Source organism: Camelus dromedarius, chromosome 12 (assembly GCF_036321535.1).
Source record: "Camelus dromedarius isolate mCamDro1 chromosome 12, mCamDro1.pat, whole genome shotgun sequence".
Taxonomy (NCBI): domain Eukaryota; kingdom Metazoa; phylum Chordata; class Mammalia; order Artiodactyla; family Camelidae; genus Camelus; species Camelus dromedarius.
In genome coordinates this window covers 10,470,659-10,542,747 of record NC_087447.1, presented here as the reverse complement: position 1 = coordinate 10,542,747, position 72,089 = coordinate 10,470,659, and the positions used below count along the sequence as shown (strand labels likewise).

At 38.1% G+C, this 72,089-nt stretch overlaps 3 protein-coding genes and 1 non-coding gene across 4 annotated transcripts; all 4 read left to right on the top strand.

Moving 5' to 3' along the window:
* Positions 1–11,270: 11,270 nt before the first annotated feature.
* Positions 11,271–17,785, top strand: LOC105094953 (oocyte-secreted protein 2). The gene is made up of 4 exons (XM_010987065.3): positions 11,271–11,501; positions 14,277–14,455; positions 15,921–16,024; positions 17,578–17,785. The coding sequence occupies exons 1-4, from the start codon at positions 11,426–11,428 to the stop codon at positions 17,783–17,785; spliced, it is 567 nt and encodes a 188-aa protein (XP_010985367.2). The 5' UTR covers positions 11,271–11,425.
* Positions 17,786–23,883: 6,098 nt separating this feature from the next.
* Positions 23,884–39,829, top strand: MS4A3 (membrane spanning 4-domains A3). The gene is made up of 6 exons (XM_064491860.1): positions 23,884–23,977; positions 26,200–26,365; positions 30,737–30,793; positions 33,891–34,049; positions 35,465–35,566; positions 39,773–39,829. The coding sequence occupies exons 2-6, from the start codon at positions 26,216–26,218 to the stop codon at positions 39,827–39,829; spliced, it is 525 nt and encodes a 174-aa protein (XP_064347930.1). The 5' UTR covers positions 23,884–23,977; positions 26,200–26,215.
* On the top strand, positions 32,737–32,843 carry LOC116155525 (U6 spliceosomal RNA). Its single transcript, XR_004139411.1, has one exon. It is a non-coding gene; the product is annotated as a U6 spliceosomal RNA (small nuclear RNA).
* A 7,713-nt stretch (positions 39,830–47,542) lies between the features above and the next one.
* MS4A2 (membrane spanning 4-domains A2) lies at positions 47,543–57,183 on the top strand. The gene is made up of 7 exons (XM_010987003.3): positions 47,543–47,913; positions 48,998–49,121; positions 49,666–49,800; positions 51,397–51,453; positions 52,154–52,309; positions 52,659–52,757; positions 53,628–57,183. The coding sequence occupies exons 1-7, from the start codon at positions 47,828–47,830 to the stop codon at positions 53,724–53,726; spliced, it is 756 nt and encodes a 251-aa protein (XP_010985305.1). The 5' UTR covers positions 47,543–47,827; the 3' UTR covers positions 53,727–57,183.
* Positions 57,184–72,089: the final 14,906 nt, after the last annotated feature.

The window sequence follows — 72,089 nt, the reverse complement described above, 5'->3', positions numbered from 1 at the left end:
ATTGGAGAGTTCTAGGCAACTGTACTTTGTGAAGGAGATAGACTTATCACCACCTGATGCCCTGGTGGCAGCTGAGTAACTATGATACTGGGATGCAGTTCTCCAATTCATCTCTCTTTCACTTTCTTCTAATAATATATGTAAAATAAGATAAAATCAGAATTCTCTCTGTGATGGTCTAAGAACAGTGGACTATTTTATTATAAATATCATGATACAAATATTCTCATATTCTATTCTTTACCCTAGCTTTTCTCTAGTTTTTCCCCCTTTATGAATCACTTTCCTTTTCTGTGTGGTAGCAACTTTAAGTCAGTTTGAAAATTTAGGTTCATCCATCTTGATCTTATGAAGTGGCTAGTATTTGGGGGAAAATTTTTATTTGATATCACAATTTCGGATAGTTTTAAACCACAATCTTGAATTAGAATCTTGTCTAATCTCTTGTTCAACTATCTTAATTTTTCAAGCAATGGATTAAATGGCAGCATTTCAAAATCTTGTAAAAATCACGTGCTTTTAGAAGTTCTCTTGAATCTATATACTCCTCTCTGGATTCTGAGTCAGTTGACAAAAATAACAGAATGGTAATAATCACAATGGTATATTCTTTTTTCCTTGTAATGCAGTTGAGGACAGAGATTAGCTTCCAGGACAAAATGAGGCTTCTCTGGAGAATTTCCTCCTCTTGGGACTTGACCAACCAATTCCAGGATGTGAACATTACATACTGTAAGAGACTTGGAAGCCAGGCAGATTCAATGAGCAATCAGCAAAAATCCAGGTAAGTGTGGAGAGTAACACTCTTCTTCCTTGCCAATGAAAGGAGGATTGAATTTTCTCGTGAGAAATTGGATGAAAGTTAAAGAGAAAGTTCAGAAGTACATCTCAATTGCTATTCCTTCTTGGATGGTGGAGTGAGTATACATGTTCCTCCAATACCAAGCTGCTCTACCACCCTGATTCCAGTCTCCTGTTTATTTTCTACTCTACCCTGTTTCCTTTTCTAAAAAAATATTGATTAGAGGCTTTATTGACAAAATATGGAATACCTAGAACCCTGAGTAGAATATACTTTTTCTTTCAATTCATAGTAAATTATTTTTCATTTTTCTTCTTTGGGGAGTAAACCATTAGAACATCATCAGTCACCTGTTTCTACTCGATTTGAATACAATTTGTTTTAGCTGTTTGAGTTGCTACAATTCCTTCTATAATTCCTTCCAATATTAAAAAAGAACATATTATCTACTACTCAAGACTTTCAATCTAAGTATTTCTGAATTAGACCCAGTTTGCTGACATTCCAGAAAACCAACAATGGATAGAATTTACAAAATATTTTAGTATAATTTAAAAAAGAAATAGAAAATGTGATGTTGGAAGTTATCTTGAGGCACATTAGGTCAGCTCTTCTGGTGGACACAGAACAGAACGGTTTATAGACCAAAGGATGATGCTGAAGTCACAGTGTAAAAGATCCATTTAGAACTTACAACAAGAAGCAAGGAAAAAGAAACAAGGATGAGAGAGAGCCCACGCGTTTAGGATAGAGGGCAAGCTGGATGGAAGGACCATTCACCAGAATCCTGGGGTGTGCTCTGTTCATTTATCTTGTATCTCTCTCTGCTGCATTGGCTTTCTCCACTGATTATGATTATGAGGTGACAAGGGCTAGAGATGAGGATTGAGAGGAGGGTCACAAATGGAAGCTGCTCACAGCCAATGACATGTCTAGTCTATCAGAGTTGTAGTGGTATTATTGGTCACAGATATGATATAACACGTGTGTGTGTGTGTGTGTGTGTGTGTGTGTGTGTGTGTGTGTGTGTGTGTGTGTTTGGAGGGGAGCAGAGTAGAGCACACATGGGGCCAGAATGGGACCATCCATATTAGATGTTACTAATGGATGAACCATCTAGGGTTATAGAATTGTTGGGTCGTTGGTGGCATGATGCAAAAAGTTTCTCTCCATCTTTTCCTCTGTGTAACACTCTTGTTTGTTTGTCATATTTGCTATTTATTCTGTCTATCCTTGGCACGCCTCTGGTTAGTAACCCACTTATACTTAACACCTCTTATTAATTCTGACTGTGTCTCACAAACTTCTTGCTTACTCACATCTTACAAGTTTTGACCACTTTCTTATTTTCTTGCATTTATAGCCAACCTGAATACTCTCAAATCATACATCAAACACACATTATAAAAGATTATTAAATTACACAAGAATTGTCTGCAAACTTGTATACTAGAGGCGTATGGAATAATTACCAGTATTAAAATTCTGATAAAAATGATTTTAATCTTTCTCCCCTATATTCAGAATATAACTAGAATTCATTTGTGAAGGAAGAAAAGGAGATTTAAAAAATCATCATTGTAAAGCATTATTAATCTTAGATATCCTCCAAATGTGTAAGGAAAACCAACAATAAAACAAAAAAATGGATTACAATATATAACATACACAGATCCTCTCAAAGAATTATTAGATTATGTGCTCCAAAAAACAAACAAAAAAATGTAAATGCAGACAAATATTAGAGGGCCGATATCTCAGCAAACTTTATTCTTGGGCTTAAATTTCATTTTGGAATATACAATCTGGAAATAAAACCCCAAATTTTCATAAAATAGTGGAAAGATGTGGTATATTCCCTGTAGGACAACACAGAATGTGTATCCGTTTTCTGTGGCTATGGTGACAAATTGCCACAAGCTTAACACCTTGAGATAACACTCCTTTACCATAGTTTCTGTGATTGGAGTCCAGATCCTATGTGCTCATCTGGGTTCCCTGCCTGGAGTCTCACAAAGCTGAACTCAAGTTGGCTGTCTTTCCCCTGGAGGCCCTTGGGGAGGCTATTTTAGCAGGCTAATTCAGATTTTTGGGAGAATTTAATTTCACATAATTTTAAGGATTGAAGTCATTTCTGTTTCCTTTGCTAGCTTTCAGCTACAGGTCATTCTCAGTTTCTGGAGGCCACCCACATTCCTCACCGTGTAGACATTTTCAAAGGCAGCAATGGTCCTGTCCTTTGCAGTTTTGTGATCTTACTGACACCCCCTTCTGAGGCATCCTCTCTTTTGCTTCCAGCTGGAGACAGGTTTCTGATTTTAAAGATTAAGGTAATTAGATTGGGTCACTCAGATAATCCAGGATAATCTCCCTACTTTAAAGTCCTTAACCTTACTTATGTCTGTAAAGTCTTTTCACAGCAGTAGCTAAATTAATATTTGATTGAATAAAAATTGCAGCAAACATCTTTAGAATTCTGCCCACTACAGAGGCTAATTATCTCCAGATGATAGAAGAAACATAGGACTCTCCATTGTGAAAATTCAGAGATGTACAGGATAGATTTAAAGATAGCAGACTTGAGGCTGTACTAAGAAAGGTCTGCTTGCAGTGCTGGTCGTTGGCTAGCCCCTGGGAACTTGCATTTCAGAAGCGTTCCCTCCATCCTGGTAAGAGTGCCTCACTGTACCTAAACCGTCTGTGCAGGCAACATGGTTCATGTTGAATGCTTGTTCTCCTTCTGGGAATCTGGAATTTTGGCATGTGCTACACAGAGGGTGCTTAAGTGATCAGCCCCTAATAAAAATTCTAAACACTGAGTTTGTGATGACCTTCCTTGTTAGACAACATCTCACACATCGTCACAACTCAGTGTGGGAGAAATTAAGCGCATCCTTTGTGCATCCCTTGGAGAGGATGCTTGGAAGCTTGAAAGCTTGGGTTCCTTTGGACTTTGCCCACGTACCTTTTCCCTTTGTTCTCAATCTTTTTGCTGTAATAAATCTTAGTGTGATAGGACCATATACTGAGCCCTCCTATCAAATGACTGAAACTGGGGATGGTCTTGAAAACTCTAACCCAGAGGTCATCTATTTTTAAAAAAATGGTAAAAATAAAACTTAAAACTCCCAAAGAATTAAATATTTAGAAATTTCCGAACTGAATTAACTACATAGAAACAAAGAAACAAAGCAATTAAATAAAACTAATGTTTTTTAAAAAGAAACCATGGTACATAAGAACATAATTTTATATTCCTGCTATATTACTTTATCTCTAAGCTTAAAATATTTTGCATTAAAGGTTTAGGTGCAGCAAGCTGCTCTGATCAGTGAGGTTGGTGGGAACTCTCCTGAAATCAGTACTCCCTATTTAAAGTTTCACAATTACATTGTTTATAAATAAGTGCTAGTTGATTTTAGGGCGATGTATTTGAAAATGAAGATTAAATGAGCAATTCCTTAGTAAAATGTTAGCAGATAGCATCACAATACAGGAAGTCTGAGGAGACAACTAATCTGAGACCAACTTAGAAATCATCATGTATTTACAAATGAAATGACGTTGGGATGGCATATATTGCAAGTAAGTTTCACTAAATGTAAATAAATGAAAATTCCCACAATTCAGAAGCAATCTTAAAGTCTTAAAAAAACGATTAGGGGGCAGATATCTTTCCAATTTATGGTAACTGGCAAGAATGACACAAATTCCCAAACTCTGGTCCCATGTATGAATATATATATTTAAAAAAAATTTATAGAAAACAGATCCAGAAATAAATAGCACTGGAAAACTAAATCCAGCATCTTTAGAAGTCATAGTTCAGGATAAGAATTCAAACAGAGTAATGTTCATAGACATTCTATTAATGTATTTCATTATACTAACAAAGTGAGGAGGGAAGGGTGTAGCTCAGGTGGTAGAGTGCACGCTTAGCATGCATGAAGTCCTGGGTTTAATCCCCAGTACCTTCTTCAAAAACGAATAAGTAAATCTAATTTCCTCCCTCCCCACAAAAAACAAAAGTAAATTAAAAAAAAAAAAAAGATATTCTTCAAAAAAAAAAAAACACATAGCAAGGGAAAGAATTTGTTTATTGGAAGGATTGCTGTAAATGATAAACTCATTTTTAATCGCATGTGTTAACGTTTTAATGTCCTAGCACAGTAATGCTCTAAAATGCATTTATTCTTTTTCTTCCCTAAGAGCAAATAACTGAGGCAAATAGAGGCCAGATAACATGTCCAAGATCATAAAAAACACAGGTATAGAACCTTTTGCTCTTTTTTTCCTGACCACTTTAATTTTAATTCTTTATACAATTTTTAATGTTATACTCAATTTACAGTCATTACAAAATATTGGTGATAGTTCCTGTGTTGTACAATGTATCCTTGAGCCTGTCTTACACCCAGTAGTTTGTACCTCCCACTCCACCAGCCATATATTGTCCCTCCCCCCTCCCCACTGATAACCATTAGTTTGTAGAACTTTTGCTCTTAAAAAATTATACTCCATACTGTTTCCCACAGTGGCTTCACTGATTGGCATTCCCATCAACAGGGTTCCCTTTTCTCCACGCTCTTGCCATTATTTGTTATTTGTGGACTGTTTGATGATAGCCATTTTGGCAGGTGTGAGCTTTGATTTGCGTTTGCTCATTGTAGCTTTGATTTGCATTTTCTTTGTGATCCAGCAATTCTACTTCTGGGTATATATCTGAAGAAAATGAAAACGCTCATTTAAAAAGATATATGCACCCTAGTGTTTACAGCAGCATTATATACAATAGCCAAGATAAAGAAGCAATCTAAGTATTGGTCTACAGGTGAACGGATAAAGATGTATATTTCCACAGGAAATTTCCTAGAAACAATGACACCACCTCATTAGAAGTGATATATCTAGGGCCTAGATCATGTTTTTAAATATTATTTCACTTTTAGTCAAGGTTCATTGGAGCAATGTCTCCGCCAAATTTGGGATAAAGAATAATAATGGTAATAGATTATACTGCACTGAATTAAAAATAATCCAGAACCGTAATGATACAAGCAAAACAAAATGACATGGTGGCTGTGGATAAGGAACAACTCTTCCTTACAGCAGAAGGCTGATAAATATTGATGATTTTCATATATATGTGAAAAATTGCTGTGTTCCAGCCACCATTGTGAGAATTGATTCAGGCAAAGATCATCAATGGATTCTAAAAGTACTGGATGCAAGTTTGGGGGAAATAATTATACATACAACTTCAGAGAGTCACCCCTGAATTATTTATTAGTTACAAAAAGTTGAAAATATCTTCACAATGCAGAAATTGGGTAGCCACTACCTAGACAAAGAATCAAACTTAACATCCATTAGTATAGAGGGACAAACTGGATACAGACCTTCTGTTATATAAACTGTATTAAGAAGGAGAACTAATATAGTTTTCTTGCAAAAAAGTGTTTAACTTGTATGAAATTATAAAGAAACAATCAGCCAGATCCAAACTGAATATAATATGCAAAATAGATTATATTATGCAAAATAGCAAGGAAACAGATTAAAGGAACTAAAGAGAAACTGCAATGAAATGCACTGTTTGATGCTTGATTGGATCTTGGATAGAAGAAAAAGCTATGAAGGACACTGGAAAGTTGGGGAAGAGTGAGTAGGGAATGCCTCATAGACAACAGTGCTGTATCAGTATTTAATTTCTTGACTGTAATCATATTGAATTATGTAGCTGAGTATCCTTGTTCTTAGGAGATACAGGTTCAGATATTTAAGAATGAACGTCATGGTATCTGTAATATACTTTCAAAAGTTCAGAAGAATTACATATGTAAATATACAAAATCATACACACATAGGGTATGGAAAAGCAAATATAGCAAAATATTAACAATTGGTGAATCTAAGTAAATGGTTTAAGGATATTCATTGTATATGCTTTCAACTTTTCTGCAGGTTTGAAAATTGTTAAAAAAAAAAAAAGGTGGGGAAAGTGTTACAGAATATGCCTCCATAGGCGTATGGAAGACTTTGTTTTGGGGACATCATTTCCCTGCGCTTTTCATTTCATCAGAACTTGTGATTTCTAGCAATTCAATGATTAAAGGAAAAAAATAGCACGCTGGAGGCTTTAAAGGGAGTGTTGAAGCTGCATTAAGTGATGGGTCATTGCGGACAGCTGAGTGTGGCATGTCTCTCACATTTTCCTGTTTCCTTAACGGGCCTTACTCTGCATCAGAGGAGTTGAAAGCCTGTGAGCTGTTAACAAAGGTTCCTCCTTATTTCTTTAATTTGGTCTGCACCGGGTCTGTTCCAGGTATGAATGAAAGCGCATACAGGAGGCGCTAATCAAGATGGCGGAATAGAAGGACCTTCGGCTCGCCTCCTCCCTTAGTAACAAGGATCGCACTTAGCACCCACACCTCAGTTCCTAAATACCTTGATCTGCTTAGAGAAACCAGGGCTTCTTGGAGTAACAGCCAAAACCACGACTGGGGCAGGAAAAGTCAAACCTGGCATATCTTTTGGGGCCAAAAATTGGAAAAGTTCTCAAAGAATGATGGAACTATGCTGTCTACCAGAAGTTAACACGTTAACACAACATTGTAATCAACTAGACTTCAATAAAAAAAAAAAAAAAAAAGAATGTTGGAGAACTGTCAAAAGTATACAAGAACTATTTAAAGGGGCTCCCACTGATCAACTTGGAAACAATTTGAGTATAAATATAAATAGTGATGGTAATGAGTTATAATCGATAGAAGAAAACAGGAAGCCATGAGTGTATACTAACATAAGGAAGTAAACTGGAAATTAATGAGGAAAAGGATGTTTACAGTTTCAGAGTATCTCCCTGTAAAATACCAATCAATTACAAAGTGAGAACGAGTACCTTCACTGTGAAGAACTGTGGAAGGCAGATCCTTAATCAAGTGATGAAATGTGCATCATCAGTAATGGGCAAAACTGAAACTGAGCAGCACCTGAGAGGATGCAGAACGAACACGGCACCACTTCTATGATAATCCTACCAAATTTAATGATGAAGAGATATCAGGCAAACACAAACTGAGTGCATTCTACAACACGCAAGTGTCGAGGTCATGAAAAGTCAAAGAAACACTGAGGAAATGTTGGAGTCTAAAGACATATGACAGCTAAATGCAACATATGATTCTGAACTGGGTTTATTTTAGTATTATTTTTTGCCATAAAGGCCATTAATGAGACAATTGGTGAAATTTGAAAGCAGTGTGAGGCTGAGAGCCAGTAATATATTAAGTTTTTCGTTCTGATGATAATTTTAAACTTTTGGTGTCAGGATTTCTTTTACACTCAAAAATACTGAGAATTCCAAAGAACTTTATATATATATATATTATTAAAGTATAGTCAGTTTATAATGTTGTGTCAATTTCTGGTGTATTACATATATGTGTGTATATATATACATATATTCATTTTCATATTCTCAAAGAACTTTTGTTTACATGGGTTTAAGCTATGCAAATTTATAATATTAGAAATAAAGATATAAATTTTAAATATTATTTATTAAATAACTAAAATAACTGCAATGAGCCTAGAATGTGTTAACATGAGTAACACAAAATTTTATAAAAAATAGCTATTGTCTCCTGATGTAAGAGTAGCATTGTTTTAGATTTTTGCATGTCTTCTACCCAGTTTAATAGATGACAACTAGATTCTCATGTGTCCGTCTGCATTTTGTCTTTGTGATAGCTTGCTTTGGTTAAAGTACATGAAGGAAACTTTGCCTTATACAAATATGTAGTTGGAAAAGGGAAGAGTATTTGAATAGACTTTTCAGATAATTGTGGCAACTCCTCCTTGATACCACACTAAATCTGTATGAAAGGTAGTTTCTTCAAGGCTAGTTGGAACGTGGAATCAGAAAATATATCAATGAGCTTTACATACTCAACTATATCAATATCCATTGGTCTCTCTTGTGTTTTGAATAAAACTTTTACACATGCTGCTTGTATTACATTATGCATTGATTATTTGAAAAATACTGATTCGCTCAGTTATGCAGATCTCCCAAATGTCAACACATTTCATTATGCAATACAAAAAAATCTCAGGCATAGGTCAACATGTTTCATCACAGTTGTACTACGAATGTAGGCAATGAAGTTTTCTAAAATTCTAAATATTGCTTGTAAACTTGAATTTCATCACTGGGTGCAAAAACTGTCCATTGTTTTCTTTGACATGCCAGGCATATTTCATTCCCTTTCTATCCATCAAATACCCAAGTGTACATAACCACTGTTCACCTGACAATCATTCTTGCAGGTAAATAATGGTGTTCTATGAAAAAAGTGGCTCGTTCAGCTCACAAGTCAGACAATTGCATCATCTTTATGCTTTGATATGTAGCCCAAGTGCTTCATTCACACTTTCCATTTTATCACACAGAATATTAAAAAGACACGCACTCAAGCATTGATATTTAATAAAATGGATAATGTTACTACTTTGATTCTTAAGTGAAACAGACTTTCCCCCTCTACAGTGGGTATACGGTGGTGAAGAACACAAAGATGACAGACACCATTTGGTGGCACCACCTTGGATACTCAGGCAGCAGTGTTGACCCCCACTGTTTTTACACATATGTGCAAACATCAACTTGCTGAAAAGGGCATATCGTGTCCTAGTATTATTATGAAAATAGTCCTGTGGGCCCACAACATCCAAGGACCACATAATGAGAACCATTGCAGTAGTAGAGTGTCCTTATTTGCAAGGACATTGTATATTGAAATACACTCTAAACTATTTAGGAGTGAGGAGTTCATAACAGCAACTTACTCCCAAAAGGTTCAGGGAAAAAAAGTTCTTTAACTATATTTGCAACATTTCTCTAAGTTAGAAATTACTTAAAAATAAGATTTATGTATCATCGCTGCTTCACCTCTCTCCCTTTTACATTAGTTACATTTATATTCCATCTGCCTTTCACAGCAAAATTTTGTATTAAAATTGGAATTTTAGGAAAATGGACTTTGTTCATTCTCTGGCTTTGAGTAGTCCTTGGAACGCTGCATAAAACCCTGGAAATAACTGTACTCAAATTTTAGAAAAATAGTCATGTGTACACATATTGTTTGTACACTGTTAATTTTGGCCAAACTGCTTACATTTGTCATCTCTTTTAATATTAAAAACAAACTGAAAAGTGGGGATAGTATTACTATCTCCTTTTTATAGAGTATGAACATGATTTTTAACTTGAACTTTCCCAAGTTTACATCAACTGAGATTTGTAAACATGATGTAAATGTGATTTGGAAGGTTAAGCTCTTAACCAGCAGACATTGATGACTTTTGGAAAAATATCAGATGCTTATATTGGAATGATTTAAAAGATGAATGTGAAATTTATTAATTTTAGATGATAGAAGTGTTATAACATCAAAAGAAATTTAAAAAGAAAGAAAATGAAAGACAAAAAAAAAAACAAAACCCCAAAACACTTTGTCTTTCTTCAGTTCTCTTTTGTCTTTGTCGTTGGAGACTGGGTTCTCCAGGACTTCCAGAGGCAGAATACTGTCCCAGCTCTGGGGTTGCATCATCTGTTAGGGAACGTGACATTGGAAATGAAGGTCCTTTTCATAACACGTGGGGAAGCCCTGTGCACGTGCTTATCTGAGAGCAGACTGAAACATTGAGAATATCAATCAGATGTCACTAAAAACAATGATAGATCTGCAATTCAAGTTCTTTGAATTTTATTTACTGTGAGCTTTGATTTCCAAATTCGTTTTAAACCTACACGATCACATTCATGTCACAATGGACATTTTGAGAAAACACAGGAAAAATCTTTATCTGGAACTTTTATTCCAACTAAATATTAGAACGAATATATACATATATTTATTATACATAAAAATGATACATAATGTGAATATGTATATATATATAAAACACAAGAGGACAACATATATATTTATCCTTATGAGACTGTATGTATATGTTTTCTTATGTTATAAGCAAATAATTTTAAGGCTTGACCTAACGAGTGTAACTAAAACATTTATTTATGGAAGAACCAACAGAGGTGAATTTGTGGATTTTCCTAATGCCAAGAAAAATACTTTTGCTAGGTCCCTTTCTCCTCCTAGGGGTTTAAGTCACTTTATCATTCTGCTGCCAATTCTTCCACAGTCAAATCCACAGAAATTAAGAAATAATAGCCTTTTGATTACAAAAAGATGGATTGATTCAAAAAGATGATTTAGACTGTTAAGCATATTAGATGACACCTGAAAACTACCTTGCAAAAACAGTTTCCCATAATTCAGCGTTTATTGGAAGTAGCGGGTGCCTTGTCAGCCTCCCAGATGATTTTCACAGGCTTCCTGCAGACACAGTTATCAATCAGCACTTTTTCCCCTGATAAGCCTCTTTGAGGGCCAGTTTTGGGGTAATCAGGAGAGTCTCAGCCGTCAGGTGTTGACACTGTGGCTAGCTAAAGAGGTGGGAAAATGAAGGCAGCTGAGCACGGGACGCGGCATAAAATCACCTACGCCCTCACCACTTCCTGCTTCCTGAGAAGTCCTGTGCCGGGGGTCTGCTCAGATGAGGGTCTCCCTGGCTTCGGGGATCTCGTTTCTCCTTGCTGCCTTGATTTGGCCTTGCGCTGAGAACATCTATGGTAAATGAGGGAGTTTAGAGGATGCTTCCTTGGAGGGTTCCTCAGTGGTCCCTTTCCCTGCAGGCCCTCTCCTCCCTCCGGAGACCTGACCCTGCAATTTGCTAAAGGAGAAATAGCTTCAGGCCAGCTGGACTTGAGTCTTCATCCTGAGGACACATGTATCTTTCTGGTTAGATGTCTGAGATTTTTATTTCTTCTTTGTTGTGGTCATCTATCTTAATCCGCATTTGCAGGGATTCTTCAGAAAAAGTCCTTGGCTCTATAACCCACTGCCAGTCGCAGTGGTTGGATTGTCAGATGCTTGCCTGTAGCTTAACTGACTTTCCTGCTTCCAGATGTTTCCTATTTCCCCTTGATGATGATACGGCTATTTCGTTTTTAAGATACTCTCCCACTTTCACTCGTGTCAAATTTATCAATGGTTCTAAATCAGTGTCTGTCTATAAACTGATTCGGATATCTTTTCCTTTAACCTGGAGTAGTCTCCATTTTTTTGTGTTATCTGAACACTTCCCAGCTTCAAGGCCTGAATAAAGGTTAACTATGCTAAGGCAGCATTTCAATATTACTTTTTGTCTTCTTTATTTTTTTTTTTTTTTTAGTATTTTATTTATTGTCTTTTGTTTTTGTTTTTGTTTGGGGGAAGGTAATTAGGTTTACTTATATTTATTTATTTATTTTAATGGAAGTACTGGGGATTGAACCACTGAGCTATACCCTCCTCCTGTTCATTTTTTTCTTTTTAAGTCACCTAGGTGTGACTGTTTCCCTCTGTTTAGAGTGAGGTTTGTTTTTTTTTTTGGAACTGATATGTGAATTTCTTATCCATTTGGCCTATAAACACTTGATGAGCAAGGACCACCTTTAGCCTCTGATCCTTCTATTTTACCTCAGATGAATCCTGCAGAATGCCTAGGTTAGGGCAACTCACAATTTTAACAATTAACTGTTGACATTTCAGTAATTTCAGTCATTTCAGTTCAGCACATGTGGAGAAGGGGCCATGACCTGCGAGTCAGGGAAGAATTCTGGTCACCTGGGATGGGGTGAGCAGGGTGTTCGTGTACCTGGCTGTGGTACATGATGCTTGGGTGCAAGGAAGATGTTACTTCACGTAATGTACACAGGCTATGAGTTCTCAGCCTTTCAAACAATTTCTCAGCTGTTTGAGACTCAACCTCAGAATGTCAGTCTGAAACTTGACTCTAAAATTAGTGTGAAAAAAAGTAGTGAAGGCAGAAACATTTCTGTATGTCCATGTCCACTTTTCCTTCTGAATCTATCACCATCCAATTGTTGGAACCTTTTTTCATTTAGGAAGGATTTTCTTGACACTCTTACGTAACTGACGTTAGAATCATTATTGGAGGTTCCAATCACTGATGTAAACATCTGCCTTTTCCAAATCCTACTCTTTTCCTAAAACATCTCCCTGCATTTTTTTACTTTCTTGATGATTTATTCTTAAAAACTAAGAATATCCAAGCTCACCTGGTGCTGGAGGCATCTCGCTCATTAATCATAGAAATACTCTTTATGCTGGGAAGATTCAGGTTTTCCAAAGTGTTTAAGAATACCCTGAATGTCTTCCAAGGCCTGCTCATCTGTATTAACTGGTTTAGGAACTTTCCTAGTCAAGGGTTGAACGAATGTAATTTATTTATCCGCGTTGTGTAGAAGTTGCTTATATAAATACGTTGCAATTTATTTCTTCATTCTGCTGTTGGTTATTTGGCCTGGAGGATTTTCTTCATTTTTTAACATTAAAGTTCATTTACATTTCAGCATTTGTTTATTTACTTTATTATTGCTAATATACTTGCAATTCATTTAGTGCAATCATCTTGTCCTTTTTTGATTTGTTTTTGGCGTTTTGTTTCTTCCCTCTTTTCCTTTTTTTCCTTCTTCTAGATCGTTTGACATTTATTTTTGTCCTTTATTCTATTTTGTTCTCCAGTTTGGAAGTTCTGCAATCTGCCTAATTTATTAAGGTTTTCCCCCCTGCTATTTATCATGCATATTTAAATACTAAAGCTAATAAATCTTAACTTCCCTTCTGAACTGTAGAAAGACCCATGAAATCTAACTCTGATCACCTGCTGAGAACCTCTGGTTAATGACTGTCTAGCACAATAAGTCAGAATCCAATAGACTTTTACTTCATCCAAAGGAGAAATGACTCAGTTAGAAACGGTGATTATTATTGACTTACTGAAGATCTCAACATGGAGGAGAATGGGTTTTACATCAAAACGTTCATAAAACTTCCATCCCAGACTGGGAGGTTCTTCCTTCAGACTACTTCCTCATATGGCTATGATGGCTTCTGGTTCTGGCTCTTCCAGACATGAATTCTATTAAACCAACCTTTCTCCTTTCCCCTCATTAACAAGTGTTACAGGGGATACATCACTCCTCTTCTGACACTTTGTAATATACTTGGGTCCCTCAGTCCTGCATGTATCATTCTCTTTGGAATCTACTTTCTTTCAAGAGGAGGTAGGGGGCTAAAAGGTAATGATTTTCTTATGTGCTGATTCTTTTTTCCCTGTGAAATAACTGAAATCTAGTTATTTGGGGATATAATTATGCAGATATTTTGGAAAATAGTGGTAATATGAAAACCCTTCATATGCTATTCTGCAAGCTGTGATTCCCTTTGCCAGAGAAAGAAATACCTTTTATTAATCACAAAGGGCATAGCTGAAATATTCTTTGACCTCTTCCTTAAGATAAATGCACATCTGACACTTTCTCATATGCTTCTTTCTACAGTGGAAATAAGTTGTTCTATGGACTGGGTGATGGTCTCTGTTAGCCCGTGTGCATACAGCAGCAATCTGTATATATTTGCTGATGAGTTGTTTCTTGGATCAGGTTGCCCTGTGACTCGGATACAAACATATGTGTATGATTTTATATACCCTGTCCATGACTGTGGGATCAGGACAAAGGTGAGAATAGTGATTATTTGTTAAAAAATAATAATAACAATTTTTAGATATTTTTCAGAACTTTATGCCTGATGCTAAAATTATTGTCCTGTTTTGTTTGTTTGTTTTAGAACAAATTTTGCTTCTAGCTATAGAAATTTAGGGGTAGGCGGCAATGCACTTCCTTACTTATTCAATGAGTATTGGGTCCTCTGAGTGCACAAGACCTTAAAGCACAGATTTCCAGACTGGTTAGTGAACTGATTTTAAGTTGTCTTCAGGCTAATATTGTATTTCACTAAAGCTTAGCAAGCAGATGGTTGTAAATTCCATTCAAGGCTCCAAATGTGGGAGGTCACCAATTCTGGGAAGGTATTTCATATTCAACATTAGATCATTTGAATTTATCCATGTTCTGTGAGGACGTGTGCCAATACGGGGAACAGATTTCCATTGGAATGAAATCTCTGTTCGTTATTTTGCTCGGCACAAATCATAAACTGTGTTGTTACTTGGGGTTTTGTCTTTTCATAGATTCCCCAATTTAAACAACTTATATTCATACTACAAAAATATTTGAAGCCTTATCTAATTAAAATGGTCACCTGTAAATTAGAGGTTGTCTTTATTGTAGAAATGAGGGCACTAGAGCTTCAAAAGGTGTTTGATCAGTTTACCCAAGGATGCCCACCGTGCTGGTGGTGGTTCACATACCAAACCAGGATGATTACCTTCCAAAGCCTTTGCTTTAAACAGCTTTGTTATTTAACCTCCAAATCATCTTTCTCAAAAGAACTGTTGAGAACCTGTTTGTTAACGAATCATACAGATGGCTCTAAGTAACAGTTTAAGTTTCCTCTTATGGTCAATTAAGATTTTTACCCCAGGCACTTTAAATCCAGCCTTACAGATAACACTCCTCTTCTGTCCCAGTGGTTGTCACATCTTTATATGTACCTAAAAGTGGCAGTAGTCATCTCTTAGTGTTTTGGTTTTTTTTAATTGAAGTAAAGTCAGTTACAATGAGTCCGTTTCTGGTGTACAGCACAATGTCCCAGTCATGCATATACGTACATGTATTCCTTTTCATATTCTTTTTCATTAAAGGTTATTATAAGATATTGTACATAGTTCCCTGTGCTATACAGAAGAAATTTTTTAAAATCCATTTTTATATATAGTGGCTAACCTCTGCAAATCTCAAAATCCCAAATTTATCCCTTCCCACCCCCTTCCCCCCAGTAACCATAAGATTGTTCACTATGTCTGGGAGTCTTGTTTCTGTTTTGTAAATGAGTTCATTAGTGTCCTTTTTTTCTTTTTCTTTTTTTAGATTCCACATGTGAGTGATATCATATGGTGTTTTTCGTTGTTTCTGACAGCAGCCATTTTTAAGATCGTGAATTCTTTCTGCTCCCTGTTCAAATGTGTGCATGCCTCCTCTGCTGTTGGAAATACTCTCCTCTTAACCTTTGTGCTCTCCTAGGTTGTTTCAGAAGATACTCTCCTTTTTCAAACAGAGATGTACTTTAACCCCAGGAATACACATTATGACTGTCAGAAAATCCCTTTGGAGTGTTCTGCCTCTAGGTGAGTCCAATATAACAGCCTCCTTTTGAGTATGTTACTGTCACCTTTACTTACCAGATGTCTCTGCAGAAGCACAGATTTTAGCGACTATGACGTGACTCACCCATAAGCATAAGTCCAAACAAACGCCAAATTAGCATGTAAAAATATTTTGAGTACGCTTTCATTTTTTTATTTTTAATTTTTAAATGTAACATTCATTTTAGAATCACAACATATACCATCCAGTATAAGTAGGTTGTTTTGCAGTAACTGGACTACAAAGCGCGTACTCAGTCACCTTAGTAAGTGGGAAAATCAAACGTGACATCACCTTTCAGTGCTTTTTCTTTCACCATATTCATTTTCTGATACATTTTATGGTTCCGTTCCGTGTTAGGAGAGGAAATGACTAGAAAGTCAAGAGAAAACCAGTCTTTCAATTTAATACTAACTCATGTGGATACACGAAAGGAAAGGCTTATCAGCCTATCACTAAATGCACTTTGCTTGCAGTTTTGTGGAACTGAGAGGTTGAATCCCAAGAGGACTGCACGTGAACTTTGAGACCAGGTGGAATAGCATATCCTGATACACTTTAACCTTGTCACTGAAATCTTTACATTGAGTGTTATCATTCTGAGCGACAAATTTTAGAAACCACCTGAAAACCGCAAGGAAACGTTTTATCCCTGTTTAACGTATGGGAATAGTTGACATGAAAAAAGAATTTAGGGTTCAGAGCAAATGTACAATATGTTTTAACATCAGAGCCTTTGGGGAGGGGTGGGGGAGAATTGGTACTTTTTATTGTGGTAAAATATACAAGATAAAATTTACCATTTTGAAGTGTATGGTTCAGTGGTATTAACTGCAACCACATTGTTGAAGACTCTTGGCCTTCACTTTAACTTAATTTCATAAAACAAAACCAAGGCTGAGGGATTCGTGATACTCTGGGAAATAGCTGACCCCTAAGTAGAAACCAACGTGGTTCAGTGTACACACACACACACACACACGCACACGCTTTCATTCCTATATATCAGCCAATGCCTAGGGTATTAATAAACCATTCTTACCTAATTCCCTGTAGCTGTTGCATCTCCATAGGCTACCAGATTAATAGTGATGACTAAGGCATTTCTATTTTAATAGTAATTATTATGTTGTTTGCAACTTATCTTTCTTAGGAAAAAAATAAAGACTAGGCCAACAAAGGGGTATGATTAAGTTTTCGGTGCATAAATTTTAACTGCTGTATACAACACACACACGCACACCCACCACTCCTTTGCCACCATTACACTGGGTCAGATTAGGTTTTAGACAACTTTTACCATTCTTAGGATCCATTTGACTAAGTCTGTTTTACTGGGCACTCTGCTTAAACATAAGCATTACAAATCATCATAGTGCTACAGGCACTATGCCACACCCTTAAATCACCATATTGATAATGGTGATGGTGTTAAACAGTTAAAAAAACAAAAACTTGACTTCAAATTTAGATTCGGAAAGACCTGGTACTGAGTATGCCCACCCTATCTGCTTTTTGTTTCTCTTCTCTTTAGGAAATCAGTGTGGCTCACACCCGTTTCTACAGATAATGAAATCAAATTGGATCCCAGTCCTTTTATTGCTGACTTTGAGACAACACCAGAGGAGTTAGGATTATTAAATTCTAGTCAAACTGATTGCATACTTAAGGAGAAATTGAAACTTGGAACTGGTATCATGAATTTTGTTGGGAAAACAATGGTTCTGTACAAAAATAATTGATATAAATCTTTCCTTAGGTATCTGGTCCCTAAAATCCCTAAATCACTGAAGACCCTGATTCAGTGAAGGTTTATTTTTAGGTACTTTTATTCACTAGGGTTATGTCTTATTAATACAATGTTAACTATCAGATAATTCTATTATCCATTAAATTTTTTTTAGTTCTATAGAATGGATTCACCAGTAGGTCTTCAATGACAATAATCTGATCTAATTGATATAAATCTCCAATAAATATGTTCTAAATATTTTTTAGTAAGAATGAAAAATAGAGAGAGGCATGTAAACTATGCCAGAGACTAAAATGTAACATTCTAACTCCCAGGAAAGACAAAGTCCTTTTATGTAAAGATACTTTAATTTGTGTAGATGTTCCTAATTAATCAGTAAAGCTGAGTCCTAAAAGTAATTGAATGTACTTCATATTTAATTAATAATTAAAGAAGAAAATTGTATTTATAGTCTAGAATCTAAGTAACCACTCCCTTAACTGAAATTTGAGGTCAGGTTTTCCTTTATCCCTGCTATGGTTCTTCCGCACCTGAAATAATTGGCTGAGGTGGTCAGCATGGAATCATCCTGCCACTTTAGAGTAATTCATTAGGTGATCATTTATCACCAGCTATTTCGCCGTCACCTTTTCTCCAAGGAGGGAGTTTACCCGTGCAATACATCGGAGACCGCTCAGATTTGGGCAGAGTTCTTACGTCACTTATGAGAATTGAACTCTGCCATTTGTTATTCCATTGCTTATTGAATGTACATTTTGGATGCTAGATCCTTCTGGAAACAGATTTTGACAAGATATTTTTCATTAATTTTTTTTAATTTAAAGTGCTGCTATTTTTTCATTGCCAATAAAATGCTGCTTACAGTTGTTTACTTGTCAAACAAAAATTTAAATTGTCATAACGGGCATTTACCTTTGGCATATATATGCTTGTATGGTTAAGATGTGATCCTTTTGTAAGACTTAATGTGTGTCAGGCAATGTTATAAGCATGTTGCAACAACTTATTTAATCCTGATAACCCAAAGACTAATGTATTACTATTGTTCCAGTTTTACAGATCAGGAAAAAAATTGATAAAATAATTTGTCTGAATTGCAAAACTGGTCTCAGAATTGGTGGCCTGTTCCTAACCATAGAGAAAAAGCTTTCAGCTTTTCACCATTGGGTATGATGTTCACTGTGGGCTTGTCATTTGTGTTAAGGTGCATTCCTTCTATATCTAATTGTTGAGAGGTGTGTTTTTTTTTTTTTTATCATGAAAGGATGTTGATTTTTGTCAAATCTAATCACTTCTATTCAACTCAATACTGGGAGTCCTAGCCAGAGCAATTAGGCAAGAAAAACAAATAAAAGACATCCAAATCAGAAAGGAAGAAGTGAAATCCTCTGTTTGCAGATGACATGATGTAGCATACATAAAACACTAAAGATTCCACCAAAAACCTGTTAGAACTAATAAACAGATTCAGTAGAATTGCAGGGTACAAAATCAACACACAAAACTAGTTGTATTTCTATTCACTAAAAAGGAACTATCTGAAAAAGAAATTAATATTGCATTTACAATAGCAGCAAAATAAATAAAATACCCGAATAAATTTAACCAAGGAGGAAAAAAAGTCTGTACACTGAAAAGTATAAGACATTGGTGAAAGAAATTGAAGATACAAATGAATGAAATAATATCTCACATTTATGTATTGGAATTAATTCTGTCAAAATGTCCATACCTCTCAAAGTGATCTGTTGAGTCAATGAAATACCTATCAAAATTCCAATGATATTTTTTCCAAAAAAAGAGGAAAAAACAATCCTAAACAATCCAAAAATTTGTATGGAACCAGAAAAGACTGATTTGCCTAAGCTAATCTTGAGAAAGAAAAACAAAGCTGGAGGCATCACACTTCCTGAGTTTAAATTTTATTACAAAGCCCTAGTAATCAACACATTATGTGGTACTGGAATAAAAATGGATACACAGAACTATGGAAGAGAAGTGAGTCCAGGACTAAACCCACACATATACAGTTAACTAATATTCAATAAAGATGTCAAAATATACAATGGGGAAAGAATAATCTCTTCAATAAATGGTGTTGGGAAAACTGAATTGCGACGTGCAAAAAAAATTGAATTCTTACACTATATACAAAAATCAAATCCAAATGGATTAAAGACTTAAACAGAAGACCTGGAACGATAAATTTCTAGAAGGAAATATGGGGAAAGCCTCCATGACATTGGTCTTGGTGATGATTTTTTGCTTATAATACCATATGCACAAGCAACAAAAGTAAAAGTCAAGCTATATCGCACTGAAAAGTTTCTGCACAGCAAAGGACGCAACAAAATGAAAAGGCACCTTACAGAATGGGAGAATCTGTTTGCAAACCATACATCTGATAAGTGGTTAGTATCCAAAAGATCTAAGGAACTCCTGCACCTCACTAGCAAAAAAAATCAAATAATCAAATTTTTAAAAAGGCAAAAACCTTGAATAGACATTTATCAAAAGAAGACCTCAGGTTCATAAAATGTGCTCAACATCACTAATTATCAGGGAAATGCAAATCAAAACTACAATGAGGTATCTCCTTACACCTGTCGGAATGGCTATCCTTAATAAGACAAGAGGCCAAAAGTGCTGGCTAGGATGGTGAAACAGAGGGCTGGATAGAGCTGCAGATGACCGGAAGTGGGGATGTTGGAAACTGCATCCACTGTACATGTGCTTACAGGTGCTGCAGGCACCCTAGAGTGTACAATCTCACGGTCATCAACAGAGTTAATCCTGCACCCTTCCTATGGCCTAGCCATCACAGTTTTGATTGTATAGCTCAAGGAAATTATCACACAGATTTTGGGAAAATGGGAATGAGATGAATTTTTAAATCCTTAGGGTGGTGAGAGTTGGGACCCCTGTGGGTGTTCATCTCTGGATTGCTGGCTAGGTGAAAAGTCATCTCTATGCATTAAGGCAGACAGTGCAGCAGGCGGAGACAGCAGATAGACACACAGAATAATATGATTGGGCATTAGTATCAGAGCTGAGCAGAAAAAGGAGAAACACAATTGCATTTACATATATTAAAATGTATCTGTGTAAAACAGAAATACGCATTTCACAAGAGCACAAATAAGAGAATATGCATTAAGTATATTAGAATGTTTGCCTTTCGTGGGGAGGAGAATGCAGGCAAAAGGCAACAGATGAGTGAGAGAGAGAGAGAGAATGAGAATGAACTGTAATTCTTCACTTAATGCCCATCTTGCCTCACAGAGGGCATACTTATCAGCATGAAGTCCTACAAAAATGGCTGCCAGTGAGTGAAATCTGCTTAACTCCAAGCCAAGATTCTATTTTCTCCCCCAAATTAAATTATGTGAGCCACTTTGTAGAAGGGACAATCTTTCTTGGAGAAACTAATTTTTTTTTCTCTCTCATCTCATCCTTTAACCACCTGATTTTAAAGATCTTTCAGATTTACCCAGTGGTTCCCCTCTGGTTTCACATTAGAATCACTTTGGGACCGTTTAAAAAAATGTCCGTGTGCGATGGTCTACTCCAGTGATACTGATGCAATGCCTTATCAACTCCCCAGAAAATTCTACTGGGTAGTTGAAAGCTGAGACCTCTAGACTAACATTTTCTTATCTAGAATTTTTCTCTTTTTTCCAATAAACATCATGATAAATTCTCCTGATTTCCTGAGGAGCTCTGAAACTGCAATGCCTTCCTTTAGATTCTAAGACTAGATCTCTACCAAGTGTATATTCCCCCTTCAACTAGAAACAGCGCAAAGTCAAAACAGGAAAGAATCATGGCTAAATTCTGATCTTTGGTTTCATTTTATTTGATGACTCACTGTTTCAGACCTCTAGAAACAACAGTCCTTGTCTAGCATAACCTTTTATTGTCTTACAATTATACTAAATAATGTCATTTCTGGCCAGGCATGGTTTCAAGGCAGAGACTTAAAAACTTGCAAAGTTATAAACTAGTAGGCAATGGATCAAACACATTTAACATATTCCAAAGTCAGAGACCTTAGATGGATAGACAATTGATGGTTTTTCTCAATGACAGTTTATACACTTATTAAGATATATAAAGATATTGCTTCAAGAGGAGTATAATTTTAGTAAGTGTGTGCACACATCAGGGTGAGTGTGTGTAAGGATGTAAGCAATGATGTTGAGTAACTGGATTAAGACAAGTAAATTTTGAGAAATGCATCACTTTTCAGATAGTCTAATGGTTCCTTTGTGGATGAACAGCAAGAATGTTGACTTCACTCAGAGATTTGTTTTTTTCTCCTTTTGGAAATTAGCAACTTGAATTTCTAACTTGATTATTTACTATGATATGTTCGCACCAAAATCTAGCCAACCTCCTTGAAATCATTTTCTCTCGTAATTCGGGGCTGTTGCACCCAAGTGGAAGAAACCTCTCCGAACCTTCTTTTGAAAGCAGTTTCTTGTCATCATTCTCTCTCTGAAGAATTGAAGAGGCTTCTCATTTTCATTCATTTATTTTGAGCGCATATGAAGATCTTAGTTTGTTAAGACCTCTACGTGCATTCTGTCCTTAATCTTTATTGCTTCTTTTTTTTAAGGTGGATGTACTAAGATCCGAAACTTACAAATGAGACAGCTGAAGTCTTACTGTTTAAGTAACTTCCTTTTAGAGCTCTTTTTTTGTACAGCTTTGTACATTGAAAGGAACTACTTTTTTCTCATATTTCTTCCTTCCCCTCCCTTAAGGCACTTTGTTTCCTTTCCTTTCTTCTTCTTCACTATTCTTTTTGCAGCGGCGCTGGCTAACACAAAGTGGGAGGATCATATCTTTTACTACCATCGTTTTTGCTATTTCCTCAAGATTTCCATTTAGTCATCTCTGTATCGGTCCCTTCCTTCACTCCCAGGTAGTTCCTTCGGAGCCTCTGTTCCAGGCGCAGGTGCCAGCTCTGGTCACAGGGCATCCATACATTATGTTTTCCTGGCTGCTCACTTTATATTCGGAGGCCCAGGGTTCAGTCTCCCCTCCCCAAGCTGTTCTTCGGTGATGGCATCTGGCCCTCTTTCTCTTTCCTGTGACCAAGTCCCCACTTGGGCTCCATTTTCTAGAACTAGGACCTCACCTACTTGGCTGTGAACATTCTTCTCTTTCTCACAAGACTTTCCCCACCTGCGGACCAGAGGCCATGCTCCTTCCCCTCTAGGTCCTGCCCTGTGACCTTCCTCAGCATCACGATAAGGATCTTCCCATGTTCTCTCTTTCCTTACTCCCTGTCTCCTTGCTCTGCTCTTTCCATCACCTATTTCAGGACTACTTGTTTATTTACGATGATTGTATAATTAATCTTCTAAACTGGGACGCTTCTGAAAGTGAGAGGCAGTGTAACCAAAGTCACACTGGGGGAACAGCCGCAACTCCGACATCACTCTACCCAGAACCTGAGTTCTGCACACAGTTTGGCCGGTTGCCATGTGATATTGGGAAAGTTGGTTCACATTTCTATGCCATAGTTTTCTCTTCTATAAAATGGGGTTAATGGTTGTACCTAGGTCTTGCGTTATAGTGAGGATGAAAGGAATTAATACATGTAGAAGATTCAGAACAGTGTCTGGTACATAATAATCATTACATGCATTTAAACTATAATTTGCATCATTTTTATAGCAAATTAATGAACCTTTCTCAGCCTGTGCAAATTAAATGTGAGAATGAACCACCCTCCCTCCTCCAGATGCCACTTTTACAATCTGACTGTCTCACCTTACTCTGCACATAACTGGTCTACCTCCATTCTTCAGTCCTTTCCCACCCATCTACCCATATTTTCTGCTTCTATTCTTGTTCTAACAGTGTATTAAGCAATATCTCAAAGCCAGAAGACAGTTACTCCTGACACCAATTTCCTAACCAACACCAAACCTTCAGGAAGCACAGTGAAATCCTAGATGCCGCAGACCCCCTCGTGGTCAGCACGCTCTGCAGTCCGCCAACGAAACACTCGCACTGACTCCTCTCAAGTGTTGTGTAAAGCAAAGCTACGTTAAGCCTGTGTTAAAAGAGGCTGCTGTTTTCCAGAAAAGCAAGTGTTACTGAGTATCTCCTACTAGCGATGAGATGGACTTGAGAAGAAAGAATTCTATTACGGCTTGAAGCCTCCAAGGTAAACCCCGTAGATTCTCTCTCTGCCGTAAGCCCCCTTGCCTTGCTGTCTGTTAGAGGTGCCACGCAGTGGGCCACTGAGGACATCTGTGAAGTTTTTTGTTTGGTTGCTGAATAGTGATCTGGAACATTTCGCTATAAAGATGGCTTCCTCTTAGAATGTGGTTGTTACTCTGATGCTATGGTGAAACATGTTAGACATAATTATGTAGTTTTTTTTTTTTTTGGGAAAACGTGGACACACACTCCTTAGATATATTAAATGGCTGCACCCAAATGTGGCTGCCAGCTCTGGTAATGAAGGATGGTCTGGACATACTTGAGATATGGGATTCGGTGAGTGAGTTTCTGCGTAGCTCAGAGGGACAGGAATGATACTTGAGAGCCAGACTAGGTTCTCATCCTTAGCTCCTCAAATTTCTGGCCGCGTGGCCTTGGGCAAGGTGCTTACTCCTCTGATGCTCAGCTTCTTTATCTGTAAAGTGGAAAGGACCATAGCAGTAGCACCCTTCACATGGCTATTGTGAGAGGTCGATTGGTCAACACTTAGAACAATGCTTGGTACACACTGAAAGCTAGAGGGGTGAACTTGGCTGAGGGGTTCTTAGGAAATCTACACTTCTCCCATTTAAAAAAATAAATTGACCAAATTCTAGAAGACAGTTTATTTTACCAGGAAGCTGAAAATTCTCCCTGATACTTAATGTTATTTTAAAAAGTCAAGTTAAATAATGTTTAGAAAAAATTTCCTCCCTCCAGAACTGCTCTGGAGTTTCTGTGCATGAGAGGTTCCAATCCTTGCAAATATTTTTTTTTCTATTATTCTCTGTAAAGCATGGCTACATCAGGCTGGACCAAAAGTTTGTTTATTTATTAGACAGGTATTAGCCGAGTGCCCGCATATGACAGACACTGAGGTTGGCACTGGAGTTACAATGATGAAAAGGCAGAGAGATGCAGACAGGTAGCCAGTCAGACTGATGAGTGTTTGAGGAGGGAAGTAGAGGAAATTCTGAGAGTGACTAAAAGGGATGCTTCATCCAGACTTGGCCAGGACTGAAAATGTGAGTATGACGATGAAATGAAAGTACGACAGGGGGGTTGAGACCCAGTCTAGCAGCAGAGCAGAAAGTATTTAGATGGAGCTTGAGGGGGAATGTATCTCAGGAAGAAGGGACTAGTGCTGAGAAGGGTTCAAGACTTTCACGAGCTGGACACTTGGGAGGATTGAAGGAAATAAAACAGGGCATGAGCTTTGAGACCGGGAAGGGTGAGGAAGGAAGCTGGAAATACAACCAAGTAACCATCTGATGCTGAAGAAGCAACGCTCCCCACACTGCCTACATTTTAGCATATTAGATATTCTACCTAAAATGTATGCCGATTTCCCAATGGCTAATTTTTTAGCCTGGACTTTGCGATGTTAATATGAAATTAAAATTATTTCCATTTTACAGATGTGAACACGGAGATTCCCACGACTAGGTCATACAACTAGCAAGTGGTCAGATTTGGATTTGCACCTGGCGCTTAGACCCTCTCCGTTGTTCTGTACTGCTCTCCAGAAAGGTCTTTTCCATATAGTGTTCTATAATATAATGGCTTAAAAAGTGATGGACCCCAAAGTAGATGTCTCAAGTAGAATCTGAGCTCATTTATGAGCTGTATAAGTTCGGGAAAGTTGCTCAACCTGTCCGTGCCTCCACTTTCCCATCTTTAAAATGGGAATAATAATACTGCAACATAAAGCTGTTGGAGGGATTAAACATGTTAATACAGTCACAGAACCTAGCCAGTGCTTAGCACACAGCAGTAAGTATTCAATAAATAATGTCTATTATTATTACCAGAATGTGGCAAAAGCTATCTTCCTCACATAAGAGATCACTGCTCAGAGAAACCATATGTATGGATGTCCAGGATTGAAGAGAGTCAGGGACTACCTAATCCGTATCCATGCATGGAAAAATGAGAAAGGAATTGCTTGTAACTGTTTCAAAGTTAAGTGATGTACCCAGGCCTCCTATAATGACTTGATGATGTCTATTACTCCAAGACAAACTGGAATTAAACAACATAAAAACTCTATTATTCTGCACCCCTGTTTCATTTGTGGAGAGTTATTTTGAGGGCTGGACAAAACCGAACCCTTCTGTTGCACCTAAAAAGTATTATCAGCTAGCAGGGAAAACATCAAAGTTTTGGATTTCTTTTCTATGACAGCCATCACTGACCCCAAATGGCGTCCCAAGAAGTGGATAATGCAGAGCTGGGGACTGCCTCAGCAGGTGCCCCAGGAAGCCAGGGGGAACCGGAGGTGGTGAATAATTCTGTCTACCGGCCCATTCATAAGTCACAAAATTACCAAGAGGAACTACAAGCCCTTGGGGTAAGTCAGCCTTGGTTAAATAATTGGTTTAACAGAAAGAGACTCACAGACATAGAAAACAAACTTATGGTTACCAGAGAGGGGGAAAGAGGCAAGGGAGGGATAATTGGGAGTTTGGGATGAGCAGATATAAACTACTCTGTACGGAATAGATAAACAACAAGGTCCTACCATAGAGCACAGAAAACTACATTCAATGGCTTGTGGTAACCTGTAGTGAAAAAGAATATGAAAAAGAATATGTATATATTTATATGTATACCCGAATCGCTGTGCTGAACACCAGAAACTAATACAACAATGTAAATCAACTATATTTTAATTTTAAAAATGGGAAAAAATAAAATAAAATAAAACATGATCCAGCTTGACAAATACAAGAAAAAAAATTGGTTTAAGAAGGAAGAAAATAACTATCACGTGGAAAACCTTGCTTTTGCCCATAAGGGGGAACTTCTGAGTCACTCATCGCTGACAGCGATGTTCCTCTAAGCATATTTAAGCAATGATGCTGTTCCTGGGGCATGTTTTAGACCCAACGCATGGAAATGCAAAGGCATAATCTCATGGTAGGAAACATCCTATCAGTGTTGGAGAATGGACTCCAATCCAACTGTCCACATCAGGAGGCTGGGCCCCTTGAACTCTTATTCCATATTTTAAATTTAAAAAATGGGTTGAGGGAAAGGCTGAGTAGGATGCTGTGTACAGTCTGCCTGCCTTCATCGTATCATGGCCCTAGAGCATGCTGGGAAGATAGTTCCACCCAATCTGCCTTATCAGCTGCCTCTCCTTCCCTCTGCTGACACTCTGTGAATGGACTTTGTGAGAATGAACAGAAGTGGAAGGGGGATGGGGTATTGCCACTGGAATTGGTGGGAAATCACATGGGACAAAAACCTCTCAGACTAGGCTCTTGTCTAGTTAATTTAGGCTTGATTTCTTTTTTTTTTTTGGTTCTATAAACTTTATTTTTCAAAATTATTTTATTTATTTATTTTTTTATTGAAGTATAGTCAGTTACAGTGTTTCCATTTCTGGTGTACAGCATAACGTCCCATTTACACACACACACACACACACATATTCATTTTCATATTTTTTTCACTAAAGGTCATTACAAAATACTGACTATAGTTCCCTGTGCTATACACAAGAAATTTGTTTTTTAATCTATTTTTATGTATAGGAGTTAATATTTGCAAATTTCAAACTTCCAAATTTATCCCTTCCCACCCTCTTGATTTTTTTAAACATTGCAAGCCCGGATATCTCCTTTCTGAGGAAAACTAAAGTGGTTTCTTCCCAGTGTACACTAGTATACGACTATTTATGCTTTCCTTTCTTTTTACAGACTATCCAGATCTTGAATGGAGCAATAATTCTGGCTCTGGGTGCTTTGATGAGCATCTTACAAAACTTACCCCTTGTCTCCACGCACTTTTTCTTGATCGTCTCCACGGGCTATCCACTATGGGGCGGTATAGCTGTGAGTATTCAATAGCCTGACCATAGATCATTTCTTAGTCACCGCTGCTAGAAATGTCTTTAAGTGTTGTTGGTAGGTTATGTGAAGGTTGCATGCTGTGGGCTTGATTTGTAGTTCTTGACACAAACAAGGTATAAAAACAAAGCGCCTTTCCTTCCGATGAAAAGAAATCGTTATTTGCTGAGTGCAGATTTAATCCCAAACGTTAACTTAATATCCATGTATTAAATTTATGGATACTTGAAATGGAAAATGAAGATTGGTGAATTGCCTTGTGGTACAGGAGAGAATCCCAATTTGGGCAATGAGATTTGCCTGTTGATTACTGTCTGAAAATCAGAAGAGTAATTCCCCCTCTTTGGATCAAAATGTAATCAGTAAACTAGGCTTTGGGTGTAGGTGTTTTAAAAAAATTATTTATGATGCAAATGAACCTGTTTGCAAAACAGAAACAGACTCACAAACATAGAAAAAACAAACTTACAGTTAGTTACCAAAGGGGAAAGGGGTTGGGGGGTTAATTAGGAGTTTAGGACTAGCAGATACAAATTATTATATATAATATAGATAAACAACAAGTTCCTACTATATAGTACAGGGAACTATATTCAATATCTTATAATAACCTATAATGAAAAAGAATATATATTTATAAAATTAAATATATATAGACTATATATTTAGAATATATATAAATATAGAATATATATTTAAGGAATTAAAGAAGATATATAAGAATATTTATTTATGTATAAGACTGAATCACTATATTGGTCACCAGAAACTAACACAATGTTGTAAATCAAGCATACTTCAATAAAAATTATTTATTCAGCTTTGTCTTTTGATCATCACCCACCTGATGCTTCATTTTTTAAAAAGTGGTTAATAGGAACTGTTTATTATTCAGTCACTTTTTGTTTTGGGCTTATTCTGGTGCTAGACCTTTGAGAATTTATGCATGTTCAGTCCAAGACTGAACATGTGAACAAAGATGCTTCCATGAACTCTAAGATGGGAAAGTTTAGGTGAAAAAAGTGAATAGAACACATAATTGGGAAATTAAGAAGAAAGACATTGATAACAAGTCCTGGGCTCTAATTTATTCATTCATTTTAATTTTATTACTCTTATTTTTCAAATCACTGAATTTCAGACAGCCTTTAAAAAGAAATTGCTCATAATTTGGTCAAAATTTCCTGGCCCAAGTCAGATCTCATATTCTGACCAAAGATTGTATTCTGTTTCTGGATACAGTCCAAACCCATAACTTGGACTTAACATTTCTGAAATTTTTAGACAGTTAATATCATTTTGACGGAGTAGTTTGAATTTGAATTTTTCGAGAAAACCTGGGGTGCACACTTACTCAGCATACTGAGTCTCGACCTACGTGGAAAATTTCCGTATTGCAGAAAATAGAATAATGAAATATTTCAATTATTTAAGCAGAAAAGAGTTTTCTTGTCTCCGAAAGTGAGGTCAGTCTGTTGAAAAAAGTGCCATGGTCAGGGAACCAGAGTTTCCCTTTTTTAGCGTCCTTAATAGTAAGATTCAAATCTGACCATTGGATTCCTGTTTCTGGATCCTTTTCTCTGGCTCTGTATCACCTACAGAACAAAGCCTAAGGTCCACTACGTGGCACAAAGCCCTTCCTGGCTGGCCTTACCTGCAGCTGTACCCTCCTCTCCCTCCCCTTCCCTCTGGGAACGTGCCTGCTGTGTATTGACTGTGTGAGTCCCTCTCTCGGCCCAATCTTCCTCTTACTAATCCTCCTTAACTGTATGACTTTGGAAAAGATATTTGAACTCTCGTCCTTCAGTTTCAGTTTCCGCACTAGAGTGGAGGAAATGATAGGGGGACCTTCTCTTTGGGTTAGTGTAAAATTAAATGGAATAATGTGTATAAAAACCTTAGCTATTGTTGATCATTTGGGTGCTTGCTGTGCGCTGGGCACACATCTAAGCCCTCTCTGTGTATGTTTTCATTTTATTCCCAAGACTATAAGGAAAGTAATAGTAACACACGGATATGCACATCTCTATTTTACAGAAAAAGAAACTGAGGCAAAGAGGGGGTTGATAATTTGTCTAAGGTTACAAAATGAGTAAGGGCTGAGGATAGGATCTTGACCACAAAGCTACAGTGACTTGGGTTTCCTGTGATAACCTCTTTGTTATTTGAAATAGAATTCAAACTTGTCCCCTTCAGGTTCAGCCAGAATTCAATAATTGAATTGTGATTTAATTCATGATTTTGGCAATTTTCCCCTCAAATTACAGGAGTGACTTGGTAAATGGCTGTGCGGTTTAGAAGGTAAAAAACAGAATAAAGTTTTAAGAAAACCATGAACATTGCAGAGAATTCAATTTATCAAAATTAGAGTCCTGGAAACAATAGCACATCAAAATAATAATTTAAGAATTAGTGGATATAGACACTGAGATGTATAAAAGATCTTTTAAAACATCCTAGTCCAATAATTTAGGCCCATGCCTAAAGCTTGGGTAAGAACATGAGAATGTTATTAAATATATATGTGTATGTAAATAAATATTATTTACATTTAATATAGACACAAAGATACATTGTATTTTTACTATATGCTGTTAAAATACACACACCCACATAAGCCTGTGAAAGGCAAGACAAAAAACAAAATTGAGTTTCTTATAAATTTACTCAAAATTTAAACTACTTTAAAATTTTATTCAAATAAAATGATGGAGCAACGTTAAGTATAATTTTGTGGTTTAGAACGTGAACTTGAAAAGGAAGTTTTGTACAACTATTGCTAGATATCTGCTAACCCAGGAAGGGCCAAAAGAAGGTGGTTGAGACTTAATATTCCTTTATCTATTTCACTTCCTATTTTCAAACAGTTTATTGTTTCAGGAGTCTTATCTGTCATAGCCGGGAAAAAGCCCACAAAAGAATGGGTAAGTGCCAGCTCTTCCTCTTTTTCTACGATCATAAAAGTAGAAATAAGTCATGCGTTGCTAGTAGGAGAGTCGAGGCGGGTGGCTCCAGCTGACCCTGAGTCTTATTTAACGCCCAAGAAAATTGAGTTTCTTTTCTTAAGACGTTCAGATGGTGGACTCTCAGAAAATCATACAGATTGTGAATATGATTACTGGGAGGATTACTATGAATATTTGATGAATTTGAAACAGAAAAAGGCTCCTGTATGTGTGTGTGTTCTTAAATTTAACCAATTCTGATTATTTTGAGTGGACACTCTCCCACCATCAGTTTCACAGCTGAAAGCCAAACAGTCTATTCATTTAGTGTTCATTAAACACTTACTAATTCTCTATTACGTGTTCCCACGAGATCATCTACCCATTTACACTACTTTCCTAGCCCATTCGCCTTTATATTCTATCCTCAAATATCAATCCCTTTTTTCCCTCTTCTTTTCTCTCTGTTGACTGCCTTGCTTCCTATTCTGAGAAACTCAAGCCATCAGGAGAGATACTTCAGACTGCCACTCTACCTACTTCATGGGCCAGATCTGTACTGATATATATATATTTTTCATTCTAACCTCTTACCACAGGTGACCCTTCTGTGATTTTCTTCAAAGCCAGCACCCCTTCTTGAATACTGATTCCATTCCTTATTTCCCATGCAAGTGCATCACTCCGATTCTCTTTCAACTTAATCTTTTTAATCAGCCTATAAGCATCCAGTTACTGCTCTTGGTGCAAGAGAGAAACTACCTTGACCTTATTCTCTCCTGTGAACTACATGCACAATTTGTTTTTCCTTCTATCGCTAAACTTCCTTTAGGAATGATCTACATTCTGTCTCCAATTCCTATCTACCCAGTTTCAACTAAACCCACTCTGCTAAGGCTTGGTTTTCTTCTCCATCACACCTCCATAACTGGTCTCTTTAAGATCACTGAAGACATCCACACTGGTAACACAGAGCTCAGTTCTCACTCTTCATCTAACTTGACCCATCAACAACATGGTCATTCCTCCTTCCAATACGTTCTTCACTTGGCTTCCAGGACACCTTGGTTGGTTGCTTTTCCTTCTGTCTTGTTTTGTTCCTCCTTCTAAAACTTCCCTACTTAGTTCTTCTTCCCCCCAACACTTTAATGTTGGAGTGTCCCAGAGCTTAGTTCTTTGTCACCTGCTTTCCTCACTCCTTTGGTGATGTCCACCATTCTCATGGCTTCAAATGGCGCCGACACGCCCACAACCCTGAAGTAAACACTTCCAGCCTGCATCTCTCCTGTAGCAACAGACTGGCATACCTGATTGCTTAGAGTTCTAAAAGGCTCAAAACTCAACCCCTAGCCTTCCTCCTCAAACCATCTCCATCCACTGTCTTCTTCACATCAACTGATGGGAATCCCATCCTTCCAGATTCCCAGACTCCAAACCTTAGAGTTAGCTCAGATTCTGCTTTCTTTTGTTGACAAAGAATTAATCAGTGGATCTAAAACAGAAATGGAAAATTTTATTTGAGCCAAATTTGAAAATTATAATCCAGGAAGAGCATCTCAGAAAACTCTGAGAACTGTCCCACCCATTAGCAATCAAGGCACCATTATATGCTTTTTTTTTTTTTTGAGACAGAGGGCTGTACATCAAATGGTGTATTATTTACAGTTTACATAATCCAGACCTAAGTTCCCTGTGATCCCTTATCAGATCAAGAAGAAAGTTTGCCTTTAAGGAACCATCTTGTTGGTGCTAGAAGGATGTTGCTCTCCACAGTTGAGCAGGTATTCCTGCCGATGGGGAGGTTTGGTCGATGCACAAGGCAGATACACAGTGCATAGCTGGGGGAGAGAAGAGGCCAAAGGGCAGAGAAGACTTTTTGTTTGTTTAAAGTTTTCTTGTCTTGCCATAAAATATGAATTTTAATGCTCACTTTGGCAGCACATATACTAAAACTGGAACAATACAGAGAAGATTAGCATGGCCCCTGCACAAGGATGGCACGCAAATTTGTGGAGCGTTCCATATTTTTGAGATTTGCAAATGTTAACCATTATACACAAAAATAGGTAAAAGACACATTTCTTCTGTAGAGCACAGGGAACTGTATTCAATATCTTGTAATAACCTTTAATGAAAAAGACAATGAAAATGAATATATGTATATATATGCATGACTGGGACATTGCGCTGCACAACAGAAATTGACACATTGTAACTGACTTTACTTCAATGAAAGTATGAATTTTACTTCACACTTTGACAATCTTGAATCCAGTTTGTCAGCAAATGCTGTTGGCCCTACGTTCAAGCTATATCTGAGTTTGACCTTTCCTTATCTTTCTACTGATTGCACCATCTCCTCTCCACCCTCTCTCTTAGTTGGGCTCCTTGCGCCCATCCTAGGCCCTCTCTAAACTAGACTCACTTGAGATATTCGTGTTCCTTTAAAATAGAAGTCTAATGGTGTCGCCACTTGGCTGTAAATCCTCTAGTGGTGCTATGTTTTCTTCACGGTAAGAACCAAAGTCCTTCCCATGACCTGCAGGGCCCTACGTGGCCTGGCTCTCTGTTCAGTCTCCATCATCATTTTCTAATATTGTGTGCTTTGGTCACTCCTCCCCAGCAACTCACCCCCTTGCTTCCCTGGGACACACCTGGAACACTCTGACCTCAGGCCTTTGAACCGTCTGCAAGGATGTTCCTCCAGACATCCTCCTGGCTGACTCCCTCTACTCTTTAATGCCTCTCCCCAGGTGTCATTCTATTTAATCTCACTAACCTCCCTCTGGATTTCCAGGTCCTGCTTTATTTCACTCTATTATCCCATGGCACTTAATCACTTTAGCAAACGCTATATAATTTACCTATTAGTATGCGTAATTGTTTTCTTTGTCTTTTCTGCTAGAACGTAAGCCCCATGAGGGTGGGAAATCTTTGCTGACTGATGTTTCTCCAGTACCTAGGAAATAGCTGGGTGTGTGAACCACTTTCTGTGGAAATTTATCTAAATGAATTGTAGCCAAAGGAATGAAGGATCTGCTGCCTATGTTAATTGATGTTTCTTTTTCCTTTTTAGATAGAAAGGAGTTTCGGGATGAACATTGCCAGTACTACAATTGCACTGGTCGGGCTTGTTTTTCTTTCAATGAATTTAGCAGTGAATAACCCATCACTCAAGAATTGTCAGTCTTTCCAGCCACCTGACTTATGTATTTACAAGGAAGCCTCATCAAACGTATGCCTTTAAAAATTATGTGTAATTATAAAATACTTTGACCAGTCCAATGTCTAGAAAATAACACATCAGGTCCCATACTGCCTTGATTTGAATCTTGGCTGCCATTAATGAGCTCTGTAATGAAGGGGAAAATGAGATAATTCCTCTGTGTTTCAATTTTCTCCTCTTTGAAATGGGATCAGTGATAGTATCAGTCTTACAGGATTGGCGTAAAGATTACATAAATTAATATTTGATAAACAATGAAAACGGGGCACATTGTGCTTCATTACTGCTTCTACTGCTACTACTCGTACTATTACATTTCCCAGGGAGATTACATTTTAAAAAATTTATTTCACATCTTGCTCGATGAAACTAACTTGGGAGATTTACAATTGTCTCTGTGGTCTGGGATTTTCGAATAATGACGCCTTGGAGTTTTAAATGGCTTCACTTTTGAATTTATTTGAGTATGGTGTTTCAAAAGGGACCTTCTTTAATAACTTTTCCAAAATTTTTTTTTGTTTATGTTTAGGTGTTCTCCTTCTTCTGAGATCAACTCAGAAATTAATATTTTCCTCTAAATTTGTCCATTTTCACTGTAATTAGCTGTCATTTACTGCCTTACTCTTAATCCTTCTGTTTGCTGATACTACTTATGGCAGTTTGCATCCTCACTTTTTTTCTTAAAGATTTTTTGTGGGGGGGAGGTAAGTAGGTTTATTCATTTATTTTTTTAGAGTAGGTACTGGGGATTGAACCCCAGACCTTGTGCATGCTAAGCATGCGCTCTACCACTTGAGTTATACCCTCCACCCATCCTCACTTTCTTCACTGTACTTTTAATGATCTATGTATATATTTATATGGGTTTGACTTTTTTTGTGGACTTGGGGGTGTTTTCCCTCCAGAGCAATTTTGCATTTGCTCCATCTAGGTGCCTCAGTTATAAAAGAAGTCTCATTAGTCCAGTAATTATGTGTTTAATTGTTGAGCTTAGTGTGTTAGTTTTGCAGGGATAGTATAAATGCCTTAACCTCTAGGAAGTACTAGTGATGACGTGGGGGAGGGGTCACTGCTGTCCCTTTTACTAAACCGCCTACTCATCTCCTTCGTTTACTCCTATTCCAATTGGTAGACCTTAGTGATAGGGTCGGCGTTTCGTCCTCCACAGCTTCGTCCCACCACGACTTCTTCATGTACATTGATATAGAAAAGTAACACATCCCTCTTTCCAGGACAAATGTTTCCATGCTTTTAGACGGACTTTGTGCCTTGTATAGAGTGTTGATGTGTGGCTGTGTATTAAATTTGTGATGTGCTTGGATCTGTTTTATGGGAGGGAGGTGTTATAGCTTGGTTTCCTGCTAACATTTGTTTCCCCTCTGAATGCTTCTGCTGGGTTTAATATGAGGCATCATATCTCCCAGGGCCTTGTGTCCATCATGCTGATCCTCACCTTGCTGGAACTGTGCACAGCCAGCTCTATCTCAGTCAAGTGGTGCAAAGCAAACTGTAGTCCTTTGAGAAAGGTAAGTTTGTTTAAATCACTAAAAATTCCTGTGGTCTGCAGCTTCCCTCTAGGGTTTGAGGTTGTCGCTAATTCTTGCAATTGGAAAGACATTTTTATGTGATAATGATTTGTGGGGTTCCTTGAGTTAGAGACGGTATAAATGTTAGACTTGGAATGACGGCTGGAAAAGAATTCTGATGTAAAAATACAAAAGGAAGCTGTGTATTTCATGTTTAAGAGCGTACATTTTTTTACACAAATAGGCATTATTTCTTATAACTTGTCATATTTTAGCTTTATACCCAGGAAAAATCACAAGTCCTTTCTAGATTTTAGATATCTTAATTATAAAATGAAAATGTTTCTATTCATTCATTTCTGGTGTTTGTTGTAAGGACTATGTATGTAATACTTGACCACAGTAATAGTTAGTGAATATGACTGGCAATGATCATGATGATAATAGGAAAGGATGGAAGGAGAGAGAGGTGATGGTCCTATTCTTGGAGATTAATGTTGTTCTCTTTTCCAGGCAATTTTCTCATCTCTCAATTCTGTGGAGTCAAGAATGCCTCCTAATGAAAGCAAATCTGAGACAAAGAAAATTCAGTCTTAAATCTCCAAAGAGTCAGTACTCCATCCAAGAACTCAAGAGAGCATGAGCCCGTGAAACACATGGCACCATGCCATGGAGCCGTCATGGCATTGATCATGAGAAGCTTGGACATTGGACTCAATCCTTTCCGTCCTAACTGTAACTCCCACTATGAATCCTAGGTATGGAAGGACAAATACGCTCTTCTGAGCATTCTTTGTTTTGTAACTTCTGTGATCACCACTCTAAAATTGTTCCCAGAAGTTGGTGCTCTTTTTCCTAAGGTTGACAAAAGACAAGAATAATTCCTATTTCATGTATTCTTTCTAAAATCCAACTTCCAAACCCCCCCCATGAGAAGGAAAAATGAGTGAAATTTTTTTCCATGACAGAAAAATGCTTCTTGACTTTAGCTGACATGAGCATTGTAAAAACTGTCCAAAAATTCTCACCATAATCATTAAGATAAATTTTTACTATGTTTGGGATGAGAAGATGATGTCTTGGAGATTTTACTTCAATCAGCTGCTGAGTTCACACAAGCCCAGATACAAAAATAATGGCTTAGATTGGAGTCTCTGAGAGTAAAATCAGTATTTGTTCTTCAAAGGACAGTGAGAATCTGCAATACAGAGAAGTTAAGAGTAAGGGCTTTAGAATATTACAGATCTGGATGCAAATTCTGCTACTGTCACTTATTATCTGTGTGAACTTGAGCAAGTGCCTTAATCCCTCTGACCTATGTTTCCTCATCTGTAAAATAAGTGTTATAGGACCAACTACCCCATCAGTTGTTATGATGATTAAATAAAAATAAAGCACGTGTGAAACAGCCCCTCAACATCTGGTAATGACGTTGCCATCGCTGTTGGTCTTGTGCTGTTAAGGCTGAGGTGAAGTTGTGGTCAGATATGCAGGAAAGATGGCAGAAACCCTCACCTTGCATTGTGGCTCCTCCCTTTCCCTCCAGGGACATTAATGACCATCTTTTCAAGTGACAATTTGATGTTCTTTCTGATCTGTCTGGCTCCTGGTTTTTATATCTACTGCTCAAGGATCCTTCCTTCCTTCCTTCCTTCCTCCCTCCCTCCCTCTCTTCCTTCCTTCCTTTCTTTTTTCCTTCCTTCCTTCCTTTTCTTCCTTTCTTTTTTTTTAATTAAAGTATAGTTGGTTTACAATGTTGTGTTAATTTCTAGTGTACAGCATAGTGATTCATTTATACATATATATTCCTTTTCATATCTTTTTCCATTATAGACTATTACAAGGCATTGAATATAGTTTCCTGTGGGGATGTTTATTTCTGATCTATAAATTAACTTCCTTCTCTTGACAGGGAACTGAGTCATCCACAAAGTCCATAAATTCATACCTGTAAGTTACTCTTAGCTCCTTGTTCATCATATGTGTAATGATTTTTCTGTCACCTTCTCTACTAATTCTTGTCTCTCTTCTTCAGAAAATATACAGATTTCTGAAATAGACATAATTTCTGAAGAAATGCATATATAAAAATTATATATATATTTGTTATTTATATAATTTATTTGTTTTTCAGTCCATTCAACAATGATTTAGAAAGTGCCTACTATGTGCTATGTCCTGTGCATACAATAGAGAATGGTACACAGTCTCTGTTCTCCAGTCACTTTTTGTGGGTGATACAGACCCACAGAAACAGATCATCACAACATGGAGCAGTAAGGGCTCTGATAGGAAGCATGAGCCTTGGGAAGCACCTGGGAAGCATGTCTAACCCAGGTGAAAGGGGATGTCCGTGACAACTTTTCAGAAGACTTTTCTTCTAAACTGAGATATGAAAGATGACTGGGAGTCAGCATGATGAAGGGAAAAAGGAATATGCGGAACACATGCAAAACCCCTAAGCTAGAGAGATTAGGGGATATTCAAGGAACAAACAAGACACTTGAGTGTGTCTAACACTGATGCATGAGTTAGCATGAGATAGCAAGACATAAGTTTGGAGAGAGAAGTGTACGCATCACAGGAGATTTTAAGACAGAGCAGCTCTGTGAATCTTAAGAAGTAATTGAAGATGTATGCCGTGGTGTTGAACTGGCTTACATTGCCTTGTGAGTGCTGATTTGTTATTTTCAGGGAGAACAGGTCAACATAATTTTGGTCGCTAGGAATTGGTTATGGTGGGAGTGTTTACTTCACAGAGGTTGGCAAAAGCCACAAGTCACATTCCTGTGCCCATCCCCACCCTCCAACCCTAGAAAGCCAGTTGTTAAATATTTACCAGCACATCACTGAATAAGCTGGACTGGTCATGGACTTGAAATTTTAAAATATCATCGCGTTTGCAATGTAGAGTGTTCTGGAAGGAGTGGGTGAAGAGAAGAGTGTTGGTTAGGCATCTGATACGGTAAACCAAGCAATTGGTGAAAGTGTACAACTTCAGTAAGAGGAAAGGTCTTTATAGTAACATTTGTATTGTCATTTTTTTTTTATTATTTATGTCTGCTCTTCTGTTACTTTATAAGTAATTTATTTCTTTATATTTTTCCAAATATATCTGCTAACATATTTTGATCAACACATTTGACATCCTGTAGTGAACACTGTGATTGTCTCTCCAGCATCCATTCTGTCTGTCCCCAGATTGAGGGCAACCTGGAGATTTTGGTGGAGTTACCCTCATTCTGTGCTCCAGGGATATACTGTGATAAAAGTAAATCCATCAGAACAACTCCACTTATAATTGTGTTAGTCCATGAAATTCTTCTGACCCAGGCTTGACTCAGCTGTGGAGTCATCATTATGAGGCTTAAAAAAAAAAAAAACTTATTTTTTTAACTTTCTTAACCATTTTTTAAATTGAAGTATAGTTGATTCACAATATTGTGTTCATTTCATATTTCATTATAGTGATTCACTTTTCAAAAACTGAAATATAGTTGATTTATAATATTGTTAGTTTCAGGTGTACAGCAAAGTGATTCAGTTATACATATATATTTTTCAGATTTTTTTTCCATCCTAGGTTATGATGAGGTATAGAATATAGTTCCCTGTGCTAGTCAGTAAAACTCTGTTGCTTGTCTCTTTTTTGTATAGCAGTTTGTATCTGTTAATCTCATACCTCAACTTTATCCCTCCCCTCTTTCCCCTTCAGTAACCATAAGTTTATGAAATATGGCCTTCCCTTTCATCATATTTGTGAATTGAGATAAAACTAGAACTAAAAGTTGTTAGTGGCCATTACAAAAACCAGCCTCATTATTAATCTGAAGGCAGTATAAGAGAATTTCAGAGAATAGAAATCAAACTCGAACTACACCTGAAACTTAATCTACATCTAGAATTGGAAGTCTCATGAGGTACCCTGTATTTTTATTATTTAAGTAATATGTTTTTGCAAATATCTTCTCCCATTCTGATTTTGCTTTATTTAGATTTTTTAAATTAACTTTTGTTATGTCTCCACCAGTACAGTGATTGTGATCATATTTATTCACTTTTCATCATGATCTTTACATTTTGTCTTTTGTGCAAGAAAATCGCCCTTACTTCCAGGCCATGAAGGCATTATTATACCTTTTCTTTTTAAAGTTTAAAGTTTTATATTATAAACATTAATACAGCTGTAATTTAATTTTCCTGTAGAGTGACATTACTTTTACTATTAGCAGCAGCAGCAGCATCCTTCTGGCAAGCCAGTAATTCCAGACCTTTTCATTGAATATCCCGTCATTTGCCATATTCAAGTTTACATACATGCATGCAACTATTTGAGAAATCCCTACTATTCCAAAAACGATTTTATTGTTGTGAATGTACCACATTGTTTTAGATGCATCATATAATTATTTCCATTATCATAGAGGACAAATTTCTCCATGTGATTTTCTTTTTGTCATTTTCAGGATATGCTTGGATTTCCATGTTTCTATATGAATTTTTAAAATCACTTGTTAAAGCTGTAGCATATTTTGCAATTTGGACTTAAAATCATAGACCACTTTGGGGGGAATTGAAATATTATTTTTACGATTTATAATATTAAGTGGTATTATTTGTAGACTCTTACTGCATACCTTATATTATTCTTTTTAATTACATAATTTTTCCTTTCAAGATCTTGCTCATCTTTTGTCATATTTACATCTACAAATGAAGGCAGTTCCTTTCTCTCTTGAAGATCATTACACACCTTTACATTTTTTTCTCTCATTGAATTGGCATTGGACAACTTCTGTAACATTGGAAAGAGGAAGAGTATTTGCTGTTTCACTTCTATATGTTGTTTGCACTTGAGTGTGTGAGTGTGTGTGTGTGAGAGAGAGAGTACGTAGAGTTATTATTGCAGATATTCAATAAAAATAGTTGAGGAAATACAGGCCAAGGTTAAACATATTTTTTTTATTACTGATTAACTTTAACTATTTACTTTGTAATATTTTTAAGTTTACAGAAGAGTTCTATAGTGCAGCATCCCCATATAGTCTCTACCCAGTGTCCTATAGTACCAGCATCCCACATAAACATGGCACCACTTGGGCAACACTATTAACTAAGCTATAGACTTTGTCAGGGTCTCACCAAATTTTCCAGTAATGCGCCTTCCAGTTCCAGGATTCAATCCAGGATACCATGTTGTAGCTAATTGTCAAGTTTCCTAAGTCTCTTCTCACCTGTGACAGTTTCTCAGACTATCCTTGTTTTCCATGACTTTGACACGTCTGAAAAATATTGGTGAGCTATGTTGTAGACTGTCCCTTCAGTTTGGGTCTGTCTGATATTATCCTATGATTAGGCTAGATTTTATATTTTGGGGGGAAGAATTTGACATAGGTCAAGTGCTCTCCTCATTGCCTTTCATCAGGACACTTATGAAACCTACATGACATCATTAGTGAAATTGAACATGGCTACTTGATGAAGGTGGTGCCTGCCAGGTGCCTCCACTGTGAAGTTACTATTATTTCTTTTTCATCTTCTATTCATTAGAAGTGAGCTAATCTGTTCAGTCCAAATTCACAGGGAGGAGAAATGAGAGCCACCTCCTGGAGAGAGGACCATCAAAGCAAATGCTGACATCTGCTAAAACCACCACAGTAATAAATACATTAGAGAAGATATTTCAAGGTTGTGCAAATACCATCTTTCTCCTTAAAGTTTCACCTGCCAGTTTTAGCATTCACATGGAGATTTTGCCTGAGGCGATCACTACTGTGATGTTCCAAATGTCATTTTCTACATTCCTCATTTCTTCTTTACTTATTAGTTGAAGTCTTCTGTAAAGAAGATTTGTCTTTTCTCTCTCTTTTATTTATTAAGTCATTTATTTATTTCTTTATGGACTAATGGATGTTTATATTACTCTTTGGGTGATGACCAATATTTATCTTGTTGCTCAAATTTTTCCAGCTCTGACCACTGGGAGCTGAGTTGGTGCCAATGTAGTGTTGACATGCTTCCTACCTTTCCTCCTCTTTTTAGCACTTCCTTATTTTCTAAAATTACAAGATGCTCAAGTTCATTTCCCTATTGTAGACATAGAATTTTCATTTCTACAGGAAGCCCTGGTTCCTTTTTTTTTTTTTTTGAGAACTACATTTTAAAAATCCCATGTGGTTCATTCTAGCAGCACCTCTCCCCCTTCAAGTGTGCTTATTTATAACGTGGTTCCTAAATGTAAGAAATCTGGCAACAATTATCCAAAATTTATTTCCTTGTTGAACTTTAGTATTGTTGATCTGAAATAAGTAGATTGCCAGACATCTCTCCAGCAAAGATGGTGATCCACTGAGAATTTCAGCTGAATTATTTGGGATCATCAGAAAAATTCAAATTCAGGGTCTGCAATCATGGCAGGCTATGTGCCAGTCCCTGCACAGCAAGGGAAGGAGGGAAAAGGGACTTGGGAGGGCCATAGTGAACAAAGGGTCCATGGCTTATCATTAGCTCAGTCCTTGCCTGGAAGGAAACGGCCAATTTCTTCTTCAAATTGGACTCTGCTACTGTTTCAGGGTGTGGCAGCTTCCCTTTCTGGTCTCCCCACTCTATTTGATTGAGGTTTCTGTATATTAATGCTTTATGGTATACATGTAAAGTTGTTTCAGCATTGCTGTGCAGTGTTCTTATAAAAAATAAAAACTTACCTACTGGAGTACAGCACTAATGTACAGTCCTTTTCATCTTTAGCCTTAAGGGATGCAGTCAAAGCCTTTGTTTCCGTTACTCAGGTCAGCTCCTTTCAATCCCACCTCTTCTAGTGAAGCTTTCATGCATTTATAATACAGTTTAATTCATTTTTCACAGTCTGCATTTCATCCTGGGCTCCACAGATATCCTGGTTGACTTTTTCTTTTTTTGAGGGGAAAAAATACAGGGGAATTATTATCTTGACAGGAAGCCACATTCTCTCCTTGACTATTTTTCTGATGAGAAATTACATGATCCTTTGTTTAGAATCTCTCTACACAGCATTCCTTTCTGCCCTCTTCATAGAAGCAGTGTTGTGTAGTGAAAATAGCACAGCTTTATAGTAATAAAACTCAAAACTCACAAGGGAATGATATTAACATTTATTGACTATGTACTATGTCTAAGGCTCTTTAGGTGCGTGTATTTATTATGCAGTTTAATTTGGCCCTCAGAACAGCCTTCTGACTTGATTAAAAAATAGGAGAAGTTGGAGGGAGAAGTTAAGGTTAACTCTGAAACTACTGGGTTTTACACCCTGCTACTTTGTATTTATTATCTCATTTAATCACAACAACCCTTACAAGTGGGTACTATTATTCCTATTTTGACGGGAAAATCAGAAATTCACCCATAATCACATAGCTCATAATATACTAGCTCATATTCAATTTGAGTTGGAATACATCAAAACTCAAATTTTTGAAATGGCTATTCTATAGGTTGCAACATGCTTCTTCTTATCTTTTCTTCATTGAGTCTTACAAAAGTCCTTCAGCCAAGCCCAGGTTTTATCTTGGGTAGGCTGGGACCAGGGCAGCAGCTATGGTGTGGTTTAGAATGGATCCTACAATCGATGTTTTGACTTTCCTCAGGGAGGGGATATTTTGGAAATATCTCAGAAAGAAAAAGAGAAAAAATACATTATTCATGACTGATGATGACTGCTAAAAACCAATAGGAGTGAAAAGAAAATTAGAGAATGCTAAAGAGAGTGATTGGAATGCTTAATGGGAGAGACAAAGAATGAACTCTTGATATTTCAAAATACAGTGTTTTGAGGGGAGGGTATAGCTCAGGTGGCAGAGCACATGCTTAGCACATGCGAGGTCCTGGGATCAATCCCCAGTACCTCCTCCAAATATAAATAAATAAATAAACTTAATTATCTCCCCTTCATAAAAAACAAACAAACAAAAGCAAAACATGTGCTTTGAAAAAAAAGTTTTTTATTTATTGCTTTTTGAAACTTCCTGATGAAACTTTCTCCAAAAAGAATCCTATGAAAAATCTCTATGAAAACTTATTGTATCTGACGAATTAGCAATTTGGGAAGACCTTGCAGTATGCAATCTGTAAGCCACTAATATTTGTGGGTTGTGTCTATTCATTTTACTCCTGGTTTACCAGCAAGCTGGGGACATTGGAGACATGATTGATTGATAATTGGTTTATCTGTTCATTCATTCATTCATTCATTCAGTAAATATTGTGCTCCCACCATGTGCTTTGCCATTGTGTTAAAAATTCAGAAATAAAACTTAAGTTGTAGAATTATTTTGTCCCTATTTTCATTAAATGATAATTTGTTTAGTTAAATGTTTAAAATAAAACTCCAACCAAATAAAGAGTAATGTAAGTGGTAACAATTTGATACCTATTAAAGAAGAATTAGAGCCATTGATTTAAGCATTTGCCTCAGGATAAATTGTCTCACTCGTAACTGATTTAAATGATAACTTAGATGTGACTCTGGACTTAGAGTTTTGAGTTGATACTGGAACAAGTTATGGCTATTGGGATGGAATGAGTCTATTCTGCATGTGAGGAGAACATGAGAAATTGAGACAAATTTTGGATGCCTGCCATATCCCTAATAAGATATCTACAAAAATAAACAACTTTTAATGAGGAATTTATAAAAAAAAAAATGGGGAAAATTTCTAGAACAAAGCCCGTGGGTCTCCAGTTTGATAATGGTTACTGGCTATGCAGTGAAATTAATGTGTAAGGTTGACTTTAACATTATGTATTTCTGACTATTTCTGACTTCTGGGGATTAAAAGACATTATGAAAGTTCTCAGAGAGAAAATATGGCACATACGAATATCTGGAATTAAAAATTGCATTGAAATTCTCAAAATAATTCTGGAAGTAAATGGAGTGAATAATTCTGGGTAAATAATATCTTCCAGTTCAAACTCTATACCTTGCTAGAATTCAATTAAGTCTAAAGTGTAGATGAAAAGGAAATGTTCAGATCAGCAAAGTCTCAAAAAGCACATCACCCAGACACCTGTTCTCAGCATGGGGCTGGGGAATGTGTTCTACCAACATGCAATAACACACTAAGAAAGATGCAAAGGGGGCTCAAGGAAACAGGACATCCAGGATAAGATGAGGCAGTGGGAATCCTAGTGTGATAGCTGTGTGGCACATTTATAGGCACCCAGTCCAGACAGAAATGTGAGGTGACACCTCATGTAGAAAAAGACATGTGATACATCACTCTTCCAGGGCTAGCAATGTGAAAAAGAGGATGGATAGGCGATTTGTACACCCCTTGTAAGGTATTAGAAGATGAAATTATGCTTTATAAAAATAAGCCAATAAAGAATAGGAAATTACTAAAAGTTTTGAAATAATACTGAAGAGAGTAAAAGTGAATCTGACCAAACATTCAGATACAATTATAGTGGAAGGAGATGGGGAAAGGAAGGACGCTTTAAGAAAACTAACAGCGCACCATCCACAATAAGGAGTCAGCTAATGTCTACATCTTGTCTGTGACTCTAGGTGTCTTCTTGGTCACAAATCAACAAGCATATTTTGCATTTATAATTTTCCCAGTTGAAAAGTGTCATTCTGGAGAGTGGAAGGGGTGTGGGCAGATAAAGAATTAACATGTGCTGGATCTTGGCAGTTAAGTGTCCCAAAGGCTGTAACAGAAGTTAAACTTCAATTTTAGAAACAGATCCAAAAGACTTTAAGCACTGGGCTAGTCTGTATAAATATTGCTCTTTGCTTTTCTGAAGTCATGTAAATGAAGACACAGAGGTTTTCTCTTCAGTCAGGTTTGAACTTAGCTCTAGGCCTTTCAGAACCACTTGTTTTGCTCTGTGAACAATATTTTTTCATTTCCTTCATTTATGTAACCAAATTTCCCACGAAACATTGGGAGCTCAGTATCAGTTTCAGCGTCTATCACCTCTTAATCATATTTATTGAAGCCATATTTGGCTCTGGGCTGTAGAAATGAAACAGAGAGGAAGAGAGAGAGAGTGAGAGAAGGCAGGGGCTGGGATTACTTTGGGAGTATCAAAAAATACCCTAAAGAGATAGCAACTGTCAATTTGCAACATGCAAATTCGTGCATATTTATTTTAAGTGAATTGAGCACTCAGTTTGAGAAAACAATTTTTCAGATGGGATCTCAGAGCAAATTGCCTTTGAGTTTGGGAAAATAAGCCCAGTGTGTATCTGAGAGAAGACACTTTGCTTGTCATAGGCGCCGGATGTTGGAGGAAATGTACGCGGTGGGGAAGAAACCTTTGTGATATTATCGCTTCCTTTCAGGCAGAGGCATGATTAAACCTCATCTTGATAATTTTCCCCCACCAAAAAAAAAAAAAGTATTTTGTCATACGTTTCAATGTTTACTAATGTGAAAGATGGGAGAGCATGTCTATAAGGACCCAAAATGAGGGCATAGAAGAGGACAAGCCTTCAGCAGGGGGTCGGAAGAAGATGCTGGTGGAAACTGGGATATGAAACAAGTCGAAGATCGTAAGATCCATCAGTTACTGATTTACATTTTGTAAGTTTCTGTTGAAAGTTCTCCTAAAATAGCATTGTGTCCAAACCCCAAAGACCATCTTCAGTCTATTTCTGGTCTAAATCTCAAGTTTAATTTCTAATTATTCTCTGCAAATTTAGTGAACTATTATACACTACTCCCAGAAAACATCATAAACAGGCATTTCTTCAGGTCTTTTTCTGGCAGATGTGGTGTGATTTCACCAAAGGAGAGGAGGTGAATGAAAACTCCTAAGGCTATCATTTGAAGTCTTGGTTCAAATGTTACTTTCTCTGGGAAACTCTTCCTTGAATTCTACACACCCCTTACCAAGTAGAACTGTTTCATCCTGCTGTGTGTCCCAGCAGCCTCTGACATATTGGCAATACCATATCATTTATCTTTGCTCTACTCTGTTAGATTGTGAGCTGGACGAGGGCTGGGACCATGGTGTTTATCTCTGCACACTTGCTGATGAGCAGTGCCAGACACTGAATATCCCTTTTGGATGAATGGATAAGTGAATGAGGTTTATTAATTCCAATAACACACTGATCGGGTCCACCACTTCCTGAAGACCAAGTGGGAAGATGGCCAAAAGTATTAACCCCATGGGTTAATACTTTTGCGTTATGAAAGGTATGCTAATATATCTTTTAGTGTCCCTTGGTCACAAACATCTTAAGTTTCTTGGAGTAAGAGAAAAAATTTTATCACAAACCAGAAAGACAGCACAGAAGCACAATTTGTTGTATCTTCCCATTTAATAAGGAGCCATTCAAGGTTATGTCTGTGATTAAACCGAAATAAAGAGTCCCAAATCTGTGAATCTCACCTGTGTATTCATTTTACTATGGTCTACCTAGTTACGCTATTCAAATGAATACATTAGTTTAGCTAATTTAAACATACTGCTCAGTCCAACACTGCTTAGATCTATCTATAGGATATATTATCAAGTCATGTTCCTCAGTGTTTCCACAGTTCCATCCTTGCCATCACAAAAATTAAACCAGCAGAGAATCAACTTGATGTTTTAGCAGACAATGGAGTCTTTAGTGTGGAATATCTTAGTTTTCACACTCTGCTAGGAATGGGTCCTGGGAGTTAGAACTCTGCCTGTCCAATTTCTGAAACCATCTGCTGCAGAGAGCCATATAAACAGAGTCCAAAAAACAGGAAGAAAGAGAAAGCCTTTAAATATTGTAATCAGAGACAAATCCAGAGATTCAGAGACTAAGACATACTCATACTTGCAAACAGTGCTTCAAATTTAGATTACGTATGAAGCCAAGTATGTCTAAAGCACAGTGGGAGTGCTTCCGGCATAGGAATGGCTAAACTGGGTCACAAGCAGAGAAAGCTCCAGGAGAGAAGCACAATCTCTTTCTGTTCTGCATTTCTTTCTCACTTCCTCAGTCTCTGCTAAACCATGTCATTTTTCAGTTCTGTGAATCTTGCTGGTTTCAGGCAGAATTAACCTCCAGGAGTCTCAAATCTCTATTTCACACTCATCCCTATTCAGTAACTCAATTTGGCTCTTCATTATAACAAGAAGAACCCTGGTGATCTTAATCAGCTGGGGAACTTATCTGTCGGACAGATGTCTTCAGAATGAAGATAACCATTAGTGTTACAAGCCAACCCATCTTAACTGACCATCCGGAGACACTGTGAGAGGAAGCCCACCGAGGCTCACTGTAACACTTCTTCACCAATGGAGAGCTCAGTGAATGAGGAAATGGACACGGGAAACAGGAGCAGAACAGACCTTGCTCTCCCAGATCCACACGGGCCCTCCAGGTGGGTACAGGCTATTCTTTTTTTCTATTCCCAGTCACTTAGTGAACCGGAGATAGTAACAGTGCTGGGGAGAAGCCAAGTCGTGAATTTAGGCATGGACCATCTGGTTTCATTCATATACTGGGTATGCAGAAGTTATCTGCTAGACGTTCTCAGTAGTTCTGTCTGGTTGATGGGGAGGGAGGTTTTTACTTAGTGTGTAAATTGGGAACAACTTAAGTGATTTTTCTAACAGAAGAGGCTCATATTCTTGGTATGAGGTAGGGGAGTCTTCACTGTCAATACAGATGTCTTGCCTCTGTATTTGATACGTGTTAAGGGACAGAAGCTTTTCAAAATGAACTTGGGCTTCTTTCTGGTTAGTCTTTGTGAATCTCAAGCTGTGGGATCCTGCCCCACAGTTTAGTGGGGAAATGTTCAAGGAGTGAAATCTGGTAGAGGTACATAATTTGGTTTTCCTTTGAATACCAACGATTAACACATGTTAAGACTTTCCTTTTGAAGAGTTTAGGAGAAGCTAAATCCAGAGCATTGGGAATCCATATTGGATTGAGTATCACTGCAAAATATTAAGCATACTCCAATGCTTTAAGAGAGACAGCATTTCCAAGTAGCCTCCTCTGAGGATGAAAACAGGAACAGAGATCAACAAACTCTTCAAAGCCATTCTCCTATGTACATGAAATTGAGTGTGTCATTGACAAAATATATTCAGATATATTTCTATGTTAAAAAGACTGAAAGATTCATAGGTAAACATGTCTATTTGATTGTTTTTATTTTTACTCATCAGCATAGATTAATGGGAAAAAAACTTGATGATAATTCTAGATTAAGAATAAGAAGACTTGGCATGGTTTTTGTTCCATTTTGTTCCATCTAATCACTTACGAGTTAGCTGATCTTGGCCCACTAACTTGGACGCTCTAAGCCTCAGTTTCTTGTATTTTACAATGAAGATTTTAATTGCAGGATTGCTTTGAAAAAATAAACAAGCAAAATCCTCCCTTCTGCCAGTTGAGAGTTTTGCAAAGGAAGTTAGAGAATTTTCTCATGACTGCAATTCCATTTAAATCCATCACAGCGTGCCTGAAATTGAACTTCCAAAAGTTTCTCTCCATGAGAACGTCTTACTGGAGAAGCCTGCCCCATCCCCACGACGCCAGACATGGCTAACTTTCTTGAAGAAGGAGCTGGAATTCCTGGGGGTGAGTGAGCCTCCTCCAACCTCAACCAGAGTAAAGACTGGCTCTAAGAAAGAGTATTTCGTGCCATCAACATAGCTTCCCCACCAGACTCATGGGGAGTGAGAAAAGATGGTAGATGAAGAGTTGATGCTCAGTGGGCACTCACTGGGTTGGGCAGAAAGAAGCATTTCCTCATGAAGACTAGGATAAGAATAGCAAATAGGATCTGCCAACTCTGGTCAGTTGGCAGGGAATTCATATCATACTGTGAAGGATTCATAATCTTTACCTTCACTAAGATGGAAAGAGCCAATATTGATGACCATCATTGAGTATGTAAATTAAAGGCACAGGAGAAATGTATTGGCTGTCCCTGGACTAGGTCATGCCTATATAAATTCTTAGTGTGGCCAGATGATGCTGGAAAATATCTCATTTGGATCCTTTCTCAGGACTACCTAAGACAGCAAAGCCATGTCTCATATCTGGCCTCAAGGATAAGAAAATTGATGTAATCTTAGGAAAGTATCTTCTTATTGCACAAAATGTATGTATTTTTCTACAGGTGACACAAATTCTGGTTGGTTTGATATGCCTTTATTTTGGAACGATTGTCTACTCCGTGTTCGATGTTTCAGAATCTGGTGGAGACGTTTTTTCATCATTTAAAACAGGCTACCCATTCTGGGGAGCAGTATTTGTGAGTATATGTTTACAACTGTCTCTGAAACAACACTGTACATGGCTTTCCAGATCAGATATAACCAAATTTTTATTCTAGAATATATAAATACATTCTAATATGTGTATGTAAATATATATATGTATTTGTAGTTTACAAAGCACTTTGGGTTAAATATATTAGCATGCTTTCATCAGATAAGAAACCTGAGATCAATAAAAGTTAAATGAATTGCTCAAGGGACATTTAGCTAATAAAAATTCAACTTAAACTTTCAGAATTCAAGTCTAGAAAACTTTCCCTAGCACTATTCATCAGGAAGGTTATCTTAGTGAAGAGAGGGGGAAGAGACAGCTGAGGTGAGGGGAACATGCCTGAAAGATATTTGATGAACTTCTACTATGCTCTAGAAATTCTTTGAGGTCCTTTCTTATTGTAGTTCTTTTAATCATTGTCCTATTTAGAGAAACTAGATGGCTGAATGAGATCACAAAGATATATAGCTTTATGGAGGAATAACTGACATACAGTAAGCAAGTTACACATACTTAAGGTGCACAATTTCCTAAATGTTGACACATGAATATACGTGTGAAAACATTAGCACATCAATGTAATGAATAAATTCATCACTGCCCAAAGTGTCCTTGTGTCCCTTGGTAATCTCCCCTCCCTCCATTCCTTGTCTTCCCATCCTCAAGAAACCACTTGCTTTTTGTCACTCTAGATTAGTTGGCATTTTCTAGAGTTTTGTATAAATGGAATTATACAGCATGGGCTCTCTACTGTCTGGCTTCTTTCACTCAGCATAGTTATTTTTGATTGTTCCTTTTTTTTTTTTTTTTTTTTTGTATCAACAGTTCATCCACAAGGATGCATTTTAACTCCATAAAAGGCTGCATTGGCTTGGCACTCTGCCAAATACTTAACTGTTGGGTCACTTGTTCAGGACCTTCTTTGAATTTTTGCCATATTTTATTTAAAACTTCTCCCTGCTGTTTTCTCATTCTAAACACTTAGCTTATTAGAGATCTCTCAACTCATCACACAATCTGAATCTTCAACATTTTTTTTGAGTTTGTGCTATTGGTGTATATATGTTTCACCATGTACATTTTCATAATTACTCTATGTCCATGTGATGATATATGTCAGACTCTAGAGACAGACCCATGATCCTTGTGCAAAGGGGCTGACTCTGCAACACACAAGATGCTCATACAATTACAATAAAATGAGAATAGCGTGATAACATACTCACGCACCAGATGCTGTGGGACCTTACTACACTTCGTAGTGACCCATGGACCGTCAGGGTTGGCATCACCTGGGAGCCAGGTAGAAATGAAGAATTCCAGGCAGGACCTACTGAGTTTGCATTTTGACAAGCCCCGCATGTAATTCATATGTACATTTAATGCTGAGAAGCTCTCTACAGGAAACTAAAAAAATAAAATGATAAAAAATTTAAAAATAAAAATAAATTAAAATTAAAGAATAGCTTTATAGAATACCTAAACTTTACCTTCTATTTAGAGAATGGGGGTGAAAGGGATGCAGAGAAGAAGAGAGACTCACTGTGCTTTTTTCTTTTCCCTCCTCCCTTTTGGACAGTTTGCTATTTCTGGATTTTTGTCATTTATATCTGAAAACAAACGTACAACATATCTGGTGAGTTGCATTCTATCTTTGTACAGCCTTGCAAAGGTAAAAAAAAGATTAATTTTAAGAGTCTTGAAGGAGACATGCCATGTGTCTCTTATATTATGAATAAATGTGGATATGTGATTTTTTTCCAATCTACTTTTGTGTTGGATAAAATCACTAAAAATATAATCATTAAAATACCCACTGTATCCTTTAAAAAGTAATACATGTATTACCTTGACACCTGTTTTTTTATTATTATTATTTTTAATGTTCCCCACCCAGGGGGGGAAGGTAATTAGGCTTATTTATGTTTTAGAGGAGGTACTGGGGATTGAACCCAGGACCTCATGCATGCTAAGCACGCGCTTTACCATTTGAGCTATCCCCTCCCCCTCTACCTTGACACCTGTTGAAAAAATATCCTCACACCACCTTTGTCCTTGTAAGTATAGTTCTGTGATCAAACAAATGATTTGTTTCCAAATAAGGAGTCTATTTAAGGAGAGACTATGAGCATCCACGTGGGTCTTCCTGAATGCAGTCCTAGAAAGAAAATTATAGACCCTTATTAGACAAGTATATTTTCAAGAGTTCCCTTTTTAATCTATATTTTGAATAAATGCAGAGTTTCCTGGCTATATCCAGCCCTGAAATGCAGATAGGTTCGCTGAATGTTGTGGCAGGCGCAGGACTAGGTCTAAATGTTGTTCTCTGTCATCAGATACGAGGAAGTCTGGGAGCAAACACTGTCAGCAGCGTAGCTGGGGGAACAGGAATCGTCATCCTGATCATCAACCTGAAAGCAAGCTCAGCTTATATCCACAGTTGCCAGGAAAATGATCAGAGTAGCTTCTGCTCTGAGGCTTCCTTTTCCACTGTGCGTATTTCTCATGGGAAGGCTAAGACTCTAGGTCCTAATCTAACTAAGAAAACCCCTTTTCCTTTCCATGAGTGTGATCCTTTCTTGCAACTCCTGTCAGAGAATGCTGCGTTCTTGAGTCTTATGTGCAGACATGGGGCAGCCCTAACCCCAGCTGAATTCTGCAAGGGTGGGTCCTCTGCTTTGAGTAACCATCTCCTGGTTTTCCCATGTGTGTGTCATTTTATAGAAACTGACCACGTAGAGGGTGATGAAAACAGGGGCTACTGTAAGGGAGCATGCTTTGGGGACACCAACCTCATGACTCTACTTGTCTTTTCGGTTCTTGTTGGATGCTGCTCAACAGGAAATTGTGGCGATGATCCTGTTTCTCACCATTCTGGGGTTCTGCAGTGCGGTGTCAGTCACGGCGTACAGGATCGGAGAAGTACTGGAGCAGAGTAAGGTAGGCAGACCCTGATACCAAGTCCCACACCATACGCTAAAGAACTTGAGCTTTGTTGCCTAAAAATTATGGCCTGGGTTTCCTGCACTATTTCTCCCAGAAAATGATTTCTCCAAGTTTCAGTATTTTGGTTTCCAAATCTCATGTTTTAAATCACATGTCCCACGCATAAATAGCACACATCTCATAGCAGATCCCTGTGACTGAGGGTTAGGAAAATAGGATCTTCATTATTTTAGAAGATGGAGATGCTTTGGAGTACGTTAAGTGTGAGAGATGAACGTACAGGTAGCATGTGAAGGAACCAGTCAGATATCTGGGCTTATTTTCTGTCCCAGAAGAGCTCTGTTATATTGTTCCTTCTCTCTCTTTTTTTTCTGGGCGTTTATCTTCCCTCTTGCTCTGAAGCCCCAATATTTTTTCCTCCTGAGTTTACTACTACCACTTGCTTTTCCACTTGCCTTTCCTATTTATTACACCTTTGATAATGAAAAATAATTACAGATACTTGATGCATAGGTATTTAGATCTTCCAGATAAAACACTCTCTTCATCTGTCTACTTGCCTAAAGCATTCAAGTCTGGCTGCCTTTTTTGACCCCTTTCCTCCAAAGATAAATAATACAAGAGATATACCAAAGTTCAGACACATAATAGTCTCACCAACTTCTCATCGACTGATGTAATTTCTCTTGGGTCCACGTGGCCAGACAATCCGGCTTGGTTTGTTGGAGGTGGAGGGAATAGAATGTAATGGGAAACTGTGGGATTCAGAAAGACAAAAGGAGATGAGATATACCTCTTAAACAAGTCTTCTAGTGGTGGAAAATTCTTGGTGATTGATACTGAATGATTTTTTTCCCTCCTCAGATTCCAGAAGATGGTCTTTATGAAGAAGTGAACATATATTCACCTATTTACAGTGAGTTGGAAGACAGAAGGGAGACAACTTCTCCCGCTGATTCATAAGAATCATGTGTCTGGAAAATTCTGATTCACAGTAGAGGGTCTAGAAAGCCGAGATCTTTGTTTAAGGGGCTACTGGCAAAATTTCAGTTCTTTCTGTGACCTGCCAGCTTTACGTTATAATGTAGTCTCGGGGTGGCAATATTCTGTTTTTGTGGTTTCTGTTCACTTAGACCTCCCTCTCCATTTGTAGATACAATAGCCTCCTATTTTTCTTGTTTTCTGTTGTTATCTCACACCCATCCCTCCTGGGAAGTCAGTGTGTAATAAGTAAGCATTTACATGTGCCAGTGGGGAAAACTGTACAAATGGGGACAAGACGAAGTCTTGTGAGTTGAGTTGAACTTTAATGGTTTGATAATGTTGGGCTCTTAGTCTTTTTTTAAGAGTTCACAAGAACTGGAGACGTGCGTGATACATGTCCCCCTACTGGGCTGCAAGCACCTTGAAGGCAAAACCCATTCAGCAGATGTATGTTGAGAACCAACTAAGTGTTTGAAGTTTTCTACACTTGTTTCTTTCACATTATATATTCCAATGTTTCTTACATGGTGGGTGCTCAGTATGGATTTATGGAGTGAGGACTGGAGATTGGGGAGGGTATACCACCAGGTCAGGCCAGAGGTAGAGTGGAAAAGGAGAGAGATATGATTCTGAAGTGACTTTGGAGGAGCTAAGAAGACCAAATTGACCGATGTTAAAAATAGATTTAGGCAGATAATCGTGTAGAGATTTGAATAGAGAGTCTGTGAGTATGTAGTAAATATTTTGGGATGCTCCAAATGGGTTCTAGCAATGGGCGCGTCCAGTCTATGTTTGCTCTTACACGGAAAAAACAACATGCTGTCACTGAAGGATTACTAATCTTACCAAGTGCAGGGAGTCTGCATTGGAATCCCAGTCCTATTGCTTATTAGTGGAGTGAGTTGTAGCAAATTGTTTAACCTTTTACTTAATCTGAATTTTCTTATCTGTAAAATTAAGATATTAGGAATACTTTACCTGCCAGCACTAAAAGTCTGTTGTGGAAACACAGACACACACACAGTTACACACACACACACACACACACACACACAAAAGTGCTCTAAAAGAGAAAGGGATTATTATATAAATTAATTAATTCATATATACATATAAGCAATCTACAAATTTTAGTAATCTCTAATAATATAAAATTTAAGTCCATTTCATCTTAAGAGTCCCACCCACTAATCCCACTTCAACTTTCCCTTTAATAGGCTTTATGCTTGAAATGTTCTGCCTTTCTTTTCTATGCTTACTTGAATTTCTTCTTTCTGTAATGCTAATCCGAAATCCCAGCTGATTAAATTTTCTAGTTGTTTGTTCCTCTTTCTAGATGATGAGTTTTTCTAACCAAATACACACACACACATCTTACACTAAATGTAACTTTCTATATGCAAATATTTTGTGTCCCCTTGATAATAATACATTTTTTTCCAAAGGCACCAAGTCTCATGAAAATCTTTATCTTGCTTGAATCACCAGCATATTCACTGAGACAATATTGTTGGATAATGTTTGCAGATTGATGAACAAGCAGTAGGAAGTTTAATCAAGTTACTCAGTGTCTGGTGAGATGGAAACCAGAAATGCGAAGACCATTTAGTGAGGAATTTGAAATGAGAGAATAAATTAATGAAGACTTAAGCTAAAATGAAGTCAGTTGAAATGGAGAGAAATAGTCATATCTGAAGCCTGGAGAGAAAGAGTAATGGTCTTCTTGTTAACAAGTTGAATTAAAGGATAAAGTTAGGAAAGCAATTGGTTGATTATCAAACACATTATATGTTTGAATCTAAACTCAAAAAATATCTGGTAATGTTGAGAGAAATGATAAGAAGTCAAAAATACAAATTGATTAAGTGACGAGTACAGACAGACCCAGATTAAGCTCAGTTTTATCCTGCCATTTTTAGGAAACCAAAGGAAAATACAATTGAAGAATGCCTGATGGTATCCAATACAGAGTGCTGGTAAAGACAAAATATGGTGATAGAGATTTAGTGTCGTTATAAGAGAGATCATCATTAAATGAAGCAGATTAACACTCTAAGAATTATTTTGAAATGAAAATAAAGCCAAGCTCACTTTTACATGTCTAGAATCAGAGAGGAAAAGGAGAAGGAAAAAAAATAATCTAGGGTAGAAGATGAGAGAATTAGCCAGAAAAATACATTGTGAAACAGTAGACAGCAAGTGGCTCCAAGCAGAAAGAGGTTAGACAAAGACTAAGTAACCATCAGAGACAGTATTCGCTGGTTTGGGCAAGAAAAGAACTTATAGGGCTAAATCAACTCCAGGTAAGACATGGAGATGAGGCAGAGAAAATAGCAATAGTGAAGGAATGCAAAAGGGGCAGAGAAATTCAAAGCAGGATTATGGTGATGAGTAAATGAATAAAGCATTTGCAGAGGTATTGAGAGAAAGAGAGAGAGAATGGGGGTATATGTGATGTAAGAAATAAGAGAGGAGATTGTGAATAGAAAATAGAGAAGAAAAATTACGCCAAGCCAAATGATTTTGTTGCTATTTGATATTTTTATTTTTAAGGGAAGGAGAAAGTATTTCACACCTTTAGCCCAAATTGTAGAGTCCCATGGAAGGACTGAAAAATCAGTTTGGGGTATTATTCACAAATTCATTAATACAATAATTAGTGACATTTTATTTACTTGGAATGCCAAAATTAAAAATTGATAGGTCGGTGTTAATTCCCCGAGACTATAAAAATGATCACGTAACCACACAATCAACTGTTGATTAAGTGAACTCTTATGCTCATCTAACCTCAGGCCCATAGGTTTTCTATCTTCGTTTTTCTGAAATAAAATTTTGCTTCTCAAAACTTGATAGCAGCATAAACATATACCCTTTCACTGCATAGCTTATGACGCTGTGTCCATTCTTGACCATCCATAGGTATGACTCACATCACTTGCATGGCATATGTATTTCCATCCAAACTCCTAATCCTGGCCCACCAGGATCTCTAGAAGTGGATCCAGCCTATCTACATGACTGCATAATATACTGCAGCCCTTTTCGCCCACTAACTTAATGCTTTAACTACGTTGTTGGCTGTATTTCCTCTGTACCTCACACAATTGTAGTCTCAAGATCATTCTGATGGTTGTTCTGCCCCTGCCAGCCTTTTACCACATGCTCACTTCTTCAAGCATACACTGAGAACACAACTGGCCTGCCTTTCACACCTTTAGGGCCTCAAATTATCTTTCTGATAATGTCTACTTAAAGGTCATCTTCTCCATGAAGACTGCCTAATGCACACTTACTTATCCAACCATAATTTCTTGTTTCATGATCACTTGACCCCATGGTGCAGCATGCTGTCAAGTCTTGGTGTGTTTGTGATCTCCTCGATGTATCCTCAATGACTAGTATTTGTTCAATAAATCGGAATCTTTTAACTTGATTTCTTGTTTGCGCTTGTGTACATGAGGGGGGCACTGATCAAGGATAATGGAGGATCAAAGCATCAATGCAATGATGCCAAGGACCAAGAACAGTTTCTGGAGCCTTCCTTCTTCCTTCTTGATTTATCAAATGGGATAATCTATAAATAACCCCATAGACAGAAAACAGACTATAAGAACAATCACCAGCCACCTCGTCAATAAATGATGGGATACAGTTGAAAGGAAACAGGACCATGAGTCACATTTTACAAGTTAGCTCTCACTCTAATTCCTCTGTTATGCTATGTAAACCTAGGACAGTCTTTTCCCTTTGAGGATCTCAGGCTTCCCATCTGAAAATGAGCAGTTTGAGACAAAAAAATTCGAAGCTGATTTTTCTGTTTCCGTTCTCTGTGCTTTTGGATATTTAGGATTTTGGGTAATCGCAGTTACTAAGTTTGTGGTTGGGAAAGCAAAGGCAATCAGAGCTATTTGCTGTTATTTGATGTTTGGTCCAGCAAGAATCTGGGATCATAACATTCATTCTAATCGCCCCCGCCTCCACAAAAGCTAATCGAAGGTCTCTTTCTAAAAATTGCCTTAAGGAAAAAATTTCCAAATAATTCCCATCCTATGGGGTATGGCTCTACTTACAAAATACACCGATAAAACAGGGTACTGTATTCATAATTTCCACTTGGCTTAGAGTATTGAGGTAAATTTACATGCACAAGATTGTGAGAGGCCATTAGTAATCACCATCTTGTTTTCATGAGCATTTCCCTGCACTGGAAAACCTCTACTCACTCCACAAACAGTCAAATGGTCTTACTTTATGTCTCCCAAACAGCTTGTACGTGGGACTCCCTGCATAGGGTTTTGTTGAACACACTGAAGAGCAGGGGTTGTTTAGAACATAGGTAGAAGCAAGTTGTAGAAGCTACATCAGATACTGGTTCCATGATCTTGGGTAACCTTTTATAGTTCATCTTAGTTTAATTTTCTTATGTCTTAAATGGATATATTAACTCTAATTACTTAAAATCATGGTGTACATTCAAAGATCATGCAGCCGAGTGCCTAGAATGGTGTGTGGGACGTATTTTTGCATTCGTAAATACTGATGCCCCATCCTGAACCTGAAACTAGGAAAAGCGACACTGTCCCAATTCCTCAGGAACTGTTGACAAAAAAGTCACCTACATCTTGTTATTTCTGGTTGGGGAAAATGGGTATGGGACCATGGAAGAGACCAGGGAAGGCAACTCTTAGTTACCTTCACATAGAATATTTCTAGGTAAATTGAAATGCAAGAAATATGTATTATAAGATGATATCATTTTAGTCCTAAAAAGGCAGAGAAATAGATGGAGAAAGGCTTGAGGGAAATGCTATCAGATTTGAGAAACCACAAAAAACATCTCTCTTCTTTCCAGCAATGAGAAATACTTTAACACGTAATATCAGCCTGTTTAGGGATGAACTGCTAGGAAAACACAGTGCAAAAACCACAATCTGTAACAACCACCAGGAACAGAGAGATGATTAAGAGAAATTCTTGGCTCTAACACTAAGTTGTGCCCAAAACATGCTCAGATAGAATGGCTCATTTCCTGTTCTCATTCGTTGGGGGCCCCAGATAACTTTTTTTTTTTTTTTTTTGGTTTGAACTAGCCTGAGTTTCTGCAAGGCCTTGGTCATGGTGATAGGTTTAGGCTGGCAATTAGTCTATGTCCGAAAGTTAGGGGTTTTACATGGTAGAGCAGTTTTTGATGATTTTTTTTTTTCTCAAGAGACAATAAGATAGATGCCTATGCTTCCAGCCAAATCTTTTGCCATTTGTAAATAAATCAATATTTTACCTAACAGGATTCCATGGTTATGACAATGGACTAGAATAAGGGCTGATTCCCTGTTGGACTCAAGACATTTCGCTGGAACCCAGAACAGAAGATATGAATATACTGTGCATCCTGCCTTTAGGAGCTCATATTAATATAGAGAAAGAGAGAGATTCACCTGGGCAAACAGAAGATGCTGTTAGAGCACAGAGGGAAGGTACCATGGGAAATCAATAACTAATTCCAAAAAGTTGAACTGGGAGTCTAAATCTTGCAGGAGAGTAAGAAAGAGAATAAAGCTAAAATTAATTGAACTTCCAGGATGTCTGCTGATCTATGTTACTTCACTTTTATCCATTAAAAAAAACTTTTGAGGTAAGCAAGTATCTCTTTTTTAAAGCTGTAAGCTTCTTTATACAACAAAGACAAAAACAATTGGCTCATGGCTGTTTAGTCAGTAGATCACAGAGCTGGGATTTAAACCCAGGCCAGATTGTCTTCAGCATCCATGTTATTTCCACTTGGCTCTACTGCCTCTCTTAGTTATGGGAGATGTGCTACAAATGAGCCTTGTCCCCCAAGTGACTGGTCATCTGTTCCTGTTGTAGAAAACGTGGAGTGTTGGAGTGACGTCAGCATCATGGCAACATAAGACAACCTTCCTTTTAGGTCCCCTTTAACCTTTTAAACAACCAATTCTGAATCCAGCCCTGAACAAAAGTATCTCTGTAGGAGTTGTGGGATTCAGTAACACGTACAAAGGAGTCTCAACCACCAACACATCTGCTATTAGCAGACAGACCTTGGTAGGGGCCTTGGAGCCAGCAGGAGCTTGCTACCTGGCCACAGCCTCTCTCAGTCCCAGCAAGGGAAAGCCAAAAAGGTGTTGACTTGGGAAGACGCCCATGGATGAGAGAGACTTGGCAGAAGTCCAGCCTTCCCAAGGAGAGATTCTAGGTCTCCCTTAGAGAAAAGAAAATGAGTTTGGACATGTTAAAGCGGGTAAGAGGAACTCTGCCAGTGGCTCTCCTTCCTGGAGGTGGTGCAGCATGGGGATGAAGTAGCCAGCGGTGGCTTCTCCCAGGGAAAAAGGGAGAGCAGTGCATGGGCTCCCAGCTACCCCAGTGGTGGGGGATGCTGCTGGAGAAACCCATTTCCTTCCTGCAGCATCTTGAATATGGAGGCAGGACCTCTATGACTTGGGGGAGGAAGAGATCAGGAAAGAGAGAGATAAGAACAACAAAGGGCATTCAAGAGATTTCCTTTAGGACTCCAGCAGGAAGCCCACCCACATTGCTGGGAGAACCTCACCTAAGGTTTCCCACGTGGCCCACGGGGGACCCCCAACACCCCACCTGCTAAACCCACACCACCCCCCACACTGTGGCTCATTCCTTGTGCACGTTCCAGAGTGCAGCAGCCAGAAAGCCCCAGGAAACAGTCTCCTCAGAAAACAGATCAGGATCTGTGGACAAGGGAGAAGCCACAAACGTGAACTATAGTGTCCCCATCTGAGAAAACAAAAGAGTTTTCCAGGAGTCAGCTTGATGAGATGTAAGAACCAGAGAAGACAAGCATCAAGAATTCTCGCCACAAGGAGTGAGAAGTGTGGAGCAGGTGTATCCAAACAAAGTTGGAGAAAACGCCAGACACAAGCAGAACCAACCAAAAACATCTCCCACAAAGAGATCTGAGGAAGTGCCTGCTGATTCACACGTGAAAACAGCAACACAGACTCAAAGGAACAAATACAAAGAATCAAGGAAACATGCCCCCACCAAAAGGTAAGAGTCTTCCAGTAGCCAAAAGGCACTGCAATTTATCTGATAAAGAATTCAAAATACTTATTTTGAGGAAACTCAGTGAGCAACAAGAAAACACAGAAAGATAATTTGATATCAGGAAAACAATTCGTGAACAAAATGAGATATTTAACAAAGCGATGGAAATCATAAAAAAGATCCTAGCAGAAATTCTGGAGCTGAAGATCTCTTTTTCTCCCAGTTTTGTTGAGCTATGACATACAGCACTGTATAAGTTAAAAGTCTACAACATAATGATCATCTCATATGGGTACAAAATTAAAAGAAATAGAAAATTTTTTCTTGTGATAAGAACTCTAAGGAACTGTTCCCTTAACAACTTTCATATATAATGTTCAGCAATGTTAGTTATATTTATCACGTGCACTACATCCTTAGTATTTATCTTATAACTGAAGTTCGAACCCTTTGACTACCTTCATCCCTTCTCTCTATGGATTAATTTATGTTCCCTTTTACCAGGAAAAAGGAATTTAGAATGGAACAGGATGCTGGTGTGGAAGCATACGTCTGTTATCAGAGACGACTCTCCATAAATAAAATTGAGGGGTTCAGTATGTGGGGAAGTAAACTACAAGCCATAGTTTCTTTTTTTTAATTAAGAATTCTCTCTCTCTTTTTCTTTTTCTTTTTCTTTTTTGGTGGGGGAGATAATTAGGTTTATTTATTATTAATGGAGATACTGGGGATTGAACCCAGGACCTCATGCATGCTAAGCATGCATTTTACCACTGAGATATACTACGCCCCCCCCCCCCCCCAGTTTCAATACTGTCTTTCTTCCACATCTTTGTGAAAATGCTCAACTATATTTGTGGATCTGTAGTGCTATACATAATGTCTGGCGCAACGTTTGCACCTTAGACAGTTGAGTCACTCACTAAATAGAAAATCTTTACTCTTTGTTATTGTTAAATACTGGTTCTGTGTGTTCCCAGTGATGGTGTTGAAGATAATTCCATATCTTGTGCAGGAAAAGGTGGTCTCGCAGATTATTCCAGAAAGAGGAAGTTCTCTGCAAAACATTATCTTTCTTGCCTCTCTTCCTTTCCCAGTCATAATGTGGTAACACATGCAATCTCTTGTAATAAGTAATGTACTGGTTTTTTTTTTTTTTTTAATTTGGATTCTTTCACTCAGTAAACTTATTTTGATGATCTTCCAGGTTTCTGTGTGTACAGAGTAGTATTCCATTGTATAGATGCACCATTATTTATCAATTTGCCTATTGATAGACATTTGGACAGTATCCAAGTTTGGGCTATAACAAATTAAGCGGTTATGAACATTCAAGCTCAAGTCTTTACGTGGACCCAAGCTTTAAATTCTCTAAGGTAAATTCCTTTCTATCTATAAGTGAAAAGATGTTTTACATTTAGGAAATTGCCAGATGATTTCCAAACTGATCGTGCCATTTTACATTTCCACCAGCAGCGTATGAATGATTCAGTTTCCCAACATCAGTGCCAACACTTGGTATGGCCAATATTCTTAATTTCACCATGCCAACAGGTGTGAACCATTACCTCACTGAGTTTTATTTGTATTTACCTATGACTAATGACGTTGAGCTTCTTTTCATGTTGTCATTTGCTGACTGGGTGAAGCATCTGTGCAAATCTTTTGACTTCTTTTAAACTGAATTGCTTGTTTTCTGGTTGTTGAGTTCTGAGAGGTCTTTATATATTCTGCATGTATCTTAAATATGATTTGAAACTCTTTATTCCCAGCCTTTTGCATCTTTTTATTCTATATCAACATCTTTTTTTTTTTTTTTTTTTTTTTGGCTTCAGGGCAGGACCGGTCCGGGGAGCGCAGCCCGACGGACCGCGCGATTCTCCGCCCTGGCGCCCTCTGTGCGTCCCCGGGGACGGCTCCCGCGGGGATCGGGGGAGGGTCCGGGGTCGCGCGGCGTTGGTGGGGGCTCGGCCCCGGGAGGGCGGGGCGGCGCCTGTCCCCGACGGACCCCGCGGCGGAGGGAGGGAGGGCGGACGCTGGCTGCTGGCGGAGGCGGCCCGGGGAGGGGGATGGGAGACGGTACGCGGGCCACACCGGCTGGCGCCTGTCGGCGAGAGGGTGGGACATGCCCCGCGCCCAGAATCCAGGCCGGGAAAGGAGCCCGAGCCTCGGCCAGCGGTGCAGCGGGGCCTCGGCATAGAGCGCTCCTCCCCATTCCAGAACCGGGGAAGGGGGCTCGCGGGACTGGGGGACCCCCGGGCTCCGGACCTAGGGGCGGGGGAGAGAAAGGTGTCCCCGGGATCTCAGAGCCTAGAGCCAGGGCGGGGTGGGCAGGGGAGGAGAAAAGGGGCCGGAGAGTCGGGAAGCGGGGCATGGGTGTTAGAAAGGACTGGCGACGGTCCTGAGGAGACCTCGAGTCGCCAAGTGTCGCTGTAGCGCCCCTGGGCTTCAGAAACCAGCGGCTGGTAGCGCGTGAGCCGCGTCTGCGCTCGCGGTCCGATGTCGTCCGGAGGCCTGACTTCAACCAGGCGCTGCCAGCCCGCATGGTGGTGTCTACGAACCCCAAGATCCCCCCGTACCCGCCTACCATTCCCTGGTCACCTCTGCCCCGACCCGCGTTGTGGGGACGCCCAGACGTGGCGCTGAGGGCCTCCCAGGCTCCGCGGAGGGCGGGCCCTCACCTGTCCCTCAAGCTGGGGACTGCGGCTCTGGGTCGGGAGCGGGGAGTCGCGGGCAGCGGGGATGGGGAGCTGTTTGAGCTTGAGGCCGGAACAGCAGCGCAACCCGAGTTTCTTTCTGAAAGACTGAATTTTCTCTTCCCTGGGCCCAACTACCCACCCCCACCCCCGCCCCCGCCTCGCCCCCCCAACCAAATTCCTCTCTCCCCTGGGGTCAGTGAGGAGGGCAGTACAGAGGCCGGAGTGTCCACAGGGTAGATGATTCCGCCCCCCACTTTAATTTAGAAAGCATCGTCTGATCTATGCCAACATCTTTCAAAGAACGGACATATTACATTTGAAGTCCAAATGCATTTTTAAAAGTGGATTATGCTTGAACTGCTTTCTCCAAATTGATCTGGGAAAGCAAGAAAGAGGTTCTTCTTTAGCAAGTAAGAAAGTCTCTGCCAGTTTACAGGGTACAGGGAAATCCAGGAATTCGTTTCTCAGATACACTCATGAAAATATCCCCACTCCAAGTATCACCATAGCATTTTTTTTAAATTAAGGTCCCTGACAATAAATAAAAGACTTGTTAAAGATACATATCCAGTGTCCTTTACAGTTGTATTATCTTTAAAATTTAAATTTTGTGCCTGATAGATAAACTAAATTCTTCTCTAGTCTACCAGGATGTGAGAACATTCTATTTTCCTTCCATGAACTCAAATCATCTTTTTTTCTTTTTTAACATTTTTTTATTGAGTTATAGTCAGTTTACAATGTTGTGTCAAATTCCAGTGCAGAGCACAATTTTTCAGTTATACATGAACATACATATATTCATTGTCACATTTTTTTTTCGCTGTGAGCTACCGCAAAATCTTGTATATATTTCCCTGTCCTATACAGTATAATCTTGATTATCTATTCTGCATATGCCTGTCAGTATCTACAAATTTTGAACTCCCAGTCTGTCCCTTCCCATCCCTCGCCCCCTTGGCAACCACAAGTTTGTATTCTGTGTCTATGAGTCTGTTTCTGTTTTGTATTTCTGTTCTTCTATTTCTTCTTCCTCTTCTTCTCTTTTTTTTTTTTTTTTTTTTTTTAGATTCCACATATGAGTGATCTCATATGGCATTTTTCTTTCTCTTTCTGGCTTACTTCACTTAGAGTGACATTCTCCAGGGACATCCATGATGGGCGTGAGTGAACTTGACCTAGAAGCATAATATTTGGGGACATAGCCATTTCCAGAGAGAAGAAAAGATGCCCCTTGTAGCTCCCAAGGTGGGATTAACTGTGTCATGACCTGATCTCCATAAACCTCACGTACCTAGAAATAAATTTGTGGAAAAAAAAGCAGAGGTGCCACCCTCTGAAAGGAAAACGAATTTCTCTAAGAGAGAGGGAGAAGAAGATTGTCACGAAACCTTTCTAAACAGCCTTGAACTAGAGGAAAGGTGATGGACTCCCAGGGGTTTTATCCTGGGAACCCTTTCAAACTCAGAAGATGAGAAACAGCTATGTGTAAAGACCAAATTCACCTTCCTAGAAACCTTCAGCTTCACACTCTGAGCACCTTCTTTTTCACTCCCCAGGTGACTCAGATCCTGACTGGTCTGATGAAAATGTGCCTGTTTGGCATGGGCCTGTGGTTCTGTAAACCTTACGTAAATTGGTGTTATGTCTTAACCATCCCCTCAGGATATCCACTATGGGGATCTTTGTTTGTAAGTATGTCAGAATATCTCCGTGGGTTCTGTTCGTTATGGGTTTTGTCCAGCAGAAGTCCCACCACGGAAGAACGAGATTACTCAAGACGTTATCAGGTCAAGAGAGTGAGAGGGAGCCGAAGACCAACTCCTCGAGCTCCTCCAAAGCTCTTGTATATATCGAGAAGAGTCAAAGAATCAAAGTAAAATACGTCATAGGAATGAGTAAGGGGCATGGTGTGCGTGCAGGGATGCAGGTCAGCAGTTTCAGTTCCTGAGAAACAGAAACATTATAATCTTAATTTATACTTAGAGGGAAGGATACAATATTGATAGTACAGACGGTTATTTTAAACCTCAATCAATCATGAGCAAGGTATAGTGTTCTGAACAATTGATAATAAAAACCAGACCACCACAGAGTCTCCATACAATGATCAGAGAACATCTAAGCACGAGAAGCAGCGCAGCTGTTCCCAGCTAAGGGCTGAGTCACAGTCTTCTGTGAGCGAGAGCAGCCCACACTATCCGCCTATTCCTGGTAAGCGAAGCATGTCCTGCCGGTCAGGGCAGGGGACAAGTTCTGGTTTTCCGTAAGCACAAGCAGCCCTGAATCTATGACCTCGAACTAAACAAAGCGAGCAAAGCATGTCTGTGCTTTTTATGGCGAGGACACAGTTTGTAGCAGATTCCTGCTGGCAAAGCAGCTTCAAGGCAGCTGGGCTCAGTTCTATAGATAAGGTGGTGACTGGTACTGAGAGTTCAGTCTTTCGCACTCTTAGACATTTTGCTTTGAAGTAGCAGTATAAAGACAAATATAAAAAGCATTGGCTTTGACTATACATTTCCTATGTGTTTACATATAGGTGAGAATATGATTTGGTAAAAGCAATCATTACAATATCAAAGTTTCTTAACCCAACTTTGCACTCCCACATATCTCCACATTCTCACTAGTAGACTTTTGCAAATGTTCCTTCCGGCTTCTCTTTCAAAAAACTATTTACTTCAACATGGTCAGTGCCATTAATAGCAGTTTGCTTCTTAGAGCAAAGTACCTGGCCTAAATCCTCTGGGGTTCTGATGATGTCTGATACAGGTGCAAATGCAGGTACAGGGTCATGGGGCTGAGTGGATTCTTCCATTTCCAGTTCTTCATCTCTGGAGCTCTGTCTATTGCTGCTGGAAGAAAAATGACATTGAACCTGGTAAGTATTTCCCGGGGCCTGGAAGCAACAGCAAAAAACGGAAGTGCTCTATCTTAAGGCAAAATACGTCATTTTTGATTCTCTGAGCTAACGGGGCTCCAGGGGGTCATTGCAAAGTCTTCCATCAGGAAACTGAGGCTAGACCTCCTATTCCTGCTCCTATTGTCTGAAACTCCATCCCTGGTGTTACTTTGTGAATACAGAATCCAGTGCTTCAGCAATGCTCCTCTCTCCTGCTGAGACTTTGGAAAGTTACTTGAGAATGTGTCTTCAGCACCTTCAAATTAAGTGTTTCTCAAAAAGGAGGAAGGACACGAGACAGAAGAACACAGTGAACATTTATCATTCTCTTACAGATCAAAAGCAGCCTGGGAATGAACGTGATCAGTGCCATCATAGCAGGAATAGGGACATTCATATCAACTATAGAGCTGGCTGCTTCAGTTAGACCTGAAACAGAGTGTCTTATTCTTGTAAGTGTTTCTGAACTGCTTTTGTTTTGGATTTACTTTTCCCCCCTAAATTTATATTAGTATTATCTAAATGTGTGTTAGCCTGTGATGACCGTCCCTCAAAAGATCTGGGACTTTGATTTCATGGGCAGAATTTTCACTCCATTTCCAATAGGTTCTACCAGAATGGTTACCTTTTTTTCTGATAGTCTTCTCTGAATATGATTATGTTACCAAATTAGTAATTAGGCTGTTTCTTCAAAGACTGCAGTTTCAAGTTAAGATGAAAAGGGGCTACTCTGGCGGTCCAGTTAATCCCATGTTCTTTGTGGGGTGGGGTGAGGCAAGGGGAGTTAGAACACCAAGCCAAGATGGTGAGAGCCTCTTAGCTATATGCATATGGGGAAAGGACAATGATATAGCTTTCATAGACCTAGTTCTTTGCTCCTTAGAGGATGGCAAATTATAAATTCATCCAGGGAGGTTACTGTAAGGCCAGTTACTTGAAGTAGACAACAGAGAGAATTTATAAGCCAAGAAAACTATGGGGGTATATCTGATTTAATCTCAGTTCCCCTAAGGATATTACATGTCAGAATAGAATTCCTCTGAACCCATTTTAGGATTTTTCCTTTTCAAATTTTCTGTTTTAGTTTGACATGAGAAAGATCTACTTCCATAATGGAGAAGGAGTCAGGTAGGAATCAGAGCATCTGAGAACAAGGAAGGTATCCAACTATTAACAATATTTCTCTGTCCTTTCTTTTCTCTCTTCACGGAATCTGCTCCTTTTTAGAGGGCATTTGATATTGTGATATTAGGCCTCTCCCTGCTGGAAGCCAGCATCGCTATCTCTGTGTGTGCATTTGCGTGCAAGGTGACCTGTTTTGATACCCAGGGAAGTTTTCAGGACCTGATTGGGGTTCAGATTTGTCATGCAATGTTGAGACTATGTCTTTGTTTCTTTCACTGTCTCTCTCTTCCCCTCTATACTAGTGAGCAGGATGAGGAAGCAAAGTCAGGGAAATGTTGTTAGGTACTTGGGTCCTTCCTGAAATTGGAGGAGACAGCAAACACAGAAATAGAACTACATCAGATGTTTCCAAGAGCCTCATAGCTCCTGTTGTATATTGGTTTTTGTCCAGCAAGGGGTATAAATCCCTGAAGGAAGGGATATTATCTCATAGGTCCCAGAAAAGATGCAGGGGTTCCCAGAATAAATGTGAATTGCTATGGCTGATGAAGTATGTAACTAATGGTATATACTATTGTCAGTTTCCACAGGTGGTGGTTATTCAGTCAACAAATGACAATATGCCCTCAGTCATAGCCCCTTATGAACATATTTATGAGGCGCTGGAGTTTTAATAGAATAGCTTCTGATTTTTTAAAAATATTCATTGTATATCACTATGTCTATAATAATTCACCTGCCTGAAGGTGTCCAGATCTGTATATGAGGACATAGTTAATACAAAGCCAAATAAAAACATTTTTTTTCCTCTACACTGATTGTGATTTTGAATTTTCATCTTCCTACATCCCCCTACTGAACTTATGACCAGGATGCTTATTTTAACTTTTGAAGAAACCATGACACACATACAGAAAAATGAACAAATCATGGTTGTAACACCTTTATCAATTTTTTTTCCTTATCTATTTTGATCCTGTGTTAGTAGGTGCATACATGTTCAGGATTTTTGCATCTTCTTGGAGAGTTGCCCACTTTATCATTATGTAATATCTCTGTTTATTTCTGGCAATCCTCCTTGTTCTGAGGTCAAATATTTCTGAAAAAAATAGAGCCACTCCAGATTGTTTAAATTAACTAAACTACAGACTTTGTTCCAATTTCATCATTTCTCCATTAATGTTCATGATGATGTAATGTTCTACATTTGAGTTTTCCAATATGATAGCCACTCTCTACAAGTGGTCATTGAACACTTGGAATATGGCTACTGAGACTGAGAAAGCTAGGTTTTAAATTTTATTTAATTTAAAATAATTTAAATTTAAATAGCCATATGTGGTTAGTGACTATTGTACCATTATAGCACAGGAAAAGGATTCTTGGTTTCATAAGACACAGCTTCAATTTTACTAGACATTGAAAAATTCTGGGTGTATTCCTCTAGGTAAATGGAGAACACTTAGATTAATTGTCACTGAGTCAATTAGCCAACATAAGCTTTTGTTAAGGACATGCCTTATATTTATAAAAATCACAAAAGCTGAATGTACTTAGAATGGTACAGTATAATTAAATTAACCTAATGCTGTTTAAAAATATTATAATACATAATATTTCATATAATTAAAAGTATTTTTGCATATATTTACTATCTTCTTTGCTGGTTATATCAAGGAAGCCAGTAACCAAGTAATCATCTGGTGTAATCAGATATAACCATCTGAACTGAGTAAGCACAAGCTCAACCATTTCAGAAATAAGAAAATTGATGTTTAGTGAGGAAATAAACATATTCAAAATCAGTGATAGAGCAAAGGCTTCATGAAAACTATTTTCACAATTAGTCCAGGGAACTCTATCTTTAATTTGCTGTTTATCATCCAAGCTTTAAGGAGGGGATGGAACCTTAGGTCTGTACACCATAGAGTTGTAGGAACTGAAATTCTTTCTTATGTTCAATTATGAATGAATGAGGGAACATGATTTCCATGGGTTTACGATCTCAGATACTAGATCATGGCTAGTAAAGAAAACTTTGGTAGAGATAATACTATTCAGTAATGTTTTACATTTCCCTTCTATTTTCCACCTCCCATAAAGTTAGTGCTGGGAGTGTAACCATTTAATGGTTTGGGCCAAAAGTGACACATGCTTCTTCCAAGCCAAAGTATTTCATTGCCAATGTCCAACCTCTAAATTTTCCTTCCTCTAACCTGGTAAAATGAAAAATTATTTTGAAATTATATCATTCTACTTGATAGAACCCATATCAGTATGGGTCTGAAGTGACCTGCCAACTAGCAATAAACGTGTGAAGAATGCAGTAAATAAACTTCTGATGTTTTAAGCCACTAATATTTCAAGGTTAATTTTTTTTTAATCAAAGCATAACCTAGCCAGCAATGACAACCAACCAGAAGAAAAAAGAAGGGGGACAACGAAACTCTTGATGTCATAGATGTTAGTTGCTGTCTCTGTGACTTTGAACTACACAGTTATAGCCGCATATGCATATATTTACTTGAACTTCTTTCTGTCACTGTGGATCCAAAATACAGAGGTACAGGCTCATATTTGTTTACTGGTATCTGTGAGTTAACATGATGGCATTGCTTCTTCTGCTCAAGTTCTTGATAGATTGAAGTTTGAGGCAATAAGTCTTGATAAGGACTTTCAGAAGCTGATTTCCAGCAAAGCAATGCAGAAATCTGTAAATAACCCGAAATACCATTCAGAAGAATGTAATTTAAAGTCCTCAGTGATTTGTTTTCAAATACATGCTCTCTTATTCAAAAGGTAAGCTGTGTGGACTTTGGACCCAGAGAAGTTTCATGGTTGTTCTCCAAACAAGGTAGAAGTTGAGATCAATTTCAATCATAACTAAAACTAACCCATGATTTATTTTTTTCTAGATATTTAGCCAAGTGAGTATTGGGCTAACTCACATACTAGTATTTATAGAGTTTGAGGAAGCTAAAGGAAAATGTAAGCATATCATTGAAATAATTCTTGAACAATAAAAATAAGGGGACGTAATAGGGCTTACTTCCTTCCTTTATGATTTGGGTATAAAGAATATAAGCCAGTCAATCTTGGGACGTTTGTGTATGTGGTTCATCACTGGTGGGTTAGAAAATGATGAGCTACTGATAAAATATAAATGAGCCTTTAAGAGTGTCTAAATATGTTATGATTTTTTTTAACATTTTTTATTGATTTATAATCATTTTACAATGTTGTGTCAAATTCCAGTGTTCAGCACAATTTTTCAGTTATTCATGGACATATACACACTCATTGTCACATTTTTTTCTCTGTGAGTTATCATAACATTTTGTGTATATTTCCCTGTGCTATACAGTGTAGTCTATTCTACAATTTTGAAATCCCAGTCTATCCCTTCCCACCCTCCACCCCCCTGGTAACCACAAGTCTGTATTCTCTGTCTGTGAGTCTATTTCTGTCCTTTATTTATGCTTTGTTTTTGTTTGTTTGTTTGTTTTTGTTTTTGTTTTTTAGATTCCACATATGAGCGATCTCATATGGTATTTTTCTTTCTCTTTCTGGCTTACTTCACTTAGAATGACATTCTCCAGGAGCATCCATGTTGCTGCAAATGGCATTATGTTGTCGGTTTTTATGGCTGAGTAGTATTCCATTGTATAAATATACCACTTGTTCTTTATCCAGTCATCTGTTGATGGACATTTAGGCTGTTTCCATGTTTTGGCTATTGTAAATAGTGCTGCTATGAACATTGGGGTGCAGGTGTCATCCTGAAGTAGATTTCCTTCTGGATACAAGCCCAGGAGTGGGATTCCTGGGTCATATGGTAAGTCTATTCCTAGTCTTTTGAGGAATCTCCACACTGTTTTCCATAGTGGCTGCACCAAACTGCATTCCCACCAGCAGTGTAGGAGGGTTCCCCTTTCTTCACAGCCTCTCCAGCATTTGTCATTTGTGGATTTTTGAATGACGGCCATTCTGACTGGTGTGAGGTGATACCTCATTGTAGTTTTGATTTGCATTTCTCTGATAATTAGTGATATTGAGCATTTTTTCATGTGCTTTTTGATCATTTGTATGTCTTCCTTGGAGAATTGCTTGTTTAGGTCTTCTGCCCATTTTTGGATTGGGTTGTTTATTTTTTTCTTATTGAGTCGTATGAGCTGCTTATATATTCTGGAGATCAAGCCTTTGTCGGTTTCACTTGCAAAAATTTTCTCCCATTCCGTAGGTTTTCTTCTTGTTTTATTTCTGGTTTCCTTTGCTGTGCAGAAGCTTGTAAGTTTCATTAGGTTATGATTTTTGTGTGCGTAAAATTTCAACTTTTTTGTGTGTGGTTTTCTATGTGTCTCATAATTAATGACTATTTGATGAGAGAAAATAATGTGAGTCTTTTAAAGTAAAAAATGATTATTATATTTTCACAACTTTTTTATAAGACTAAACTGATGGATCTGTTACTAACATTTCCCTTCTTCTCTTGACAACATAATTTGTTTTTATGGAGATAAACTTGTAACTGTGTTTCTTAGGCTCTTTTGCAGCTAATTATGGGCAAATTTGTTA

Excerpts from the sequence above, each read along its gene's own strand:
- LOC105094953 (XM_010987065.3), top strand. The coding sequence starts at position 11,426 with ATGAGGGTCTCCCTGGCTTCGGGGATCTCGTTTCTCCTTGCTGCCTTG. Across the intron at positions 14,456-15,920 it reads ACTGTGGGATCAGGACAAAG|GTTGTTTCAGAAGATACTCT; the intron begins GTGAGAATAGTG and ends GTGCTCTCCTAG. Across the intron at positions 16,025-17,577 it reads TTGGAGTGTTCTGCCTCTAG|GAAATCAGTGTGGCTCACAC; the intron begins GTGAGTCCAATA and ends TCTTCTCTTTAG.
- MS4A3 (XM_064491860.1), top strand. The coding sequence starts at position 26,216 with ATGGCGTCCCAAGAAGTGGATAATGCAGAGCTGGGGACTGCCTCAGCA. Across the intron at positions 30,794-33,890 it reads AAAAGCCCACAAAAGAATGG|ATAGAAAGGAGTTTCGGGAT; the intron begins GTAAGTGCCAGC and ends TTTCCTTTTTAG. Across the intron at positions 35,567-39,772 it reads ACTGTAGTCCTTTGAGAAAG|AGTGACATTACTTTTACTAT; the intron begins GTAAGTTTGTTT and ends ATTTTCCTGTAG.
- MS4A2 (XM_010987003.3), top strand. The coding sequence starts at position 47,828 with ATGGAGAGCTCAGTGAATGAGGAAATGGACACGGGAAACAGGAGCAGA. Across the intron at positions 52,310-52,658 it reads CTGAGGCTTCCTTTTCCACT|GAAATTGTGGCGATGATCCT; the intron begins GTGCGTATTTCT and ends GCTGCTCAACAG. Across the intron at positions 52,758-53,627 it reads AAGTACTGGAGCAGAGTAAG|ATTCCAGAAGATGGTCTTTA; the intron begins GTAGGCAGACCC and ends TTCCCTCCTCAG.